This window comes from Dromiciops gliroides, chromosome 6 (genome assembly GCF_019393635.1).
Source record: "Dromiciops gliroides isolate mDroGli1 chromosome 6, mDroGli1.pri, whole genome shotgun sequence".
In the NCBI taxonomy this organism is placed as follows: Eukaryota; Metazoa; Chordata; class Mammalia; order Microbiotheria; family Microbiotheriidae; genus Dromiciops; species Dromiciops gliroides.
Window position 1 is genome coordinate 18,969,098 of NC_057866.1, and position 72,089 is coordinate 19,041,186.

The 72,089-nt window shown below is 35.3% G+C and overlaps 5 protein-coding genes and 2 pseudogenes across 5 annotated transcripts; all 7 read right to left on the bottom strand.

The window, feature by feature from the left end:
- Positions 1-4,769: 4,769 nt before the first annotated feature.
- LOC122731870 lies at positions 4,770-5,981 on the bottom strand (annotated as a pseudogene).
- A 4,726-nt stretch (positions 5,982-10,707) lies between these two features.
- Positions 10,708-11,661, bottom strand: LOC122731437 (olfactory receptor 8K1-like). Its single transcript, XM_043971545.1, has one exon. It carries the CDS (start codon positions 11,656-11,658, stop codon positions 10,708-10,710), a length of 951 nt encoding a protein of 316 aa, XP_043827480.1. The 5' UTR covers positions 11,659-11,661.
- Positions 11,662-25,801: 14,140 nt separating this feature from the next.
- Positions 25,802-28,176, bottom strand: LOC122731871 (annotated as a pseudogene).
- A 3,520-nt stretch (positions 28,177-31,696) lies between these two features.
- LOC122731372 (olfactory receptor 8K3-like) lies at positions 31,697-32,650 on the bottom strand. The gene has a single exon (XM_043971426.1). The coding sequence runs from the start codon at positions 32,645-32,647 to the stop codon at positions 31,697-31,699; it is 951 nt and encodes a 316-aa protein (XP_043827361.1). The 5' UTR covers positions 32,648-32,650.
- Positions 32,651-44,819: 12,169 nt separating this feature from the next.
- Positions 44,820-45,755, bottom strand: LOC122731345 (olfactory receptor 8K3-like). Its single transcript, XM_043971378.1, has one exon. The coding sequence runs from the start codon at positions 45,750-45,752 to the stop codon at positions 44,820-44,822; it is 933 nt and encodes a 310-aa protein (XP_043827313.1). The 5' UTR covers positions 45,753-45,755.
- A 7,734-nt stretch (positions 45,756-53,489) lies between these two features.
- On the bottom strand, positions 53,490-54,437 carry LOC122731364 (olfactory receptor 8J2-like). The gene has a single exon (XM_043971413.1). It carries the CDS (start codon positions 54,435-54,437, stop codon positions 53,490-53,492), a length of 948 nt encoding a protein of 315 aa, XP_043827348.1.
- A 12,296-nt stretch (positions 54,438-66,733) lies between these two features.
- LOC122732906 (olfactory receptor 8K3-like) lies at positions 66,734-67,693 on the bottom strand. The gene has a single exon (XM_043973332.1). The coding sequence runs from the start codon at positions 67,691-67,693 to the stop codon at positions 66,734-66,736; it is 960 nt and encodes a 319-aa protein (XP_043829267.1).
- Positions 67,694-72,089: the final 4,396 nt, after the last annotated feature.

Consider the following 72,089-nt stretch of genomic DNA (forward strand, 5'->3'; position numbering starts at 1 on the left):
TGGTGGTGAGTTAATAAAATCTAGCTCTGAATTAGCTGAAAGTGAATTTTGCTTTTGAGATAGCCTTTGCTAGAGCCAGGGAGATTATTCATTTTCCTCTTTCCCCATTTCCTTGTCCTTGACTTTATTAATTTCACCTTTGTTGTGTATTTTATTCCCATTAAATAAAACCTGATTTGTTTGTGGAAAACAGGCTGTTAATCTCCTTTCTTATTAACCTGGGAGAAATAAGTAAAAAGGGAAATTTGGAGGGGAGGAAAGTTTGGACCTAGAGGTCCCTCATTATTTTCTGAACCCCAATATTACGTTGAGCCACCCAATTAACTCTCCCCATATTAAAATTGGCCCCTACACAATGTATATGCCCTTGACATGGTAGATTTTCTCTATTAATACCATGTGCCAACCAGAGTTCTTATGTTTGAGTTCGCAACGCCCTTGGCATGGCTCACTGAAAAACACATGAAGCTGAGTATCACAATATCAAATTCAGGATGCTTAGTGGGGGTTGGTCATTGAAACATTGTTCCTAAAGTTGGGGAAATGGTTTGAGTCAAGCAGTTCTTTGATGTGTTTCAGGTATTATATTCTGATCTGTTACACAGGAAACTAGACCTTTTCAAGCCTGATTCTTAAAGCCATCACTTAGGAAACTAGTTACTCTGGAGAATGGTACAAAACTTCTTATCACCACGAGCTCATATAGATAACCACCTCCCAACAATGGAAATATAAATATAAGAGCTCCAAAACTGGCAGTAACTCTCCAGATCTAGTCATGTTTTAGACTATCATTATCCACTATCATTTCAAGGAAAAGACCCCTTGATGATATAACCTGACCTTTTCTTTACTATGTTCTATAGCTACAACTGTTGAGCCAGAGATGAAATTTATCTACTACCAATGTTTTTGAAAGTATGGTTCAACCTAACAAAGAGGCATGAATATGTTATTAAAGAATATCCCTTAGGATATGGTTCTCTGCTCTATTTTATAGACCCGCAAACCCCCTCAATTTCCCTTACAGCTGAAATGCTCATTACATATTTTGTCCACCTATTAAGATGTGAGATCCTTGGGGCGGCTAGGTGGTGCAGTGGATAAAGCACCGGCCCTGGATTCAGGAGTTCCTGAGTTCAAATCCGGCCTCAGACACTTGACACTTACTGGCTGTGTGACCCTGGGCAAGTCACTTAACTCCATTGCCCCATTAAAAAAAAAAAAAAAAAAAAAGATGTGAGATCCTTAAGAATATAGAGTGTTTTCCACTTCTATTGGTTTCCCCAATTTTTAATGATGTGTTTTGTGTAGAGTAATTGTTCAAAGATTATGTTTTCATTAATTTCTGTTCCAGGAACTGGCCATTTCTTTTGTAAGTACATTTAGAATGTAGAAACTCTGAAGCCTTACATAACTTATCCCCATACATCTTTTTCAGTTTTCTTAAATTATATTCCTTGCCATTCTTCTATCCAATGAAAATGACCTACTGGCTGTTCTTGCATTGTCTCACCAATTCCCTGCTTAGTGGAACATTATTTTCTTCTCTTCTTCTTACTTACCACCCATGTTTCCTTTACATTTCTACTAAAATCCTACCTTCTATAGGAAGCCTTCCTTAACTCCTCTTAATTCAAATGTTTTTTTTCCTCTGAGAATTATTTTATGTTTATCCTGCATATAGCTTGTTTTGTGTGTGTGTGTATATATATATATATATATATTTCCATATTGTCACAACCACTAGATTGTTAGCTCCTTGAGTTTGTTTTTTTTTAATGCCCCAGCACTTACCTCAGTGCTAAGTACATAATAGCTGCTTATTACATATTTATTGATCAATTATTGACTTGATGGAGACTTCCAAATAGATATTTTTTTTTGCTTTCCCCTTTGATTCTAGGTTTTAATGTTTCCCAGCAGGACATACACTTCCCATATATTTTCACTTTAACTTTCATGAATACTTTAAATATGGTATGGCATTGAGCTTGATATTTCTGTGCATGGATCACAGTGCCTGATTCCGTGGATAAGCATGAAAGTAATTATCAGGGAAATGTGTATTTCATGTTGATGATGAAGGAGGGGGAGGAAGAGAAGTAGGAGCAGAAGAAAGTCATGAAGAAGAGGGAGAGGAGAAAAGGAGGAGCACTGATAGCGATTAATGATGACAGTGATTATGGTAATGGTGACTACAATGAGTAATTAGATTTTCCTTCATTGAGAGCTAGCCTAGTATAGGAGATAAAATACAGAATATTGAATTTATAATTAGGAAGACTTAGTTCCAACCTTTTACCCAATATTTACAGGCTCAATGATGTCAGTAACTTATTTAATATTTTTGAGAAAATTGTTGTGAATTTCAATAAGGGAATGTTTATGAACTCTATAGATGTCAGCTATTATTTATAATTTTTGTTCTTAGACATGTCTTAAAATATGTATAATTAAAGCACTTTAATATTATTTTCACTGCTCTGAAGTGATTTATTTATGAGGAAACATTAGAGAATTAAGACACAGCAAAACAAAACAAATTCTCCTCTAAGAGTACTTTACCATTGTGAGAATTGGAGCCCCACCAACCTGCTTAGTAAGACATTGCAGGGAAGCACTGCCCTGAGGAGAAAGCATGAGGTGACCTTTCTGGTGTTTAGAAGGTCAGATTGGCCTCTGGAAGTTGTGTCTACCACCTGTGGGTCGTGTCAATCAGTGCTACCAGCCAATTAGCTTGGAGCTGTGTGTGAGGACAGCCCTGCTTCCTGTTCGACAGGGGCTTCTGGGAGAAGTGGCCAAGGATCTGGGTCTTTTCATTGAGGACTTCTTAGGTTTAGTGAATTCCAATTTCAATAGGATCACAGAGTGTTATGTATCAACAAAAGAAGCTAATATAATCTCCATTCATATAGACATACCATCCTGGCAAAGTACGGGACAATCATGTTCCATTTTGCCTTGACCACACCACATTTGGAATATGTTAACAGTGTTCAGGATAGAGATTCATAAGTTACACAATGAGCAGAGAGAGGAAACAATAAGATGAAAGAGTACATGATGTGAGGATCAGTTGATGACACTGTTGTGAGCCAAAAGAAGAGTTTCATGACTTCATGATTTCTTAACTGGAATGACACTTAAAATTAATGTCATCAAATTCTCATACTTTATAGATAAGTGTGAGTTAGAGAGGATGGACTCACTGCCAAAGATCTTTCATTTGAACCAAGGTCCTGGAACTGTACAGTGTGTCCTAAAAGACAATTCATTTTAAGCTTTGGAAACTTAAATATGCACTAAATTTTTTGAGACACAGTGTATGACCCAGTATTTTTTTTTTTATTCAGTGAAAAGAATCAAAGACCCAGAACTGAAGATGGGATAATAGCTGGAAATTTTCTTCAAGGATTTGAAAAAATATTAAAAAGAAGAGGCAATACAGTTGTTTTGCTTTTCATAGAAGACCACGGGTATTGGATAAAAGTTGTAGATGGGGAAATTTAAATTATAATAAAGAAAAGGGTCTTATTAAAAAGTAGATTGCCTGACTTGCTGGGTCATGTGCCCATCACGTACATGTTGTTTACTTTAACAAAGTAAAATTGCATTGATGACAAGAACTATTTTTTTGGGGGGAGGCATTTGTGGTCAAGTGACTTGCCCAGGGTCACACAGCTAGTAAGTGTTAAGTGTCTGAGGCCAGATTTGAACTCAGGTCCTCCTGAATCCAGGGCCTTGCTCCATCCACTGTGCCACCTAGCTGCCCTAAGAACTATTTAAAAAAATTATTTGTGGGGGCAGCTAGGTGGCACAGTGGATAAAGCACTGGCCCTGGATCCAGGAGGATCTGAGTTCAAATCTGGACTCAGACATTTGTCACTTACTAGCTGTATGACCCTGGGCAAGTCACTTAACCCCAATTGTCTCACTAAAAATATATATATATATATATATATATATTATTTTCTCTAAAATAAGAGAGAAGAATTGGAGATTCATAGTGTGATATTTAAAATCTATATTGTGTGATTGCCTTAAATTAGAAGCTTCAGCACCAGTCTTTGGGCATTAAACATTTATTAAAGCATACAGATATTTACAAGGAGTTCAGAAAGCTAAGAAAAAGAAGTCCTACCTAGCCTAGAGTTCCAGCCTGGTTGGGTTCTTCCTCAAGTCCTCCTCCATGAGCCTGCTTTAACCAGGAACTCTCTAGCAAGCTGATTGTGGAAGCTTTTTATAGGTCTGGAACAGAGGTGGTCCTTACATGCTGCTTCAAGCTGATTGGTTGGCATCATCCAAATCCATTGGTTTTGAAGGTGTCCTCAAGTTGAGTTCACAGTATAACTTCTGAGAACAATACCTTCTTAAGGGATAGCCAGGTGTGATTACAATCCAGTTAACTTGAAGTAGGCTAATCAGCAGTCAATCATTCTCACTTGATTCAATCAGTCTAGATTAATCTCCAGGTGGGTCTTTGAGTATCTGCTAAATCCCATTATTTTATCACAATAGACAAAGAAATCTAGCACAAATTTTCTTTCTTTTAATTAGGAAATTGAAGGGCAGCTAGGTGGCACAGTGGTTAGAGAGCCAGCCCTGGGGTCAGGAGGACCTGAGTTCAAATCTGACCTCAGACACTTAACACTTACTAGCTGTGTGACCCTAGGCAAGTCACTTAACCCCAATTGCCTCACCAAGAAAAAAAAAAGAAATTGAATCATTTGTTACATTGGGCACTAAAGGGAATGCTTACATCACTTTTAAAAGAGTCTTTTCAAGGCATCTTTTAGCTCTTTGTTCCTCAAGCTATAGATTAAAGGGTTGAGCATAGGGATGACCAGAATGTAAAAGACAGAGACCATCTTGTCTGTGTCAAAGGATTGGCTAGACTGGGGCTTCAGATACATGAAGAAAAGTGTCCCATAAAATACAATGACCCCCATAAGATGAGAGCCACAGGTAGAGAAGGCTTTGTGCCTGCCCTCAGAAGAATTCATTCTGAGAATGGTCACAAGAATAAGTATGTAGGAGACAAGGATAATCAAGAGGGAAAAAAACAAATTAAATGCAGAAAAGTACAAAATAATTAGTTCAGCCTCACTTGTGAAATTCAATATACCCTGTCTGACATGATAACTGTATAGAACAGAGGCTTACAGATAGCCACATAGCAGTCATAGGCCATGGCTGACAGGGCAAAAAGTTCATTGTCAATAAATATGCCAAAGAAAAATAGTTGCAGCACACATTCATTATAGGAAATGATATTTTTTTCCTCTATGAAACTGACTAGCATTTTTGGACCTACAGCCATGGAATAACAAAGATCAACAAATGCCAGATGCCTGAGAAAAAAGTACATGGGGAGGTGGGAATCCACACTGGTTATTATGACTAGTCCTAGGTTCCCCACAACTGTGGCTACATAGTTGAAAAACAACCCAAACAGGGGTCTCTGCAGCTCAGGATGTTGAGGCCTATGAGAATGAATTCACTACCTGGCCCAGTGTGGTTTTATCCAACTTGATAATTTCTTTTATCCAAGGAATATAATCTGAGAAAACAAGAAATAAGCCTTCTCTGAGTATTATCTTCATCAATATTAAGGCACATATTTGGTAGAAATGTTTTAGATAAGATTGTCATTGACTATCTGAACCTCTGAATTGGCTGCAGCTGGGGCTAACTCAGCTCACAGTCTGGTGAGAGGGTTAAGCAGTTGGCAGAGGGAGATTATAGGCGTCTGTGCTGGAACTGAAGTGGAACCATGTCATTTTGACTGTGCTCATATACAGAACACAGTTTTGGGTGGAGGTACCAGGTGGAGGAGGGGTGTAGGCACCCCTGTGCTTGCAACCAAAGTGAACCAGATTTGTTTCTGGGATAAAGAGCAAGTAGCCTGTGGGTGAGCTGAGAATGTGTCATCCTTAAATCTTACCAACTGAGACCCCCTGAATCTTGGAATAGTGCATCCTGGAGGCAGTGCCTCACTTTAAGACAGAGTCAAAAGTCAAGAAATAGGTTGGCAAGTATGAGCAGGGGAAAAAAAAAAGTGTGGACAATAGAAAGTTCCTTTGGTGACGAGGAATATCGATGTGCAACCTCAGAAGAGGATAGCAACATCAGGGTTTCTACATCCAAAGCTTCCAACAAAAATATGAATTGGTTTCAAGCTATAGAAATGCTTAAAAAGGACTTTGAAGATAAAGTAAGAGAGATAGAGGGGGAAAATGAGAGTGATGCAGGAAAGTCATGGAAAAAAGTCAACAACTTGAAAAACGAAATGGAAAACCTTTCTGAAGAATATAATTGCCTAAGAATTAGGATTGAACAAATGGAAGCTAGTGACTTTATGAGAAACCAAGACACAATCAAGAAAACCCTAATAAATAAAAAATTTGAGGGCAATGTGAAATAGATAATTGTCAGGAAGTTTCCCACCCAATTACACTTATATTTTATCAATTTAGTTACAATATGGTCAATTCACTCAAATAGAAATTGTATCATATCACATCATATATCATATCATATCAACATTCTGTCACCAAAAAGAAAGTGAAAGTGGTTTTATTTACAAAATAGGGTTACTTATGAAACTACTTATCCCCAAATAAAGGGACAAGGTAATACTTTGAATGTTTTAAAATATTTTACCTAGTGTGTGGGTCAAATTATTATAATTGAACAAGGAAGAATGATTACATATAAGAACATCTCATGGAGAAATTGTGCTGAAACAGGTATCAAGTTGATTTTGAGACTAAGAAAAGATGGGTTAATAACTGTATCCACCATCATACCCTATGCTTGTCATATAACCTCATGTTTATATGGATGATTTTCTATGTTTATACATAGCAAGGTGATTGCCCATGACAAAAGATGAAATTTCCCTTCTAGAAGTGCCCTAATCCACTAAAAGTTAAGTATTACCTTCTATTGCAGTCTCTCCTTTTTTTTTTTTTTGAGGCAATTGGGGTTAAGTGACTTTCCCAGGGTCACATAGCTAGTAAGTCTTAAGTGTTTGAGGCCAGATTTGAACTCAGGACCTCCTGACTCCAGGGCCAGTGCTCTATCCACTATGCCACCTAGCTGCCCCTGCAGTCTCTCCCTCTGGCATTATTAATTTTATGACATCCAGGGATACTCCATATATCTATTCAATATCTAGAGTCTTACTTCCCTTTGTCTAATGAGAGAAAAATATTTTTTCTACCAGGTAGGCATATAATCTTAGTGTTTTTTCATGTCTTTCATTTCCTGAGACAGGAATGGACTTCATAAAAAATGTGCTTGTTCTTCAAATGATCTTTATTGCATACCACTGATCTCTAAAGTCACTGGCATCACATATATTATTAGTGATCAATGTACCTTGAGAAAAGCTATTGGATATGCCTGATTGCAGAAAACTTCTTTGACAATTCTCATGGATAGCAACTATCATACGATGTCTTTACTAGAATCGTTTTATGCTATTATGACTGAGTTCACCACATGTCCCCCACGTTGTCCACTTCATACCACAGTGGACATAGTGATTGAGTTTTTTGAACTGAACTGCTTAAACTCAAAATTTTTGACAACTGATTCATGGAAAAGATCAAAAAGGATTACGTTACCTGCTTATCTGGAAGGAAAAAAAATCTTTTTTTTTTTTTTTATGGTATCTGTAATGCCAGGTAATAGAATGAGACTTACAGCTTTCTCACTCACCAAGAGGTCATGTCCCTGAAGCAGTGGAGAGGTTTAATGAATTTCATAAGACCACTTCATGGTAATTAACCAGACAGTAATAAGAGACAACTTTAACTGGTTTATGAATTTTCATGAAGCCTTCATTAGATGCCTATAATGTTTCAGACTTCCGTTTGTAGGGACTATACCCTGGTGGCATCAAGGCCATATTTTTTGGGGGGGTGGCAATGAGAGTTAAGTGACATGGCCAGGGTCACGAAGTTAGTAATTGTCAAGTATCTGAGGTTGGATTTGAACTCAGGTCCTCCTGAATCCAGGGCTAGTGCTTTATCCACTGTTTCACCTAGCTGCCCCAAGGCCAGAGATATTGAACAGGCTTATGGAAGTGATCTGTAGCCAAGCAGAACAGGTTATTTTAACCATCCACCATCCATTCACTGAAAGCCAAGTAGATGAAGAACATCTGGGACCCAGAATATAACATAAAGTTGAAAGGGTAAGAAGGAGAGTTTTCCTTTTTTAGATGCATCTCTAGGATTGATGGGTACAAATGGACTTAGTACTGGGTACTCAAAGTAATCAGGGGGAAGTGAGTTGGCTGTATTAGTTGAGACAGTTAACTGTGCCTTCAGTTTATGAGAACTAATTTCTAATCCTGGGCTAGCTCTTTGACTTTTGTCATGTAACTTAACCTCTGTATGTCTATTTTTCCTTCTAATAAAATAAGGCTAATAATGGCATCAATATAAAAGGATTTCTGTGAAGATCAAATGAATTTTTATCAGGTAGCTAAGTGGTCCAGTGGGTATATCTTTGGGCCTGGAGTCAAAAAGAGCTGATTTCAAAGTTGTCTCAGATACATATTGATCAGTCTGAACCTTGGTATGGATTTTATTTGCAGACAGCCTGAGTTGCTTGAACTTTAAATGGAGATAATAGCACTTCCTAAGTGGATGGTTTTGAGATTCAGATGAGATATTATTTGTAAAATGTTTAGCATAGAGGTTTGTCTATAGATGGCATTCAATACATTAGTGTATATTTTAATTCTAATAACTTTGTTCTGTTCTGAAGGAGGCCCATATTATTGTTTTTCAAAAAATTTAACAACTTTTTTATTTTTAGTTCTAACTTCTTTTCCTCATACTAGGCTTCCCTCATCCATTGAAAAAGCAAGCAATATGATACCAATTACAAATTTAAAGTTATGAAATGCATATATACACATTCTCAACATTGTAATATACAGTTATGAAGAGAAATACATTTTTAAAAAATATTCTTCAATCTGTACTCAATTTTATTAGTTCTTTCTCTCTGAACATTTATGGCATTTTTCAACATGAATCCTTCGAAATTGTCTTGCATCATATTATTGATCAGAATACCTGCCTTTCACAGTTTCTTGTCTTTAAGTGTAGCTGTTACCATGTAAAATGATTTCCTGGTTCTGTTCACTTCATTTTCCATCTGTTCATATTTATCTTCACTAGCTTTTTCTAAAACCAACACTTTCATGATTGGGTATGCTTAGTTTTATAGCCCTTTCTTTGTGTGTGTGTGTGTGTGTGTGTGTGTGTGTGTGTGTGTGTGTGTGTGTGTATATTAATATAATATACTGTCATGAAATAGTCCCTACTTGGAAGACAGAGCTCCCCTATGGACCCTAATTCCTTATGAATCAAGTGAATAAATGGAAAAACATTCCACTCCCATTCAAGAGTTTTAATTTATTTACTCATTCCACAGCTGATGGACATCTAATTTATTTCAAATTTCTTGTTACTTGAGGGGAAAAAAAAGGTACTACTCTGAATATTTTGGTGTATATTGGATTTTCCTTTTCAGTTGTATCTCATTATGGTATTTGCATAGCACATTTCCTTCAGTGTAGGTGCAGCTCACAATAGACTGATGCCTTATGTGTTTAATAAATTTTTGGTCTATGGAGAAATTAATGGACCAGATAGAGTTAGGAAAAGTAAACCTCTTAGTCAGTTTACATGTGAAAAATAATATGTCAAGCAATGGCTAACCATTTATTGACAAGTTTTATTGACCAGTAATTGGAAAGCCTAGGACAAGGGATAGGGAGGAAAGAAAGGGGGGAGACCCTTAATATGATTACAAATACATAGAGTATATGGGTGACAGTTCTATGTGATAGATAATAACTTTTTAAAAAGTTAAAAGAAGGGATGAGAAAGAAGAATGCACTAGGAGAAGAGGGGAAGGAGAGGTAGAATGGGGTAAATTATCTCACATAAATGAAGATTTTTTATGGTAGATGGGAAGATGGGGAAGGTGGAAGGATAAAGCACTTGAAGCTTACTTTTTGGAAGTAGTTCAAAGAGGAAACAATATACACACTCATTTGGGAATAGAAAGCTATCTTTCCATAACAGAAAGTAGGAAAGTAGGAAAGGGGATAAGATTAGGGAGCTGCCTCATAAAAAGGAGAAGCAGTAGTCAGAAGACATCATTTTTAGGATGGAAAGGGAGAGTAGCATAAATGTGGGAGGGGGATGGGAGGGAGGGAAATACACAGTTAGTTAATGATGATGTTTTTTTTTCCTCTTAATATAATTTAAGTTCATTGTGGCCAAGAACTATTTTTTTTTTTAATCTGTGTGAGTCCAATGCCTAGAACAGTACCTGAGCCCAGGATTTTCTAAATGCTTTTTAATTGATTTTCCCATGCAAGAAAACTCCAAAAAGAGTTCAGCTTTTCACTATTATAGTATATAAGGAAATGGATTATTTTGTGGAGATATTTCGTACTACATTCTCTAAAAATTTTCTTCCATTAAATTATCCACTAAACTAGGACTTATTGGAGATTGACCTCTACAAGAAGACTAACAAATAAAAATCATTCTCTAACTGCAGACATATATTTTGTCTAAGATGAGAGGAACCAGAAAACTTAACAAAAAGTAGTCTAGAACAAAATTACTTGCTTCCAATAAGACAAAGGACTCACACTTTACATTGGCACTAAAGAGAATGCTTACATCTATTTGTAAAGAGACGTTTCAAGGCACCTTTCACCTCTTTGTTCCTCAAGCTGTAGATCAAAGGGTTCAGCATGGGGATGATCAGGGTATAAATCACAGAGGCTATCTTGTCTGTGTCAAAGGAATGGCCAGATTGGGGCTGCAGGTACATGAAGAGAAGTGTCCCATAGAACACAACCACCACGGTGAGATGAGAGCCACAGGTGGAGAAGGCTTTTTGCCTGCCCTCAGAAGAGTTCATCCTCAGGATGGCTGCAAGAATTAGTATGTAGGAGACAAGAATAATCATGAGGGAAGAAAGAAAATTTAATGGAGCAAAGATCATAATGATTAGTTCAATCTCACTTCTATCTGAACATATAATGGACAATAGCGGGAGACTATCACAGTAGAAATATCTTATTACATTGGAGTTACAGAAAGATGATTTAAAAATCTTTATTGTGAGTAATAGGGACACCATAATGCCATAAAGGTATGAGATACTCACAAATATCCAACATACTCTGTCTGACATAATGAACATATAGTGGAGGGGCTTACAAATAGCCACATAGCGGTCATAGGCCATAGCTGACAGAATAATAAGTTCATTGATGATAAATATCCCAAAGAAAACTAGCTGTATTGCACATCCATTATAAGAAATGATGTTTTTCTCCTCTATGAAACTAACCAGCATTTTTGGCCCAATAGTAGTAGAATAACCAAGATCAACAAATGCCAGGTGCCTGAGAAAAAAGTACATGGGAGTTTGCAGGTGGGAATCCACAGTGGTTAGGATGATCAGGCCCAGGTTTCCAAGAGCTGTGGCCATGTAGTTGATGAAAAACAACACAAAGAGGGGGGCCCGTAGCTCAGGACGGTTTGTAAGGCCCATGAGAATGAATTCAGTCACTTGTCTCTCTGTGGTTTCATTCAACTGAATCATTTCTTCTATCCAAGAAACATAATCTGAAAATGAAAGGAAGAAGACTTTTCTGAGTATGATTTGCTTATATAATTAGGCAGTTAATAGGATATTTTAGATAAGAGGAGTAAGAAATTTTTTCCTGAATTACATTGTATTTTTTCCATTTGAATATTTTATTATTTTCCAGTTACCTTGAGAGATAGTTTTCAAAATTTCTTTTTATAAGATTTGTAGTTTCAAATTTTCCTCCCTCTCTCCCCACCCTCCTCCATCCCCAAGACAGCAAGTAATCTGATATAGGTTATATATATATATATATATATATATATATATATATATATATATATATATATATATATATATATATATACACACACACACACACACATATACATATATATATACATATATATATGTACAATCACATTAAACATATTTCTGCATTAGTCATGTTATGAGAGAAAACCAGAGCAAAAAGGAAAAACCTCAAAAAAGGAAAACAACAACAACAAAACAGTAGAAATATTATGGTTTGATCTTCATCTAGATTTCACAGTTCTTTTTTTCTTTTTTTTCTGGATTTGGAGAACATTTTCCATCATGAGTCCTTTGGAACTATCTTGGACCATTGTAGTGCTGAGAAGAAACAAATCTATCACAGTTGATCAACACATAATATTGTTTATACAGTGTTACATTGTATTCTTTTCAATTTAGATATCATGAGGCAAATTTATTCAAACAGGAATCATATCACATTGTACCATTTCATATCATATCACATTATATCATGTCATACCATGCAATATATTGTATCATATCAATAACCTGTCACTTATAGGAAAGTGGATACAGCTTCATTTTATAAAACAAGGAGTGAATTATGAATCTATGTATCTGTAGTTTATTGGAAAGAACAATTAACATATTTACAAGTATAAATTTTTTATACTATTTTAATTAATCAGTGGATGAAGGGGTTATAATGGCATATTGATGGAAGGTAAAAGATTTCAGCAAACCTTAGGGAGGAATCAAGTTAAAGTAATTATCAAATTGGCTTTGACGTTAAGATGTAGGTTAAAAATATATCCAACACATTTCTTTTCTTTTTTTTTTTTTTTGATGAGGCAATCGGGGTTAAGTGACTTGCCCAAGTCACACAACTAGTAAGTTTCAAGTGTCTGAGGCTGGATTTGAACTCAGGTCCTCCTGAATCCAGGGCCAGTGCTCTATCCACTGTACCACCTAGCTAACCCTATCCAACACATTTCTAAGAAATGCTATGCTATGCATGTAATCATCTGGTTTCTGTGTCATTGTTTATTGCTATCTCTTATAAAACGATGGTCAGGTTTGAGATATGGAATTTCCTTTTAAAGGGTACCCTAAACTATCGAGGATAAAAGTCCAGGATCTATTCCAGTCTCTTACTTATGCTGACATTAATTGTATAATGGAGACACCATATATTCTATTTAATTATAATAGTTTAACTTACCTTATCAGTGAAAAAAAAAATTCTTCCTGGGGATCTGGTCAAATACTTTGGTGTTTTTAATGACTTTCATTTCCAAAACAATGAAAGTATTCTTGCTGTTCAAATAATATCTAGTTACATAGCACTGATCCAAAGACCACTGGGATCCCATATATTATTAATAGTCAGTATACCTTGACAAAAGCTGTTTGATTTCTATGATTGGAAAAACAAACCAAAAAACAAACCAACAAAAAACAATCTGTCACATTAGTAATGGGTAAGAACTCTCATTGGATGGCTTTCCTGTAATGATTTTATGTGATTTCAATTTGAATAAATTCACCATATATAGCCTAAATTTTCCTCTTCACATCTGCAGTAGATATAGGGTTCAGCTTTTTTAACTCAACTACTTGGACTCCATATTTTTATCACACGATTGACTGAGAAGTCCACAAACACAGAATAATGTTACCTGGTTATTTGGAAGGGAGAATCATCTGTGGTTTTCATGATATCTGCATTTCTACCTTTTAGAGGAAGACTTTATGTATTTCACTGTCCTCGTGAGGCCTCGTCCCTGGAGCAACAGAGAAGTTTAATGAATTTCATATGATCATATCATGGCAGTTGCCCAGAAAGTTATAAGTGATAATTCTTAATAGTTTACCCGATTTAATGAAGCATTTATTAAATAACTACCCTGTTCCAGGCTTCTGTTTGTTAATGATATATCTTGCTTGCATCAAGTCCAAGGACATTGCACAGTCTTGAGCAAGATATCTGTGGCCATTCAGAAGATTTTTACTTTAGTTTTCTATGTACTAAAGGACAAGTAGACTGAGTACATCTATTACCCAGAATATAGAATAAAGTTGCACAAATAAAAGGCAGAGTTTGCTTTTTTTGGATTCATCTCTAGGACAGACAAGGATAAATGGACTTAGTTTTTAGCAAAAAAAAAAAAAATAACCAGACTGGATTGGCTTTAGGTGATTGCACGTAATTTTTTTTTTCTTGTAAACTTAAAACTTCTTTTTCAATTAATAGCATTTTATTTTTTCCTACTTTTCCATGTATAGATAATTTTCAATATACATTTTTGTAAGAGATTGACTTCAGAACTGATGTCCTTCCCTAACTTTTCTCTCCTCTCCTCAAGACAGCAAGCAATCTGATATGCAGTACAATCATGTTCTTTTTTTTTTTTTTTTTTTAGTGAGGCGATTGGGGTTAAGTGACTTGCCCAGGGTCACACAGCTAGTAAGTGTCAAGTGTCAGAGGCCAGATTTGAACTCAGGTACTCCTGACTCCAGGGCCGGTACTCTATCCACTGCGCCATCTAGCTGCCCCCTAGTACAATCATGTTAAACACATTTCCACATTAGTTAAGTTGTGAAAGAAGAATCAGAACAAGAGGGAAAAAGCCACAAGAAAGAAAAAAATGTGTGAAAATAGTGTGCCTAAATCTGCATTCAGACTCCACAGTTCTTTCTCTGGATGTTGACAGTATTTTCGATCATGAAACTTTTGGAATTTTATCAGATCATTGTATTGCTGAGAAGAGCTAAGTCTACCAAAGTTGATAATCTTATAATGTTTCTGTTACTGTGAACAATATTGTCCTGGTTCTGCTCACTTTACTCAGCATCAGTTCATGTAAGACTTTCCAGGTTTTCCTGAAAGCTGCTTGCTCATCATTTCTTATAGCACAATAGTATTCCATTACACACATATAACACAGCTTGTTCAGCTTTAACCAATCGATGGGCATGCCCTCAATTTCCAATTATTTGTCACCACATAAAGAGCTGCTATAAATTTTTTTCTATATGTGGGTCCTTTTCCCTCTTTAGTAGTGGTATTGCTGGCTCAAAGGGTATGCAAAGTTCTATATTTCTTTTGGCATGGTTCTAGATTGCTCTCCAGAATGGTTGGGTTAGGTAACAACTCCAGCAACAATGCGTTAGTGTTACGAATTTCCTACATCTTTTCTAGCATTTATCATTTTCCTTTGTCGTCATATTAGCCAATCTGATATATATGTTTCGTGGTCAGCCGTTTGTAAGGGGCTAAAATTCTAGCTAGTCTGTCTAAAATATCTAATGAGTGGTTGTCAATAAATTATAAGCTCTAGCAAGAGTTAGACTTTTTTTTTTCTTTTATTGGGGAGGGCAATGAGGGTTAAGTGACTCGCCCAAGGTCACACAGCTAGTAAGCGTCAAATGTCTGAGGTCGAATTTAAACTCAGGTCCTCCTGACTCCAGGGCCAGGGATTTATCCATTGTGCCTCCCAGCTGGCCCAAGAGTTAGACTTTTAAGCATTTATTAAGGAGAATAGGAATTTGGGAGAGAGAGAGAGAAAGTCCTAGATTCATCTATCTATCAAAGGGAGAGCGCATTTTAGCTCCACTCCCCATGGGAGTCCTCACGAAAAAGAGTGAGCCACACCTCCTTCATCCCCCAAGCCTCCTGTAAAACTTGCCACATCACATCCACATGCACACACATCTCCAAGCTAATTGGCTGGTAGCTTTGATTGACAGTACCCACGAGCAAATGTCACTTCCTGATGCCAAGGACCTGACTGCATGGCTTCCCCTCAGACACCTTCTCCTCATGGCGGAGCTTTCCTATGGTAACTACCCATCAGGTGGTGTCATTCAAATCATTACATATTGGTATGGTATGTTGGAATTATTTTGTTTTCCATTTTGCTAATCAATAGTGACTTGGAACATGTTTTCATATAACTAGAGATAGCTTTAATTTCTTCATCTGAACACTTCCTGTTCATATTCTTTGAACATTTATCAATTGGGGAGGGACTTGCATTTATATAAATTTGACTCAATTCTCTATGTTTTTGAGAAATGAAACCTTTATCAGAAATACTGGCTGTAAAGATTGTTTCCCAGCTTTCTGCTTTCCTTCCAATCCTGGTTGCATTGGTTTTGTATGTTCAGAGAGAAGATAGAAAGTTGCTTGAACTCTCCTAAGTTTCCCTCAGAGACAACATTAAAATGTAATCAAATTATATTTCCATACCTGTCCACCTTTGGAAAAACAAAAACAGAAAACAGAAAACAGAAAACAAAAATCAAAACAGATTAGAGAACTGCTAGGGAAAACATAGTGCCAGTTTATTTGTCCCAATGAACAAGCAGGCATTAATTAGTCAGAGATTCCTTTCAAAGAAGGAGCTGGAATGCACCTTTTTTTTTTGTGAAGGTATATAAAACATGATATTATCAGTTTCATTAGCATGACACAACTCAACTTAAAAGCAAACAATATGACAAGAATGTATGAAATCTAAATCAGTTTATCCATTTCAAGTATAACAAGATGTAATGATTGGAATAATGCCACCTGCTGGAGAGCTACTGTAGGAAAGCTCTGCCATGAGTAGAAGGGTTCTGAGGGCAAGCCATGCGGTTTTCCTTGGCATGTGGAAGTGCCGTTTGCTCGTGGGTACTGTCTATAAAAGAGGTGAGGCTTGCTCTCTTGGGCTCTTTCTGGAGGACCTCAGAGAGGAGAGGAGCTGGAGACATTGGCTCCCTGAGATAGACTGCTGAATCTAGGCCTTTTTCTCTCCACCAAATTCTTATTCTCCTTCCTAAATGCTTAAAAGTCTAACTCTTGCTAAAGCTTATAATTTATTGGTGACCACTCATGAGATATTTTAGACAGACTAGCTAGAATTTTAGCCTCTTACAAAGAATATATAAAATGCCAATCAGTCTGATAAGTGGACTTAAAGCAGCCACTCTGATAAGATTATATGATTCAAAAAGAGTGTTGTCAAGAACAGGGATGCACAGGTGTTTTTATAAGATAGTGACTTACTATCCGAGGAAAGAAGTTAGTATATAGGGACAAATCTGCTCACTATCTTAGTTGAGTTTGCAGCTCAGTTGGAGACCACATTGATCCTATTAATCCAGGATGATAAAATCCTTTTGGATAATTAGGGAGCTTCATCAAGTCCAGGTGTTCCATACATTCATCAAAAAAAAAAAAATCAAATCTCTAAACAGATTCTGGAGCTATAGAACCTTCAAAAATAAAGAGAAATAATCTTCCACCCTGAGATAATTTAAAAAAAAAATCCTTCAGGAAAGTTCTGATTCACTTGGGCAAAAGGGGAGCATAGAAGAGTGTGGAGGGTTTCTGGGCAATCAGCAGGAGGCTCTTGACCACAGCACAAATCAGTAGCTGAGGCCCCTTGGTCCTGGTTCAGCCAGCTTGTGCAACATCAGGCAAGATTTGAGACTCCCCTTCCCCCCCCTCCCCAGGCCTGACTGAGAGGACAAACTGCCAGCTGGACAACCACCCATAAGATAGGTGTAACTAGAACAAGGATTTCCAGTGCAGAGAGCAAATCCAGAAGAGTAAGAAATCTGTGAACCCCAGAGCCCTTAGATTAGAAACCCAGTTATCAGGCCTATGGACCACAGCATAAAAAGCTTGCAACAGTTAATAGCACCTACATACAAAGATTTTTGGAATGAATGATAAAATAAAATTTTTTATCAGGAACCTAATTAAATGAATGGATATGTCTCTGGGCTTGATATCAGAAAGAGCTGCCACATTTAGCATTATTATCCAGGGCAAGTAACAATCACTACCTAAATTTTCAAATGGAGATTACAATAGCATTCTAGTCAGATTATTACCAGGATCAGATGAGATATTATATGTGTAATGCTCAGCAAAGAAACTGGCCAATAATAGACATTTATTAAATGCTTGTACCCTTTTTTCTTAATGATTACATTTTAAGATTCATAATCTTTATTTTTAAATGAAAATTTAAGAATAATTTTAAGAATAATTTATATTTGTGAAATCATGTAAAATATAATTTCATGTTAGCTATGTTGCAGAAATAATAATCAAGTGAAATAAAATGAATTTTTATTCAATCTGAATTCAATTTTCTTAACTTCTCTTCATGGAGGAGAACATTTTTCATCATGAGTCTTTTGGAATTGTCATGGATCTTTGGAAGGATAAGAGTAGATAAGTTGCTATTGATCTTCAGAACAATATTACTGTTAATGCATACAATGGTTTCTTAGTTCTTATCATTTCAGTTTACATCAGTTCATATAAGTCTTTCCAGGTTTTTTCTGGAACCATGCTGCTTGTTATTTCTTTTTTTTTTTAATGTATGATGTATTTTATTTTTTCCGTTACATGCAAAGATTGCTTGTTATTTCTTACAGCATGATTCCATCAAAATCATCTACCACAACTTGAAGAGTCATTCCCCAATTAATGTGTATCCCCCTATTTTTAATGGTATGCCCTTATGAAATGAGCTGCTATAAAGATTTTTGTACATATTGGTCTTTTTCCTTTTATGTCTTTGGAATGCAGACCTAGTAATGGTATTGCTGGCTTAAAAGTTTTGGACAAAAAAAATAAAATTAAAAAGTTATGGACAGCTTTATAATTGGACACATGCTTTGTGAAAGTCCTCTGGCATGATGGTCCCTTCTGGGAAGACATAGGGTATCCCCAGTGCTTCTTGTTTTTGATGAGTGGAGTCATCATGCCATATTCCTGAGACATATGGTACAGCTCTCAATAGATCAAGAATTTTCCTAGATAGTCAATTTATGTCTAAAGAAGGTCAGTAGGCTAGTCAAAGTTAGGGAAAATTTTCAAACTTTTAATGAGTTTAGATTCAAAGAATAATGTATCAAACAATGGGAAATAATTCAATAATGTTTTATTCAAATGTGATAAGGAAGACTGGTAGAGAGGGAAGTGGAGAAGGAATGAGGGAAAAGAGGATTTGAAATACAACTCAGAAATAAACATTAATGTAAAGGAAATCTCACTTAAGTTTAATGTTGTTTGTGAGTGTTTGGGGCAAACTGCCTCAGTTTACCCAAATAACTCTAGGAGACCACCAAGTCAAGCAGAGATAGATTTATTACATTCCTGCAGGAATGGGCAAACTCAATGCCTGAGCCACAATAGCTAATACATGCCTTGACCTTTTATAGGAATGTCGGTCAGAGGGGAAGTCCCCACACACACTAGGGCGAGCTCACAATCTAACATCCAATCCTGTCTAACCCAGGGTGTGTGTTTAGCTCGTGATCAATGTATGGAGACATGCATACATGTTCCAGGAACAAGGGGGAAAAGGGGAGGGGGAACAAGGTCAAACCGAAGGAAGAGGGAACGGGGGAGTGACAGTCAGATGTTTCAGATCTCACAGTTCCCACTGACTTCCCTATCCCGGCCTCTATCTCTAAAGATATTCAACTTGAATAACAGGAAGAGTCACTCAGGTGTTTCAGCATTGTTTTGTAGTCGTGTTAATTTTAGAAGGATGACAGGGTTAAAATTTATCTTCGGCTATGTTGGGAAATCAAAGAAATAGAATAAAGAATAAAAGAATAATCCCTTGTTGGGATCCTAGGGTCAAGGGATTCTGCTCTGAGAAAAAGAGACATGTCACTTAACATCTGGTCTCAACTCAATTGCTGCATCCTGTGCAGAGCCCTGTCCTTTCTTCTAGAGTCCTGAGTATTGAATTGGTGGGCAAACTCCCTGACCCACTCAACAGGGACTGGGGTTCTGACACATGATGGATTCCAGATAAAACTAAAATGTAGCTGACAAGTGGGGAGACTGAGCAGGAGTAAAAATACTGTTAATTGGCGATAGAACTTAAAGGAGACAGTGAGAATTTGACAAGCAATAAACTTTTAAACTAACTATACTGGGGCGGGGCTGGGTACCTTCCAGACCCCATGCTCAGAGTTTAATCTGACTCAAAACCATAATCATCTCATACATGAGGAATGAGGAGTGGGGGGGCAGGGGGCACCCCCCCCACACACACAGTGAAACCATTCCATTCTGTCTGAAAGGCTTCCTCCTGCAGGAAACTATGTTCTTCCTGAAGTGGAGGATGTGCTCCTAAGTGTTATTCACACAGTTCGATGCATAAACAGAGATTTGGTGGCTCCAAGGAGCTGGCCAATTTTTATGTCAGGGGATTTGGGAGTTACAGAGTTGCAAAGATGAAAAACAATTACAGTTCACAAGATATTATTTTGGGCACTCAGATGTATTAACCTTAACAATGTTAATATCTGTATTTTTCAATGACAAAATTTTATAAACTATAGCCTCTCTTAATGGTAGTCTGTCATGCTGGTCAGACCTAATTGTATAATACCGTAGATCTAAACTGTTCTCCAGAATGATTGAATCAGTACAGCACTTGACCAACACTGCATTAGTGTCTCTATTTTTCCAGATGCCCTCTAGAATTTGTAATTTTCTTTATCTTTCAGCTTAGCCATTCTGAGAGATGTAACATGGTACCTCAGAATTATTTTCATTTGAATTTTCTAATAAATAATAATTTATATCATTATAAATGTGATTATTGGCAGATTTGTGTTCTAAAATTTTTCTGTTTATGTCTTTTGACTAAGTATCAATGGAAGAATGGCTCATATTTTTTGATGAATCTGACTCAGGTCCCTATATATTTGAGAAATTTGGCTTTTATCAAAGACACTATAATTTCTACCAGTTTTGCTATAATTTTCCATTTTCACATTATCTTGTTATATGGTAAGAGAAATTGGTCTATACCTAGTTTTGGTGAGCTGCTTTACAGGTTATCTTAAAGTTTTTTGTTTAATAGTAAGTTCTTGCTCCCAAAGGTTGGACCTTTAGATTTATCCAATATTAGGTTACTATGGACATTTATGTTTGGATATTTTATACCTAATATATGCCATAGACTATTCACTCTGTTATTTATTAGGGCATTTTTAAATGATTAGCACTTTATGATATATGTACAAAGATGGTATTTCTAGATGACCATCCTCCACTATTTTTTAAATTGATTGGCTATTTTTCATAATGGAGTTTGTTACTATTTTACTAGTTTCAGTATCTGTTGGTTCATTGTTATTATGCCTTTGAATAAGTACATTTATTTAGATTAATTTTTATTTTATTGGGTCAGCCTACTAACTGGCAATTTATATATATATACACACATATACATATATATCTGTGTGAAAACTACCATATTTTAAATACTCTTATTCTACCAGTATTATGGTATAACTTTAAAAAAGGTGGAATGTGATACAACACATGGAACTAATGTTTAACTGTAAGGAAAATCCACTTTAATTTGAGACAGCTCTAATTTTTCAGTGAGTCAGAATAGATTTATGGATAGAGGCTTGACTTGGCTGAGTGAGAGAGGAGGGAGACTCATTCTAGCATCACTAAGTCATATGTAAGTAAGATGCGAAGGCACCAAAATTAGCAGTCCTAGATTATGTTAATTTGGGAGAAGATGCATGATTCAAAAGGTTCTGTCCCATATCTTCCTCCCAATTCATTATATAAATTAATAGGAACAATATCTTCTCTGGTCAGAAGTTTTCTCATTTATCTAAAATCATAAATGAAACTGAGTATGTGTGCCCAATGCATATTGTAGTCAATATAAATCTCATTAAAGATTAAAAAAATAACTAAGTTTCTTTTCCTCTGAAGAATTTAGCTTCATTCCATACTTTGCATGCATTTATTCTTTCCAGCACAATAGAAAATTGTTGAGGGCAAAGATTATTTTATTATGTCCCTCAAATCCTCAGATTCTAGCCCAGTCCCAACACATAATAGTTTTTGTTTTATTTTGTTTTATTAGCTAGTAATAAAGTTGAATTGGAAAAGTTTACCAAGAAAAGAGTATAGTTAATGTGGAACCATCAAAGAGTAATAGGGAAGAGAGATGAACAAGTAATAAAGTGTATTGAAGCTTCCATACTGTGACTAAAAAGACAATATTTTCATTTTATATATTCATAGAATGTTTCCCAAATGACAAAAAATATAAAACACAGTCAATTGTTTTTGTTTATTTTTAAACATCATTTTAATTAATTATTAAAATAAAACCATAAGTCTTGAAATATTCTGTTATTTGAAGAACATGTTCTTTGCCTGGAAATTTATTCCCACGTGTTCTGAAGGAAAGTTTCCCTGGGATTTAATTAAAAAACATAACAGCAACAATAATTTTACATTCTGTCTTACAACATTTGAATACACTAAGTTTTGATAATGATCCAAATTTGCACATCCTAGTTTTCTGCCTAGATCTGTATGAGATAACACTCTCGTTCATTCTAGGTCTTTCTAGTGAATTAACACTCACTAATAAACAGATATCCCTCAATTTCCTATGAAGACAAAAAAGACATAGTGGACAAACTAGCCTTTTCAAAACTGAATATTACTTGATTTTTCCATTTTGAAAATTATTTAATTTAACAAGTTCCATAGTTTATTTTAAATTAGATGCATTGTGCACATGAAAGACCTGTATTGATATATAATGAAAAATTTTCTTTTCAGTAGGTGATCAGCATAGTAATCATCATTGACATACATTTGGTTTTTTTGTTTGATTGTTTGTTTGTTTGTTTTGTTTTGTTTTGTTTTGTTTTGTTTTGTGGGGCAATGAGGGTTAAGTGACTTGCCCAGAGTCACACAGCTAGTAAGTGTCAAATGTTTGAGGCCGGATTTGAACTCAGGCCCTCCTGAATCCAGGGCCAGTGCTTTATCCACTGTGCCACCTAGCTGCCCCCATTGACATACATTTACTGGACCTCTCTGATGTTCTTATGCCTGTTGAAACTCTATCCAAGAAAACTGTGTTATTTTTGAGAACAGACTCCTATCTCTATGGGAAGTTAGGTGGTACAGTGGGTCAAGTGCCATGTCTCAAGTCAGGAAGACTCATCCTTCTGAATTCAAATCTAGCTTCAGAAACTTTTAGGTGTATGTTTCTGGGCAAATCATTTAACCTTCCTCAATTCATTTCCTATTTGTAAAATGATCTAGAGAAGAAAAAGGTGAACCACTCCAACATCATTGCCAAGAATATCCCAAATTGGCGGAAAAGACTGAACAAGAGCAATGATCCCTTCTGTAAGCCTGTTATTGGGAAAGAAAGACAATAATGGATTCAGTGTTACAAAGTGGATGGAAGTCTAGCTTTAGAAACATGAAGTTTTAGGTTCAAGTCCTGTATCTGGCACAAATGAACGCCATGGATTGATTTATTCATTTGTACATTCTTATCGTTGTATCCTGTCTTCCCCACTATAGATCACAAAGGGCTAGTTCATAAATACTTACTGTGTGCTTCTCTTACAGAAACAATTATGATTCTTGTTCTCTTCTGTTTTCATTTCTTTATGCACCTTTTATATCTAGGTCATACTTCTATTTTGTATTGATTATCAAATATAACATCACATATAGCATACATTAATTACAATGATAAGAGAAATAGTGAAGATTTAAATGGCAATTATTTTGTGCCAGATATTGTGCTAATCATTTTCCAATTTTTTTTTTCATTTGATCCTCATAACAAACCTGGGAGGTAGGTGCCAATATTATCCCCATTTACCAAATAGGAAACTAAAGCAGAGGTTAAAAGATTTGGCAAGGTCATACAGCAAATAAATGTGTAGGCTGGATTTGAACTCAGGTTTTCTGACTCCATGCCTGGTACTCTATCCAGTGTGCACCTAGCTGCCCTTAATAAAGTGATCATCTATACCAAAATTCTACCAACTCCCTTGTAGTACTCCCAGTGTTTTTGTCACAAAATATTTCTGAGCTCTTAAGCAAATAATTCTTATTATCAGGTTTTATTTAACAGTGAATTATTGAGTTTGATTCTTCATGGTCATAACTCATGTAGAATTGTCCAGGGATATATTTTTGTATTCTTTAACCAGTACTGAATGATATTAATGATTTAACTCTCTGGAAGGTTCAGAGATAAGTTATATGCTCCTTTCTTTGCCCTACCATTTTACTTTGGCCATGAGCAAAACATTCCATGAACAAAGATACTTCTGTACCCAACCTCAAGCCATGATCCCAATCTAGAGATACAAACAATGTAGGATAATAATCAATTCAACAACAGTATGATTCTTAGGTCACAACTTTGGTGACCTGACTGACAATTAGTTTCTCAAATATGCCTCACCACATTAAATTCTGTTTAACTTCTAGATACCAGTGATATCTGCTTTGGCAAATTAAAAAGGTCCATAGCTGCAATGTCTTTTCTTCTCGAAATCTCCATTGGGTTTTATATTTGACTTAGATTGTATTACTTTCTGTGCAAATATTTTGTCCATTTCACTATTCCAAAGATATTGTAAAGGTGTTAATTTCTCAAAATACACTGTTCTCTAATTACCTTTGACGACAACATATTTTTATTTCAAATAAATAATTATAATTGTATCCTTCATATATTTGAGTCTAACATTTTGTTTTGTCACACACAACAAGGTGTCATGTTGTCTTAATAGTGTTAGACAGTGGGCAGATATGACACATTGCCTTCTTTGTGATGTTCTTCATCTTATACGTGATATTGACCTCTCTGCTCCTGAATGAATTTTTTTGTATTCGTAACTTTCTTTATCATAATACTTGTGTCCTCATCACAGAGGAATTATAGATTTCTGTACATAACTATTAGCATTTTCTTTGTTTAGAATTCCCTCACAATGACATGCCATCTCAATCCTGTCAAGAAAACTCATTGCATGAGGAGCATCCCAGGATAGTATCCCAGAAGCTGCATCTCTTATCAGCAGGATCAGGTCCTTTTCTGCCCTTCAGTTCGAACATTTGTAATAAAAGATTGAGGCCTTCTTCCAAGTGAACCATCATTTCAAATTCATTGTTATCATTGTGTTTTCTACTAATTTTTGCTCCACATGCCAGTGCTCTGAGAGTCATATGCTTTCTGTGGCTAACTAGTCTTAAAGTCTGGGATTTGGGGAAGATGAATTATCCTGTACCTAGCTTGCCTTTTAAAAGAGGGACAAGTTTTAATAGCCTACTATGTGGTCATTGAACTCCTAATCTTAATTATTTTAACATATTCCCTCAATAGCAAAAAATTCTGAAATTAACTTCAAGTTCAGATGACAGTTTTCTAATTTTTCAGGTGTTGTATTAACTAATAAGATACGATACCATTCCTCAATCAACATGTACCCCACATTTTTCTGGTCTTTAATATGATCAATTTAATTTAATCTTAAATGGCCTTATTTCAATCCTTGCCTAAACTACTAAATTCAGGAAAAATATGTTGTACATGATCCCCAAATCGTGATAGTATTGAGAATTGTTTCAGTACATAGAAAAAAGCACAGTGTGTAGGCATGGCAAATGAGATAGGAGGAGACACCAAATTAATATGAATTGGATGTGGTAGAATTGTTCTACTAACATTAGATGACCAATGAATGGTTGTTTCCCTTCATAAAATGTAAATTCACTTTGGCAAGAAATACTTTTTTCATGTTTTAGTCCCAAATTTAGTGAAGTACTTGTTACCAGATATTTCTATATACTTGATTCCCCCATACAAGAAAATTGCAACTAAATGTGAGAAATTTTTGCGGGGAAAAAACATCTCATTTTATAATTTCATAAAGAATGATTTGGGATTTTTAAGAAACACCACAAAGTCATTCTCTATGCAATGATTAGGAGAGGGTTTTTTTTCCTTCAAAAAAAGAGAATTGGCACCATATTTTACAATGGACATTGAGAAAATGCTTACATCAATTTTTTAAAGACTATTTTCAATGCACCTTTCACTTGATTGTTCCTCAAGCTGCAGATCAATGGATTGAGCATGGGGATGACCAGAGTGTAAAACACAAAGGCCATCTTGTCTGTATCAAAGGAGTAACTTGGTTGGGGCTGTAGGTACTTGAAGAGAAGTGTTGCATAACACACAACAACCACTGTGAGATGGAAGCCACACATGGAGAAGGCTTTGTGCCTGCCCTCAGTAGAGTTCATCCTGAGGATGGCCAGAAGAATTAGCATGTAAGAGACAAGGAAAAAAAGGGGATAAAACAAAATTAATTGCAGAAAAGGTCATAATGATTAGTTCTATTTCATATGTATCTGAGCATATAATGGATAATAGAGGAATACAGTCACAGTAGAAGCATCTTAATACATTTGTTTTACAGGAAGATGCTATAAAAATCTTTGTAGTGACCAGTAGATATACCATGATGCTATAGAGATATGAGATAGCCACCAAAAAACAACATATCCCTTCTGACATGATGACCATATAGAGGAGGGGTTTACAGATAGCTACATAGCGATCATAGGCCATGGCTGAAAGGATAAAAATTTCACTTGTGATAAATATTGCAATGAAAACTAGCTATATTGCACATCCATTATAAGAAATGATATTTTCCTCCTCCATGAAACTAACCAGCATTTTTGGCCCAATAGCTGTGGAGTAGCCAAGATCAACAAAGGCCAGATGCTTGAGAAAAAAGTAAATAAAATTTTGGAGATGGGAAACCACACTGGTTAGGATGATCTGGCCCAAGTTTCCAAGAGCTATGGCCATGTGGTTAAGAACAAATATTCAAAAGAGAGGGCCCTACACTTCAGGATGATTTGTGATATCCATGAGAATGAATTGAGTCACCTGGCTCCCTATGGTTTCATTAAATGTGATCGTTTCTTCTTCCAAAGGAAGATAATCTGAGAATAAAAGAAATAAATCTTCTTTCAGTACTGTTTGCCAAGATAATTAGTGAATTAATGTATAGAAATATTTGAATTAATATGAGAAGGAATTTCCCCACCTAATTACAATATAATTTTATCAATTTAGGTGAATTCACTGAAACTGAAATAATTTTTATCAATTTATATCAGATCATCATCCTGTCACTAAGGGCTAAGTGAATATGGTTTGGTTTTATAAAAGAAAGAGTGACTTATGAAACTACTTATCCACACCATATGGGAAGGGATATTATGAATATCCTTTAAAGTATTTTGTTTTAAAAGGGAAAAGTACCCACTTGTAGAAAATATTTATAGCTGCTTTTTATGGTGGCAAGGAATCAGAAATCGAGGGGATTCCCATCAAGTGCAGAATGGCTGAACAAGTTGTGGTATATGAATGTAATAGGATACTATTGTGCTGTAAGAAATGATGAACAGGTGTTTTTCAGAGAAACCTAGAAGGACTTACATGAACTGATGATGAGTGAGATGAGCAGAACCAGGCGAACATTGTGCACAGTATCAAGAACATTGTGTGTTAATCAATTGTGATCAACTTGATTCTTCTCAGCAATACAATGGTCCAAGTTAGTTCCAAAGGACTCATCATGGAAAATGCTCTCCAAATCCAGAAAAAAAAGAACTGTAGAATCTAGGTGCAGATTGAACCATATAATTTCTATTGTTTTTCTTATGGTATTTCTTTTTTGAGGTTTTTCCTTTTTGCTCTTATTCTTCTCTCATTACATGACTAATGCAGAAATATGTTTAATGTGATTGTACATATATAACTTAGATTACTTTTGTATTGGTGAGGTTGGAGGGAGGGAAGGGATGGAGAAAATTGAAAGTAGAAACCTTATAAAAACAAATGTAGAAAATTATCTCTAAATGTAACTGGAAAATAAGAAAATATTTGTATGGGAAAAAGAAGAAGAAGAGGGCATTGTTCTTGGGTGGGTCATAACCCAATTGCTTTAGGGGATGGGGAAAGTAAGAATCATAACAGGAAAAGAGATTTTATTTCTTTTACTTAATAAATTTAAGAAGAAGGACTTAGCATTTTTCTATCCTTTTTCTTAAGAGAAAAAATGTAGAAAAAATTTTTAGCTTGCAGAAAATGTTATTTTTTATTTTTATTTGAATGTTTTATTGAAAAAATATTTTCAATTACATATAAATAATGTACATGTAAAAAATGAGTTTTTACAGTCTTGATATCCAAAAACTTTCCCTCACTCCCATCTCTTCCACTTCATTGTACTCAGGTTGTAAATGAAAACAAATATCAAAATAAAAAAATAAAGTAAAAAAGATTGTTGCTCTAAATCTTCAATGTGATATTTATGAATTCTATCTATACATGGCAGCTTATGCTCATACATTTTTTCTTCTTAGACCTGTCATTAAAAGTGTGTAATGAAGGCACTTTGATATTATTCTTACTATTCTGAAAGAATCTACTTCACAGAATTAATACAAATTAAATCAAAACAAAACTTCCCCTAAGAGCTGTTGAAATTTAACATATATATATATATATATATATATATATATATATATAGTTTAATCTGTCTGTCTCCTACAAACAGAATTAATAACTAGATCAGAGAAATTATAATATCTTATAATATAGCCTATAATTTGTTTCCATACCTACAAAAATAATAAACAGATCAGAGAATATGGCTAAAAACCATATCAGAAAACTCAATGTCTCCTGCAAGACAAACCAGATCAGAGACAGGCAGAAAAAAACATAATGCCAATTTAATTTTGTCCCAAGAAGAAAGAAACATGATCTTGTGGAGACTGTTCCAAAGATCTCAGGGATGCCTTTGTTCAAAGGGTTTTTAAGAGTTCTTTGCTCAGAGGTTACAGAATAACTTCATTAGTATAATACAAATCAACCCAAAGCAAATACTACAAATGTAGATCAATACAAATCAGTTTAAAAGCTCAAGTTAAAGCAGATGCTATGGTTAGGTTATGTGGATACAGGAAGGTTATTGTTAAAGACAAGGAGATCTAGATAGTTGAGCAGGAGAAAAATAAAATCTATTCACTTTTTGGGGAAAGAAGATAGTGAATAAGAATTTAAAGAATTTAAATTTGTTCGCTTGGGGAAAGTAAATAGGGACTGTTTGGTTTCAGTTTGAAGTCTTTAAGCGAAGGGCATTTTGTTCCTATTAATCCAAGGTCTCAAAAAATCCATTTGGATAATAAGGCAGCTCCATCAAATCCAGGTGATCTATACATTCATATTAACCGACCACTTTGCCGTTGTCAAGATACTATTGGAAGACGGTATTCTCTGTAGCTGTTTTAACTCACAGGACTTGAGGAAAGGTCAGCATAAGTTATTCTTGTAGAACAAAGTATCAATTATTTTTAAAAATAGAAATGCAAACAAATCTAGAGAATAATCAAGGTTATTATGGCAAATCTGTGCTTTTAAATAATGTAGTAATGAAACACTTCCAAATTGACTAATTTTGTTTTTCAATGAGACCAAGGAAAATTATATTGCAAGATTGGTGTGCATCATTCACTAACCCAAAAAACTGCAAGTGGAAAAAAAAAAAGATAATTGATTACACTTTATTTTTTGTTGTTTTTAATTAATATTTTATTTTCCCCAATTACACAATTTTTAACATTATTTAAGTTTTGAGTTCCAAATTCTGCCCCTCTTACCCTCCCCTTACTTCTCCCTGAGACAGTAAGCAATTTATACAAGTTATACATGCATTTTTCTAAGCATTTCACACCAAAATCACTAAATGATTCTTTTCTTCCTCATGACATCAAATAATCCAGGTAGTATTTCTAGTTCTCCCCCAGATCAATCACTCAAAGTCTTTTCCAAGTCATTTCTCACTGAAGAAAACTAGAACAGAGGTTTTATTATTATAGAACTACATTTTTTCCCGAGGTATAAGTTGGAAGAAGGAGCAAGAGAAAATTCTAAACAAATTTATCCATCAACCAGATACTTTTTTGGTTGTTGTTTTTACTTAATAAGCAAGTATCTGGGGTAGTCCTGCATCTAGGACCCTTTTACCACACAAAACAATAAGTTTTGTTTTGTTTTGTTTTGTTTAGTGAGGCAATTGGGGTTAAGTGACTTGCCCAGGGTCACACAGCTAGTAAGTGTTAAGTGTCTGAGGCCGGATTTGAACTCAGGTACACCTGACTCCAGAGCTGGTGTTCTATCCACTGTACTACCTAGCTGCCCAACTATAAATTTTCTAATCAATATAGACATGGGGTTTGGGACTATTAAAGTTTAAACTGCCCTACTAGCTATCAGGATGGACACATCTAAGAAGTAAGGGAGATAAGCCCATTAGGTGTGGTTGCTGCCTGGTCTGTTCCAGAGGACAGAGATAACCCCAGAAGTCAGGACCACTGCCTCATATTTAAGCTTTCCCCACTCCCAAAGGGACCTTTCCATGGTCAGGTGGTCACGGCATCTGTCCCCCCCCACCATGTATCCTCTACAAAATGTTTTGTCTTTCTTCTGTTGGATGATTAAGATGTTTCTAAGATATCTCCTTCCCTCAAAGATGTGCTTTGCCTTCCCTCTTGGTCACTTTCTTTAATTGCCCAAATAAAACACTATTTTATTGGATTGTTTGCTAAGAGGTATAATTCTTTTTTTTTTCTTTTTGGTGAGGCAATTGGGGTTAAGTGACTTGCCCAGGTTCACATAGCTAGTAAATGTCAAGTTTCTGAGGACAGATTTGAACTCAGGTCCTCTTGAATGCAGGGCGAGTGCTCCATCCTCTGAGCTACCTAGCTGCCCCAAGGTGTAATTGTTTAAAGAGGAATTCCTAAGAACCCCTATAACCTATTTCCACATGATAAATAAATAAACTTGATATGCACTAAACTGAGATTTAAAACATGAAGAAATTCAAATGGGACAAACTTAAAATCTTATCTTTGATTTGTTTTGTTTTGTAAGCTTCACACATGAACCATAGGAAAGAAATATGTGTGTGGTCATTCCTTTGAAGAAACCTGGACTTTTTACTGGATTCCCACATCAATATGAAACTGCAGTGTTGTGGTTGGTTGGTTGTTTTCCATTCTATCACAAGAATGAATAATCTGGGACTGAAGATGGGAAAAGTGATGAAACTTTTCTTTAATGTTTTGAATAATTATTATAAAGAACAGGGAATTTTGACTTCCCAAAGAACAAAGAAAGCAATGGCTAGAATTCATAGATAAGGAAATTGAGATTATAATTAGAACAAAATTCCTATAAATAAGAGATATTTAAAAATAGATCAACCACTATGGCAGATAGTATGGCTCTGATGTACAGGATTTTATGTTTTTGTTTTTTGTTGTTATTGTTGCTGTATTGATGTTTTTACCCCTTAATAAAATGTAAGTTCATTGTGGCCAAGAACTATGTGTGTATATATATATATATATATATATATGTGTGTGTGTGTGTGTGTGTGTGTTTATACACACACACACACACACATAAATATATGTTTTTTTTTTCTTTTAAACTGTGTAAGACCAATGCCTAGAACAGTACCTGGGACCAGAATTTTCTAAATGCTTTTTAATTTATTTTCCCATGAAAGAAAACTCAAAAAAAAGTTCATTTGTTCACTATTGTAGTATATAATGAAATAGATAGTTTTATGGAGATATTTTGTACTAAATTTTCTAATAAGTTTCTTCCATTAAATTATCCAATAAACTAGGATTTATTGGAGGTTGGCCACCACGAGAAGACTGACAAATAAAAATCATTCTCTTACTGCATACATATATTTTGTCTAAGATGAGAGGAATCATAAAACTTAACAAAAAAAGTAATCTAGAACAAAATTACTTGCTTCTAATAAGACAAAAGACTCACACTTTACATTGGCATTAAAGAGAATGCTTACATCTATTTTTAAAGAGACGTTTCAAGGCACCTTTCACCTCTTTGTTCCTCAAGCTGTAGATCAAAGGGTTCAGCATGAGGATGATCAGGGTGTAAAGCACAGAGGCTATCTTGTCTGTGTCAAAGGAATGGCCAGACTGGGGCTGCAGGTACATGAAGAGAAGTGTCCCATAGAACACAACCACCATGGTGAGATGAGAGCCACAGGTGGAGAAGGCTTTTTGCCTGCCCTCAGAAGAGTTCATCCTCAGGATGGCTGCAAGAATTAGTATGTAGGAGACAAGAATAATCAAGAGGGAAGAAAGAAAATTTAATGGAGCAAAGATCATAATGATTAGTTCAATGTCACTTGTGTCTGAACATATAATGGACAATAGCGGGAGACTATCACAGTAGAAATATCTTATTACATTGGAGTTACAGAAAGATGATTTAAAAATCTTTATTGTGAGTAATAGGGACACCATAATGCTATAAAGGTATGAGATACTCACAAATATCCAACATACTCTGTCTGACATAATGAACATATAGTGGAGGGGCTTACAAATAGCCACATAGCGGTCATAGGCCATAGCTGACAGAATAATAAGTTCACTGGTGATAAATATCCCAAAGAAAACTAGCTGTATTGCACATTCATTATAAGAAATTATGTTTTTCTCCTCTATGAAACCAACCAGCATTTTTGGCCCAATAGTAGTAGAATAACCAAGATCAACAAATGCCAGGTGCCTGAGAAAAAAATACATGGGGGTTTGCAGGTGGGAATCCACAGTGGTTAGCATGATCAGGCCCAGGTTTCCAAGAGCTGTGGCCATGTAGTTGATGAAAAACAACACAAAGAGGGGGGCCTGTAGCTCAGGACGGTTTGTAAGGCCCATGAGAATGAATTCAGTCACTTGTCTCTCTGTGGTTTCATTCAACTTAATCATTTCTTCTATCCAAGAAACATAATCTGAAAATGAAAGGAAGAAGACTATTCTGAGTATGATTTGCATAGATAATGAGGCAGTTAATGTTATATCTTAGATAAGAGGAGTAAGAAATTTCTTCCTGTATTACATTGTATTTTTTTCATTTGAATATTTTATTTTCAGTTACCTTTAGAGATAGTTTTGAAAATTTCTTTTTATAAGATTTGTAGTTTCAAATTTTCCTCCCTTCCTCTCCCCTCCCCAAGACAGCAAGTAATTTGATATAAGTTATATATGTACAATCACATTAAACATATTTCTGCATTAGTTATGTTAGGAGAAAAGAATCAGAGCAAAAAGGAAAAACCTCAAAAAAGGAAAACAAAAACAACAACAACAAAAAGTAGAAATAGTATGTTTCTATCTGCATCTGGATTCTACAATTCTTTTTCTTATTTTTCTGGATTTGGAGAGCATTTTCCATCATGAGTCCTTTGGAACTATCTTGGACTATTGTATTGCTGAGAAGAAACAAGTCTACCACAGTTGATCAACACATAATATTGTTGATACTGTTACATTGTATTTCTCTTTCAATTTAGATATCTTGGGGTAAATTTATTCAAACAGAAATCATATCACATTGTAGCATTCATATCATGTCACATTATATCATGTCATACCATGCAATGTATTATATCATATCAACAACCTGTCACTAACAGGAAAATGGATACAGCTTTATTTTATAAAACAAGGAGTGAATTACGAATCTATCTATCTGTAGTTTATTGGGAAGAACAATATATATATATATATATATATATTTTTATAAGTCTATTTTTATATTATTTTAATTAATCAGTGGTTGAAGGGGTTATAATGGCATATTGAAGGAAGGTAAAGGATTTTAGAACACCTTATGGAGGAATCAAGTTAAAGTAGTCATAAAATTGTCTTTGAAATTAAGACGTAAGTTAAAATATATATCCAATACATTTCCAAGAAATTCTATGCTGTTCATATAACTATCTGGTTTCTGTGACATTGTTTATTGCTGTCTCTTATGAAATGATGGTCAAGTTTGAGATATGGAATTTCCTTTTAAAGGGTACCATAAACCATCAAGGAAAAAGTCCACAAAATATTCAAGCCTCTTACTTATGCTGACATTAGTTGTATAATGGATATTATACACACACACACACACACACACACACACACACACACATATATAATTTAATAGTCTTACCTACCTTATTCATGAAATTTTTTTCTGCCTGGTGATCTAGTCAAATAATTTTCTGTTTTTAATGACTTTCATTTCCAAAAACATGAAAAGACTTAAAAATATAATCTTGCTGTTCAGATGTTATCTAGTTACATAGCACTGATCTCAAATATTGGTGGGATCCCATATATAGTATATAAATTTATAGTAGTCAGTCTATTACTGTTGGTTGCCAAGTAATCACCTTTGCTAAAATATAGAATGTTATTTTTAGGAGACCCCTAAACCATTTAAAGTAAATATCTGGGATATATTCCATTCTCTGCTTCATGCAGTAATTAATTTTATGACATCCAGGGGAGATCTCATGTAACTACTCACTCTCTGTAGCCTCACTTGCCTTTGTCTTATTACAGAGAGAATATTTTTCTGTGTGGATTATAAAAATGAACTAATCTTGTAATTTTGGTATTTTTCATTCTCAGAAACATGACAGGACTTTAAAAAATGTTTGATCTTCATAATATGTCCACCTGCTCAGCATTTATCTCAAAGATCACTGGGATCCCATATATTATTAGTGATCAGTACCTCAACAAAAACAATTTGATTTCTCTGATTATAGAAAAGTATTTCTGACACTGTTCATAGCTAGGAGATGTTAACTGATGATTTTGCTATTATGAATTTATGCCATTTCAATTTGCATGAATTCACCTCATAGTCCCTAAATTTCCCCAGTCACCCCTACAGTAGTCATAGTGAATATCAGCTTTTTTTTTTTTTAACTGAACTGCTTAAACTCAATATTTTTGACCCCTACAGCACTGAAAAGTTCACAAACAAAAAATGTTACCTGCTTATCTGGAAGGTAGAATCTTCTGTAGCTTGTTCATATTATTTGTGATGACAGTTACTAAGGGGAGACTTTAAAGGTTTCTCAGTCTCTATGAGGCCATATCCCTGGAGAGCTAGAGAAATTTGATGAATTGCATAGGAACATGCCATGGAAAGTACACACACCTAAAGATGTAACAATATTTATAGATTTATCTAATTACAATTTTTTAAATTAAATACCTACCATATTCTAGCCTCTTGTATTTGGGTTTTTAATTCATTATGCTACCTTCTTCTCTTTAATAGGTCAGTTCATCCCATTCATTGACAGTTATGATAACTGTGTATTACACCCTATCATATTTATCTCTTGTTTTTTTTCCATCTCTCTCTTTTCCCCCAACATTTCCAAACTCACAAATATTTTACTTCTTATCACAGCCTTCCCCTATATTGTGAACTTTTATCATTCCCTCTCCCCTTCTGTCCCTTTTTTCCTATCCCTTTCCCCCCTTTTTTGTTTCCTTACAGAGTTAAGATCAATTTCTATATCCAACATAGTATCTATGTTAATCCCTCTTTGAGCCAATTTTGATGAGAGTAAAGTTTAAGGTCTGCCTGCCAATCCCCCCCCTCCCCCGCCAATCTTCCCCTCTATTATAATAGTTCTTTCATGACTCTTTTATTATGGGATCATGAACCCCATTCAACCCCCCTCCTTCTTGCAATACAATTTTTTTTTCTCACCACTTTACTTTGTTTGGAGGGGGGGTTATACCTTATAACCACTCCCTCTATCTAAATGCAATCTTTTAAATTGCTCTTATAAATGATAAAGTTGTTAGAAATTACAAATATTATTTTGCCATATAGAATTATAAATAGTTTTACTTTATTTAATGTCTAATTTTTTTTAATTCTTGTTTCTTTTTTACCTTTTAATGTTTCTCTTTAGTCTTGTATTTGGAGGTCAATTTGTTTTATTAATCTTTGATCTTTTAATCATAAAAACTTGAAAGTCCTCTATTTCACTAAATGTCCATTTTCCCCCAAAAGATTATATACAATTTTGCCAGGTAGATGATTCCTGTTTCTAAACCTAATTCCTTCACTCCTATTCTTTAATGTAGAAGCTGACAAATCCTGAGTAATCCTGACTGTAGCTCCAAAATATTTGAAGTGGTTCCTTTTGGCTACCTACATTACTTCTTGATCTGTGAGCTCTGGAATTTTGCAATTCTGTTCCTGAAAGGTTTTTGTTTGTTTGTCTTTTTTTTTTCTGGGGTGGGGGAGGGGGGTTCTCTTTCAGATAGTGATTGGTGGATTATTTCAATTTCTATTTTGTCCTCTGGTTCTAAATATATCAAGGCAGTTTTCTTTGATAATTACTTGAAAGATATTGTCCAGTTGTTTTTTGTTGTTGTTTTTTTTGTTGTGTGTGTGTGTGTGTGTTTGTTATTTTTTTAATCATGGCTTTCAGGTATTCCAATAATTCTTATATTTCCTCTCCTAGATCTATATTCTATATCAATTGTTTTCAAATTGTTTTATATTCATTTTTTTAATATTCCTGATTTTGTTTTAGCATATCTTGATGTCTCATAGTGTCACTAGCTTCTACTTCTTCAATTCTAGATTTTAAGGACTTATTTTCTTCAGTGATCTTTTTTACTTCCTTTACCATTTGGCTAATTTTTTTTTTTAGGAAGATATTTTCTCAGTAAATTTCTTTTTATCTTTTCTTATGCTATTGATTCTTTTAATGATTCTCTTTCATTACTTTATTTTCCCAATTTTTTCTTCTGCTTCTCTAATTTGCTTTTTAAAGTCCTTTTTAAGCTTTTTCAGGAATTCGTTTTGAGGCCTAAGGCCAAATTACATTTTTCTTTGAAGCTTCACCAGTGGCCATTTTGGCACTATTGTCCTCCTCTAAGTTCATGTCTTGATGTTTCTATCTTCATAGAAACTTTCTATGGTCAAAATTTTTTGTTTGTTTGTTTTTGTTGTTCATTTTATGCCTTTTTGTGATTTGGTGTAAGATGTGATTTGATTTAGGATGAGATTTGATGTAAGAGTTAGGGTCTAGCACTGCAGTGTCCCAAGGTTTCATGATGGGGCTCTGGGTTTTACTCATAGCTTTCACTTGACTTCAGGGATTAGCTTATTTTCTTTTCTGTGGGGAACCTTCCCTTGAGACTTTTACTGGGGGCAGATGTTCCATGTTGCTTTCCCTTGGGCATGGGATTTAATTGTTGGCCTATACCAGGGGTAGCATCTTACTGCTGTGTTGATATAATAACAGTCTTTCTGATGACTGGTCCTAGAGGAGGGATTTTATTGCTGGTCTGAATTAAGGTGGTGCCCTGCTGCTGGATTGTTATGTTAATAGGGGGAAATAATTTTGTTGCAAATATGCCTAAGGATTAGGGCCCTGTTTCTGGGTTGCTATGATAACAGGGTCTCTCCCCTAGCTGGCACTGGAGGAGTTATTCTATTTCAGATCTGCCCAAGGGTTGGGGCCCTCTGCTATTGGTTTACTATAGAAACAAAATTTCTCTGCTAGTTGGCCCCTGAGGCAAGATCTCACTGGTGGCCATCCTCAGGGATACCAAATTGAGTCTGCATGTCCCTACAATACATATTTTTGGTTAATATAAATCTTGTGTAAGATCTAAAACTTTCTTTTTTCTTTGAAGAATTTAGCTCTAGTCCATATTTATGTATGAATTAATCCTTCCCAGCATAACAGAAGATTGTTGAGGGCAAAGATTATTTTCCTATGACCCTCAAATCCCCAGACTCTAGCCCAGTCCCCAACCCATAGTAGTTGTTTTATAAGTAGCTATTAAATAAAATTAAATTGGAAAAGTTTACCAACAAAAGGGTTTATTTGATTTGGACATACTGAAGAGTAATAGGTGATAGAGATGAACAAGTAAAGAAGTAGATTAAAGCTTCCAGGATGTGACCAAAAAGGCAATAATTTTATTTTCTATATTGTTAGAATTTTTTCCCCAAATTACAATAATTATAAAACCTGTGCAATTTTTGTTTTTGTTTTTGTTTGATCTGATTCTAATTTATAGTTAAGATAAAAAAAAATGTATGGGGCAGCTAGGTGGCACAGTGGATAGAGCACTGGCCCTGGAGTCAGAAGTACCTGAGTTCAAGTCCAGCCTCAGACACTTAACACTTAACTAGCTGTGTGACCCTGGGCAAGTCACTTAACCCCAATTGCCTCAATAAAAAAAAATAAATTAAAAAATGTAAACTTGAAAACTTGAAGTCTTCTGTTAGGGGAAGATAATGTTCTTTGCCAGTTAATGTATTCCCATGTGTGCTAAAGCAAAATTTCCATGGGGCTTGATTAAAATAAAATAATAGTAACAATAATTTTTAATTTTGTCTTATAGCAGTTGAAAGCACTGAGTTTTAATAATGATCAAACTTGGCACTAATTTGTTTTCTGCCTACATCTGTATTTCATAACATTCTCCCTCATTCTAGGTCTTTTCAGTGAATTTACACTCACCAATACCTAGATAACCATCAATTTCCTATGAAAACAAAAAAAAAAGATATAGGGGACACACTAGTCCTGTCAATAGTGAAAATTACTTTATATTTCCATTTTTAAATTATTTCCCTTAACAATATCACTAGTTTATTTTATATTATATGAATTGTCCATAGAAAGAACTACATTAATATATAATGAAGACTTTTTGAAATAATATGTGAACAGCCTAGTAATCAGTATCAACACACATTTTCTAAGTCTGTCTGGTAGGCTAAGACCTGTTGAATCTCTGTACAAGAAAAGTGTGTTATTTTTGAGAAACTGTACAGTGGATAGAGCATCATGCCTCAAATAAGGAAGATGTCTTTCTGATTTCAAATATGGCTTCAAATACCCCCTAGCTATATGATCCTAGGAAAGTCACTAAACCCTCTTTGATTCAGTTCCTTATTTTAAAAATGAGCTAAAGAAGGAAATGGCAAAGTACTACAATATTTTTGCCAAGAAAATCCCAAATGGGGTCATTAAGGGTCAGACATAGATGAAATAACCGAACAACAACAATAATCCCTTCTCTATGACCATTATTTGACAGCTAGAATTGGGAAATAAAGACAATAATGGATTGAGTGTTGCAAAGTGGATGGAAGTTTACCTTAGAAACATGAATTTTCAGGCTCATGTCCTATATCTGGCATATATTAACTCTATGAACTTCATTTATTTATTTTTACATTCTGCCTTTGTATCTGCGGTGTTTACAACACTATAGATCACAGAGAACTTGTTCATAATTGGTGTTTGGTTATCAGTCAGACACAATTATGGTTCTTATTTTGTTCTGGTTTTGTTTCATTAGGTACCTTTTAGATTCAGGTCATAAATCCATTTTTCATTTATTATGAAATATAGTATAACATTAATGACAATGATCATTTAAATAGCATATGTCATGTGTCATACATTGTGCTAATCCCTTTCCATTATTTTCCTCATTTGATCCTCATAAAAAGCCTAGGAGGTAGGTGCTAATATTATCCTCATTTAACAAATAAGAAAATTGAAGCAGGGTTTAAAAGACTTGGCACATTTCACATAACTAATAAATGTATAGACTGCATTTGAACTCAGGTCTTCTGACTCCAGGCCTGATACTCTATCCTTTGTGTACCTAGCTTCCCCTTTATAAGGTAATAATCTACACCCAATTTCAATCAAACTTACTTGTAATGCTCCCAATGTTTTTATCATAAAAATGCTGAGTTCTTATGCAATTCATATTATCAGATTTATTTAATGATGAGCTATCAAGTTCAGTTCTTCATGATTACAATTTATGTAGCATTTTCCAGTGATCTGCCTTCGTATTCTTTAATCAGTGGTGAATGATATTGATTAACTCTGGAAGAATCAGAGATCATACATATGCCCCATTCTTTTCCCTACCATTGTACTTTTGCCAAAAATAAAGAAAATTTTAAAAATTCCATTACAAAGACACTTCTCTACCCAACCTCCAGCCCTAACTCCCATCTATAGGTACAAACAATGTGGGATATAATCTACTCAGCAATATAATGTTTCTTAGATCACAAGTTTGGTGACTGGAACTCACTATTAGTTTCTGAAATATACAACAATACATTAAATTCAGCTTAATTTCAAGAAACCACTAGCATCTGCCTCGGCAAATTAAGAAGGTCCATGGCTAGAATAACATTTTTCTTCTCCAAGTCTCCATTGGGTTTTTTGTGTGACTTAGATTGTGTTACTTTCTGAGCAAAACTTTTGTCCATTTTACTATTCCAAAATATTGTGAAGGTATTAATTTATTAAGGTATATTTTTCTATTGACCTTTGACTTGACAGTATCATTTCTTTTCTTCAAATAAATCATTATAATTCTATCTTTGATATATTTGTGTCTAACATCTTGTTTCATCACACACATCTGCTGGATTTATGGGTGTCATGCTGTATTGATAGTATTAGACATTGGGTGGAGATAACTCATTGCCTTCTTAGTAATGTTCCTCATTTATCAATATCAATTGATATTGGCCTCTTTGCTCCTGAACGCAAATTTTTTGGTTCATAGCCTTCTTTATCATAATAATTTTATCCAGCATGGAGGAATCTCAGATTTCTGGACATGACCATTGGTATTTGTCCTTGTTTAGAATTTCCTCCCAATGGCATGGCATCTCAACCTTGTCGAGGAGTCAATATGGTGGAGGAAAGACATTAAACACATAGAGCCCCTGATACAATTACCCCAAAACAGCAACAAAAGAACCTCTGGTGCAGAAAAACCCACAAAAATATGGGCTGAAATTATTTTCCAGCTATAGATATATTACAAGGGGCTGTGCTGGGCTACTAGTAAAGTCCAACCCTACGATCATGCCAACAGAGACCCCAGGCACACTGTGCTGGTGGAATTTACCCCAGGGCCTCTGAATCAGCTACAGCACCAAAATCTTCTCGAAAGGAGCATTAAGTTGCGGGAGAGAGATGAATGGCTGGGTAGGGGGGAAAGTGCAGGGGTATCAGCGGGACCTAGGGAGGAATTAGGCTGTTCCACCCCAGTGGGGAACCAGGAAGAAATCCTGAGTGACGGGATGCCCAGGTGGGGAAGGGGTGCAGGCTAGTCAAAGCTAAGAACCACACCACAGAAAACTTTGGTGGTTGGTTGTTTAGTAATTAGGCTTGAAGTTATCTTCAGACCAGAGAACAGGCCAGGTGAGAGTAAACCCTGCCTTCCCTCAAACCAAAACAACTGGGACCCTCTGAAGTTGGGAACAGTAGTGTAGCTGAGAAGCAGGGCCCCCCAGTGGAGATTTTAAAGTCAAGTAAAAGATGATCAAGCAAAGAAAGTTCAGAACTATAGAAAGTTTCTTCCGCTACAAGGAAGATCAACCTTGTCAAGCAAACTCACTGCAAGAAGAGGATCCTAGAACAGTATCCCAGATGCTGCATCTCTTATCAGCAGGATCAGTGGTCCTTTTCTGCTCTTCAGTTCCAACATTTGTAATAAAAAGTTGAGTGCTTCTTCAAACTATAATATTTCCTTCCATGTTAATGATCATTTCAAGCTCCTTTTTATTAGTGCTTTCTCCTCATTTTTGTTATGCACAACAGTACTCTCAGAGATGTAGGCTATCTGTAACTGTTAACTAATCTTAAAATCTGGAATTTGGGTAAAATGAGGTATCCTCTATGAAAGATCTAGGGTGCTTTTAAAAGACATCCAAGGGAGGGGAAACCAAGATGGCAGAGGGAAGGCAGTGACTTGTTAGCAATGTGACCCTGGACAAATCATATAATCTTTGTCAGTCTCAGTTTCCCAAATTTAAAATTGGTATTATAATACCACCCAACTCCCAGGGTTGTTATGAAGATCAAATGAAGTAACATAATATTATTAGCATAGTGTCCAGTCCATAGTAAAAACTTTATAAATACTTGATTCCTACCTTTCTTAATGAACCAAAGCTGTAAAAAGATATAAGATAGTAAAGAGAGAGAAAGATTGAGAACAGATTCCTTATAATATGGAAATCCTAGCCTTCCTAACTGCCCATATGAAATTCTGCCACCATGCCAATGTCTCAAACCAAAAGAGTCAGATTCTGTCCACCAGTGCCTGCTTCCTACTTCCTGTCCTCCTCCCAGAAATGGGAGGTTCTTCAAGTTGATTGGCTGAGAGAGGTCTCCTGTTGATGTCATAGTCCATAGGCTAGTGGCTAAAATCTAATCACCTTTAAGTGGGTACTTAGTAGTTCCTCATTCACACCCAATTCAAACACTACTAAGTCAATCAAGTCAGATCCCTGGACGTCTACCAAATTCCATTATCTTAACACAATTACTTAATAAAATTTTCTGCTATATCCCATAAGCTTTTCCTAATCTACACATAATAACAGGACTTTATATCTTCCCTGGTGAGGGTTTTTTTTTTTTTTTTTTTTTTTAGTGAGGCAATTGGGGTTAAGTGACTTGCCCAGGGTCACACAGCCAGTTAGTGTCAAGTGTCAGAGGCTGGATCGGAACCCAGGTACTCCTGACTCCAGAGCCACTGAGCCACCTAGCTGCCCCTGGTGAGTTGTTTTAACATTTTTGTGAAACCTCTGAACAATGGTACTCTAAGTAAACCACAATACCAACCCAGTTTGGACTCTTTAGCATATCAACATTTTTTGTTTATACATACCTCATTTCAGGGCTAGCATTTGCCTTTCCTCCCTGAAGACTATAGCTCCTTTCTATCCTTCCATCCTTATGTGAAAGGCATAGCAGTTCCATTGGAGGTATTTTACAAATACATAAATATAGGTCATGGTGGTGGTGATTAAAATAATTGAGGGGGATAGGCACATAGGTGACACAGTGGATAGTTGTACTTGATATCAGGAACACCTGAGGTTGACTCCTGACTCATTAGCCATACACCTTGGAAAAGTCATTTCATTAGCATCACCCCCAGTTTCCTCATCTATAGAATGAAGATATTAATAGAATTTACGTCACATTGTCATTATGAGTACCAGATGGGATAATGCATATCAAATGTTTTGCAAAAATACAAAATACAATCATAACTATGATACTGACTGTAACAGTGATGGTGATGAATACATTGACAATGATAGAGGGCAGCTAGGTGGCGATGTGGATAAAGCACCAGTCCTGGATTCAGGAGGACCTGAGTTCAAATCTGACCTCAGACACTTGACACTTACTAGCTGTGTGACCCTGGGCAAGTCACTTAACCCTCATTGCCCTGAAAAGCAAAAACAAAAAAATAAAATGATGATCATGATTATGATCATGATGGTCCCTATATGGATACCAAGCTGAGTGGACATTGTAGGACATCGAGTCAAGAAGATCTATGTTCAAATAATTCTTCTAACACTTGAAAGTTTTTTGAGCATTATAAACAACTCAATCTTACTAACCTAAGTGTGTACCATTTGCTAGGAATGCCAGATCGTTAATCTCGGTGGCTTTTTTTTTTATCCATAAAATAAAGGTAATAACTTTGGTTGTACCTAAGATATGACTAGAAGGATCTGGGGTCCTCTATTTTGTCAGAAGGAATAAAAATGTTGACTCCTATGATATCCAAGCCCTAAAAACCAGTTATTCAGTTTTTTTCTTTTTGTTTTTTTTTTTGGTGAGGCAATTGGGGTTAAATGACTTGCCCAGGTTCACACAGCTAGTAAGTGTCAAATGTCTGAGGCTGGATTTGAACTCAGGTCCTCCTGACTCCAGGGCTAGTGCTCTATTCACTGCACCATGTAGCTGCCCCAGTCATTCAGTTTTGATGAAAGTCAGAAGCAAAGAAGTTGGGTAGGATACCTCATTGCATCAAGGGGAAAAACTTCTAATAGTAGCTATTTAGTGTGAAGATGCCACTCCAACATATCTTTACATATAGAGTTGAGGATTGAGGAAAAGCACTATCATTCTTGAACACTAAAGATAGTTTGGATGAATTATAACATTGTAAAAGAAGAAAAACACTTAAAACTCTGATCAAGGTGATGACCAACCATATTAACCATGTATTCAGAGGACCTGTGTTGAAATATGTAACCCATCTCCTAGAAGAGAAGTGATAGTTACAAATGTAATTAGCATACATTTTAGACCTAGACGCTGTGTGTATTTATTTTTCTTGACTATGATAAATTATTTAAAGTATTTTCTTTATTCTCATTCTTTTGATAATCTGCAGGGAAAGTGAGGGTTGGGAACATGATAGAAAATAGTGATGCTAAAAAAAGGACCAAAGAACCATCTTTTTTTTTTTTTAATGGAAAGAAGGGGAAAAGGAGAAATATAGAAATAATAGAAAAGCAGATAGTTTTGAAAGCAATGTGTAATTAAATACACAAATAAATACATATACATGCATATGTATATATCCACATTTTTAAATAAAAAGAAAATAGTGTGAATTAAATATTCATGGTTTCACATAGAATGTCTATTATGCTTAAATGTTTTTTGATGTTTAAGATCAAAATTTTAAAAAAATAAAATAATAAAGAAGGCACCTAGAAGACCCATAACAAAATGGAAAACTTTTAGCATTGTAAGAGATCTCAGGAGGCATATAGTCTGACCCATGCACCACAGGAAGTCCCATTAAAATGTTACAAAGCAGTGATCCCATACATAATATCTATTCACACACACACACACAATCATTAGGCTGCTTGAAAAAGTATGATTCTTTAAAAAAATCCTTTAAAATTTTTTCAGTTAATTTTTTATTACAAATGCTTTTTAAAAAATTATTTTCAATCTTTTGATTTTGTTATAATTCTTTCCTGCTGCCTCATAGAATAATTGATTTTTGTTTGATCTGTGCTAGTTTTCAGGCAATGAATTTTTGGGTTAAGGTTTATTGCCTTGTATTCTAAAGAATTTGCTTCTCTTAATTTTTCTTCCAGAGCCTTTTATTTCCTTTTTAATTTCTTGCTTTGTTTTCCCCCTAGGTATCCATGAAGTCCTTATGGAATTTTTGTTTTGCTTTTTATGACCAATTAGACACATTTTGTATATTGACAATTATAAAATTTCATCTATATTCTTAGCGTTCTTTTTAAGGCAGCTTTCACTTCTGTATTTCTCAAGCTATAGATCAAAGGATTGAGCATGGGAATCACAAGGGTATAAAATATTGAGGCCATCTTGTCTGTATCAAATGAATGGCTAGACTTGGGCTGCAAATACATGAAGATTAGAGTCCCATAGAATACAACTAACACTGTGAAGTGGGAACCACAAGTGGAAAAGGCTTTACGCCTTCCCTCAGCAGAATTCATCCTCAGGATGGCCACAAGAATAAACACATATGAAACAATTACAACCAGCAGGGAGGAGAATAGATTAAAAGCAGAAAGAGTCAAAATGATTAATTCTATGTCATTGGTATTAGAACAAATCATGGATAACAATGGGAGATTGTCACAGTAGAAATGCCTGATTATATTAGATCTACAAAAGGATGAATTAAAAATCTTTACAGCAATCAGCAGGGAAACAAAGGTGCTATAGAGGTAGGGGATGGCCACAAGTACCCAACACACTCTGTCTGACATGATGACTGTGTAGAGCAGGGGCTTACAAATAGCCACATAGCGGTCATAGGCCATAGCTGACAGCACAAAAAGTTCACTGATGATTAATGTCACAAAGACAAATAGTTGTATTGCACACCCAGTGAAGGAAATTCTATTTTTCTCTACTACAAAACTGGCCAACATTTTGGGGCCAATGGCTGTGGAGTAACCGAGATCAATGAGTGACAGGTGCCTAAGAAAAAAATACATGGGGGTTTGTAAGTGGGAATCAATCTTAGTCAGGATTACCATGCCAAGATTTGCCAACACTGTGACAGAGTAGATGAAAAGGAACACCAGAAAGAGAGGGACTTGTAAGTCTGGACGATCTGTGACACCCATGAAAATGAATTCAGTCACCATGGTCACTGAAGTTTCATTCCCTTCTTCCATTTTCTTGATCTAGGGAAAATATTTTGGGGAAAAAAATGGAAGGATATTTGCTTAAGTATAAATGTATACATAATAATAATAATAAATAGGTTATCATTTACATAGAACTTCAAATTTTGCTAAACATTTTAGATGTTACCTCACTTGATCTCTATAAAAGTTATACTAGATTGTATTAATAACACAAATAAAGACTTTGACACCAAATTCTAGAGTTTAAGAACATCTTTCCTCCCATTCACCATATAAAAGGGATCATTATTAGCCACAGGAAGTCCCCCTTCACATAATACGTCATAGTATTCTTTACCACCAAGAAATGGAACAAGTTAAAAATGTGAATAACTTCAAAGACATTTCCATCAATGAATGGGTAAAGAATCATATTTTACACTGAGGGAATATCAGCTTTGGGAACAATTCATAGATTTCCAGTGTGTCTTCTAGAAGGACCAAAAACAAAAACCCTCTTCACTTCCTATAGCTTTTCCTTAGTTCTTCATTTGCTTCCTGAATTAAGAAGACAACACAGGCTTTTAATGGTTTTTTGTTGTTTTGTCCATTATTTTCAAGGACAAGAAGTCATGTTAACAACACTTGTGGTTTATTTTTTGTTGTTGTTTTTGTTGCTTGTTTGGTTTGGTTTGCTTGTTTATTTTTTTGTTTGTTTTGTTTTGTTTTGTTTGTTTTTTGTTTTTGTTTGTTTGTTTATGGGGCAATGAGGGTTAAGTGACTTGCCCAAGGTCACACAGATAGTGTCAAGTGTCTGAGGCTGGATTTGAACTCAGGTCCTCTTGAATCCAGGGCCGGTGCTTTATAAACTGTGCCACCTAGCTGCACCCAACAACATTTGTTTTTAATGAAAATGCCTAGTTGCTCAGTATACAACCCAAAGTCCTGTGGACTTCTATACATTAGTGATCACTCCTCACTAGTCCATTTTTTTTTTCACTTGTCGAATATAAGAATCCCTGAGAATAATTGCAAGTACTTTTATTTTGGGTTTTTTAGATAAATTCAATAATGAAGGACCAAATATGTTTGGATAATAGATGAGTGAAGATTTTGGAGACTTAAAATTAAGATATCTTTATAGGCTAGTTGGTTAACCCTCTGAAGTTCCATGACCACCCAGGGCCATGGGCAGATCTCTGACATTAGAAGGAAACTAAGAAGGCAAGGTCCCATATGTAGAAAGAAAACAAGAGAGTAATGTTGAGTAATCCCAGGAAGATTGGTGTATCTAGGAATGGATAATGAACAGCATTCGCTTTAAAGTAGTCAAAAGCAAAAGTAATGAGAGAACATGCAATTAGTCAATTAAGGGTTATTTAGACACCCTAGGGAGGGCACTTTTTTTGTTTACCTTTTTAAAACATTAAAAAATAATAATTCTGTGATGCAGCGAGGTGGCACAGTGGATAGAGTATCTGTCCTGGAGTCAGGAGGACCTGAGTTCAGATTTGGCCTCAGATACTTGACACTAGCTGTGTGACCCTCGGCAAGTCACCTAACCCCAATTGCCTCAACAAAAACAAATAAATCAATAAAAGTAAAAAATAATAATTCTGCTACAAGAAAATTCATTTCCATAAATAATTTGAAAACTATCAATCACATATGAAACCACATATTTCCATTATGTATGACTTGCATTTCTTTTCAAAATTATAAATAAATTTGACATATGTATTTAAAAGCTTCTCTGATCTTTATTTTTGGACTTTTTATTTTCTTCTCTGCATTTTTTACTGTAATATTATAATGGGAAAGAGCAATTTCTGTCAAGCATAAGTGATGTATCAACTTTGATGCTCACCATGTTAACTATATGTTTCATACTCTTTATGTTGTCTAACATTTAGAATTGGAGGTTAAAAAAAAAAAGGATTGGAGGAGGTAAGTGTGCCAAAGAATGCCATTATTTGGAGCTTACAGATTATAGAGTAGGGAAGATATCAAATCATACATTCAGTACCTGAAAGGACCTCAGCAGTGACAGTGTTCTATCCTCTCATTTTATAAATGAGGAAAGTAACATTGAAAGAAAGGACCAATAGTTAGTAAGTATTTGAAACCATCCTTCCTGAATCAAAGTCCACTGCCTTCTCCACTGTGTTGTAACTCATTCAATTTCTCCTCCACTGATTTTTAACATACATCCTTCAAAACGTTTCTGTGAACTCTCATAGTGGGAGTAGTTTTTGGACTTTTCTAAATGAGGTGTCAGTGGCATATGTGCTATTTCAATCAATGCTACAGTGTTGCTTCAAAAACCCCAAACCATTCAATTTTAATTGTGTGTAGTTGTTGAGATCTGGTGAATGTGAAGATTTACTGATCTCTTTTAAACTCCTACATCTAAAACTAGGAAGCTTTGGGAATTCTTAGCATCTTAGGCCTGATCTGATGACAAAGTCCAATGTTACCTCTTACCTTGGATTTCACATCTGTTGTGGCTTGATAGTGTTGTTCCTTCTCGAACTGATGGGAAGATAATTTATAGATTTCTATGTGCTTCTGAGACATTATCCCTGAAGTGTATAAGAGTTTTAATGATTTCTATACTACCACCTCAGGGAGGATGTCAGGTGTTTGCATCTGTAATCTGTGTTAATGTCTACATTTTTACCAAATTTCAAGAGCTAATAAAATATTATCATACAAAAGGAGACACTCTGACATTTACACATGATAATGTTCCAAATTTTGATTTTCTAACAGATAAGATTTCCTGGGTTGCATGCATATAATATAATTCTTAGGGAGACTAGAAGAGATGCCCTGTGTTTTCTTTCTATGAGCCCGAGAGCTCATGAAAAGTCCTTGTATCAACAGAGACTCTGGCCAGCCTCTAAACCTTCTGATTTCATCCTGAAGTACTGATGCAGGAGGTCAGAGAAGGGAAATCAACAGGAGTACTGGGAAAATCCATAGTGGAATGTAATCTTCCCAAGGAGATTCATTCCTTAATACATCCATTCAACTATCTTTCTATCCATTCATTCATCCATACAGTCATAAATTTTTAATATAATAATGATTTTTATTTATAGTTTTGGGTTTCAATTTTTATCCCTCTTTGCTACCTCCCCTCCCCCATCTCTGAGGTGGCAGGCAATCAGATATAGTCTATACATGCATTATTATGCAAAGTATTACCCTATTTTTCATTTTGTACAAGAAAACCGGATTAAAAGGAAAAAATGAAAGAAAGTGAAAAATAGCATGCTTCACTCTGTTCCATCAATATCAATTCTTTCTTTGGAGGTGAGTAGTATGTTTCATCAATAGTCTTTTGGAATTGTCTAGGATCATCATATTGTTCAGAACAGTTGAGTCATTCACAGTTCTTCATCAGACAATATTGCTGTCTCTGTGCACAATGTTCTCTTGGTTCTGCTCACTTCACTATACATCAGTTCATACAAGTCTTTCCAAACTTTTCTGAAATCATCCTGATTGTCATTTCTTGTAGCACAATGATATTTCATCTCCATCATATACCACAGATTGTTTAGCCATCCCCCAATTGATAGATATTCCTTTGCTTTCCAATTCTTACCACCACAAACAAAGCTGGTATAAATATTTTTGTACAAATAGGTCTTTTTCTCTTTTGGGGGACTTATATTTGTGACAATTGGAGTGATGTCCCCTGCTGGAGAGATACTGTAGCAATGCTCCACCATGAGGAGAAGGTATCTGAGGGCAAGCCATGTGGCTTCAAATGTCAGTCCCTTGGCATCAGGAAGTGACAGTTGCTTGTGGGTACTTTCGATCAAAGCTATCAGACAACTATCTTGGAGCTGTGCGTGTTTGGAGGGGCCTGTGTCTGGTTTCACAGGAAGCTTCTGGGATGAAGAAGGGGTGAGGCTCACTCTCACTCTTGCCCTCTCTGTTTTGCCAGGACCTCAGGTGGAGTGGATGTAGAAATGCTGGCTCCCTGAGATAGATAGATGAAGGCATCTAGGCCTCTTTCCCTATCATCACCAAATTCTTATGTTCTTTAATAAATGCTTAAAAGCCTAAACTCTTGCTAAAGCTTCTAATTTATTGGTGACCACTCATGATATTTTTAGCTAGCCTAGCTAGAATTTTAGACACCTTACAGACAGCAATTATTCCCATTCATACATTAATTCTTTTGCTGCTATGATATAAAGACATAAAATGAAACTTCTTCAAAAGAGTTTACATTGTTTTGATGGTAAACAATGTTTATATTCACTGAACATTACATTTACAATTTATATATTTATTTATTTTCATCTTTTAACTAGGTAAAAGAGGTAGACCCAGCCCAAGCCTCATTTAACCATTCTTTTGTCTCTTGATAGCTCAGGATGGGAGTAAATAGCAATTGTTTCTCTTTTGGCCAGAAACCCTGAGGATCTTCCACCCCACCATCTCCATCCATTATCTATCTATCTATCTATCTATCTATCTATCTATCTATCTATCTATCTATCTATCTATCTATCATCTATCTATCCATCTATCTATCTGTCTGTCCATCTGTCTAGCTATCTAGCTATCCATTTATCCATCCATCCATCCATCCATCTATCTATCTATCTATCTATCTATCTACCTATCTATCTATCTATCTATCTATCTATCTATCTATCTATCTATCTATCTATCTGTTGTTGGGTTTTTTAATAGATAAAAGACAATTTCTTTATTTCATTTCTCACATCCCCTAATCACTGAGTGGGCATTGCCTCAGATAAAGTGTGACTTGTAAAAAGCCTCAGGTTAAAAAGCCAAAGTGTCCCATTGCATTTGGGGCCATCTCCAGCCTTCCTGAACTTTACCTTACCACCAGACCCACATGGCTCTGGCAGAGAGAGTCAGAATGGCAATTTTGCACAGTCCTGCCTCATTTAAATCCAATTCAATGAAAGTCATGACATGACCTCCCAATGTCATGGTCCTCTTCCAGAATGAAGGAACAACAATAATTTACAATAGAAAAAATAGATTAAAATAGAAGATCAGGGGAGAAAATTAGCAACTGAAGTAAGTAGAAAATCATTCCTTCAAGAGGTGGCAACTAAACTGAGCTTTCAAGAAAATGAGGTATCTTACATGACAAATATGAAGAGAGAGTGGGTTGCTAGCCGACTGAGACATGTTGGCATGTTGTATTTTAGCATCAAAAAAGGTCATTTTGACTGGAACAATTTGTGCAATAAGAAATGAGTAAGAAACCTGGAATGATATACAGGAGACAGATTAGGAGTGTTCCAAAAGTTTGGGGTTTTTCTAATTCAGTATACCTTATTAGAACAATATTATTCTGAGGATTAGGTTTGAAGTCTTAGGGGCAGCTAGGTGGCACAGTGGATAGAGTACTGGCCCTGGATTAAGGAGGACCTGAGTTCAAATCCGGTCTCATACACTTAACACGTACTAGCTGTGTGACCCTGGGCAAGTCACTTAACCCCAATTGCCCCACAAAAAAAAAAAAAAAAAGATTCGACATTTTACAGTCAGTCATCTTTGGCTAAAACTTAAAATTTCATTATGAAAAAATATTTTCATTTGGATGTAAATGTGAGCATAAATGAAATAGGTAAAATAGATTGAAAGATGTAAAGAAGGAAGATAAATCAGAGAAATAAAGTATTTCTGGAATAAATCAGAATCCTCATGTCAATGAGAATCAATGAACAGAATCAATTGTCTTACCTTATGAGGTTATAACAATTCTCTAAGAGGGACTAGAATCTCTTAGAAATTGGTACTTTATCATTCTTTAGAGAGAATGTCAATGAAGCCTGGAAAGACTGTGAAAGAACAGAGAGAAAAGACAAAGAAAATATCTTTCCTGAGAGAAATATATTGTGAAGAATCATAAGGAAAATTCTTGGGAGAAGATTTTACTTAACACCTTGAGAGAACTGAATTGTGGGACTCTGTTTCCAGACATGAAGTCAACATTTGCAATGATGATTAGAACAGTGTCTGACTATAACTTTTTCCATTTGTCATAATATTGTAAATGTGTTATCTTCTTTGTTTTTCTTTGCTAAAGTTTACTGAATTGTATTGACAGTAGTCTTGATGATCGCTGAAGTCTATGCTATTAGGGGAAATTTGATATGTGTAGTGGTAAATGATTAAGAGAACATGGGGAAAAGTTTTATAATAAATAAAATAAAGTTTATGATAAAGAAAGTATAATGAATTGAGGGTGAGGCCTGTGTCAATTATCCATCTACTCATCAAAGCCAATTGACTCTTTATTATGGCCACATCCAAATATTAAATTATGTTTGGCTTTTGTATTTTGTCATAACTTGGCCTCTTCTTACCTTACTCCCTCAATGCACCCTGTTCCAGTAATAGTATCCACTCTGATTTTACTTAAATACTCCATCTTCTCACTCAGAACATTTTTTTCTGGCTGTCCCATCTGCAAAGAGCCCTCTGCCTCCTCTTCTCTGCATCCTTAGTTAGATTCCCTCACTTCCTTCAAGTCCCAGATTACGCAAGGTCTTTTTCAGTCCTCATTAATCTTCATGCCTTCCCTCTAAGACTGTTGCCAATTTCTCCTGTATAAATCTTTTGTACATAATTGCATATTTTCTTTCCATTATACTGTGACAGCTTTGAGGCTAGGGACTCTTTTTTTGCCTTTATTTCCCCATCACTTAGTGCATTACTTTGAGCATAGTAGTACATAATAAATGCTAGATGACAGACTAATTTTTTTTGAAAAAGTTACAATTTTAGTAATCAATGTAGAAACAAATCAACAGACCCATTTTATTACCTGAGAACTTGGGATAAGAATAAGGAAAATTAACCAGTAGCATGCAAAGTAGGATTGGAGGAAGAATGTGTGTATGTGTGCATGTGTGTATGTATGTATGAGTGTGTGTTCTTGACTTTAATCCATGCTATATATAAGTGTATATGGGTATTTGTCTAGTTTTTAAAAATATATTTTCTCATATATATGATTTCTCATTATAAACCTGGTCTATTTCATAGAATCATAAATTAAAAGTGAATAATTACATCTTTGTAACATCAATAAAATTCTGGACAATATCTCTATGCTGGGAAAATATACACTATTCTTGATAAGCACTTTTATGAAATAATTGTCATGATCAATGTTATTAACAAAATTGGAATTCTGATGTCAGTGGTTGGGGAGAAGAACATTGTTCAAATATGAATCTTATAAACACCTGTCTCAGTAGGAAGTACAAGGAGCCGCAAGAGATTAAGATGAAATTCTGGGTCCTCCATATTGTGGTTTCCACATCTAATCTATCCAATTTTACTTGATTTGAGGGCCTTGTCTGCTTTCTGATTTTTTTTTTCTTTCCTAATTTACCTTTCTTCTACTACCTTCCTTCCAGACTTACCAACAGATGTCAAATAGGTAGCCCACTTTGGTCTGCTGCCTGAGTAAGATAAAACATAATTGGGAAATAGGTAAATATATATATATATATATATATATATATATATATATATATATATATATATACTAAAACATAAATAATGCTAATATGTTGTTTTATAAGTCAATATATATCTGCAAGGATCCTTATTTGAGTGTCATGCCCTTTGTTTATTCATTTCCTGCTCTTTAACCCACTTATCCTCATCTAGTTGTCCTAGATATTCCTGGGCATTTACTGATTGGCTCTATTATATGACAGCCCATGTCTGAGCTTATGAAGCTCATTGTTTACTTGAGTATTTAAGAATTTATATGTTTTTAAAAGTTTGGCAAGGGTTGGTGAGGGCTCTCTTCAGAGCCTCCTTCACATCCTTGTTCCTCAGGCTATAAATCATAGGATTCAGCATGGGAATCACCAATGTGTAAAACACAGAGGCCATTTTATCAGTGTCTAACGAATGGTTTGACTGGGGCTGCAAATACATGAAAAGGAGTGTCCCATAGAAAACAGTGACAGCCATCATATGGGAAGCACAGGTGGAGAAGGCTTTCTTTCTCCCTTCTGCTGAGCGTATCCTCAGAATGGCCAAGATAATGTAGAAATAGGACACAATTACAATGATCATAGAAAAGAAGAGATTAGTTCCTGAAAAAGTAAAGACTGCTGTTTCTGGGATGTAGGTGTCAGAACAGGATAATGCTAACAAAGGGACGTCATCACAGTAAAAATGATTAATAATATTGGAAGAACAATAAGACACTGAGAAAACACAAGAGGTGACAGTCAATGCTGTAGTTAAACTGTAGGCATATGTAAGGACAACAAGCAGGATGCAAACCTTCCGTGATACCACAACCATGTATAGTAGGGGATTGCATATAGCCACATAGCGGTCATATGCCATGGCAGCCAACATGAAAATCTCAGCAACAATGAAGACTAAAAAGCCTCCCAGTTGAGTTGCACAGCCATAATAGGAAATGGTTTTCTTTTCTACCAAGAAATTGACCAGCATCTGGGGAGCTATGACAGTGGAATTGCCAAGATTAATGATAGCTAAGTGTCGGAGAAAAAAATACATGGGAGTTTGAAGTCGAGAATCTATACTAGTGAGTGTGATGATTCCCACATTTCCAGTCACTGTCACTCCATAGATCAGTAAGAAAACCAAGAAGAGGGGAACTTGAAGGTCTGGACGCTCTGAGACTCCAATGAGAATGAATGTTGTCACGTGGGAGAGATTTACTGGAATCATTTATTCTTCTGTTTTCATCTGATAGGGGAAAAATGGGAACACAATTTAGAAAGCTTAGGATTAGTTTGCAGAATTGCCATTTCAAGTAGACAAGGATGTCCTAGAATGTCTGGAGAAACCTATCTTTTACTTGGAGATATATTTTATATGAATGTCAAGCTATGTTTAATGATGCAAAGGAACTAGGTTACAAAGCTCTTTGAGGGAAGAGTCAGGATTCTTTCTTTCTTTCATTCTTTTTTCTGAGGCAATTGGGATTAAGTGATTTGCCCAGGGTCACACAGTTAGTAAGTGTCAAGTATATGAGGCCAGATTTGAACTCAAGTTCTCCTGACTCCAGGGACAGTGATGTATCCACTGTGCTACCTAGCTACCCCAGGATTCTTTTAATGATGTTATTTTATGACAACAGAATAATCTTCAGTATTGTAAATTGAGGAGAAAGGTTCAAATTCTACTATGTTGCATACCAGCAAAATGATCTTGTACAACATACTTGGGTTTCTCTTTTTTTTGGATTCACAGGAGAATTTTAATTATACTTTTAAAGAACAATTAGTACCAATCAATATTACATAAATAATTTGCAAAAATTCAGAACATATACTACTTCTACCTAATTTGGGTTTCCAATTTGTATCCCTCCTTCCATCCCTCCTGTTCTCCCCTTCCTGGGGCAGTAAGCAATCAGATATAGGTTATATATGTGCAATTATGTAAAACATTACCATATTAACTATGAATGACTTAACTATTCTCAACAATACAATTATTCAAGACAATCCCAAAGGACCATAGATGAAACACATTTTCCACCTCCAAAGAAAGAACTGATAATGATGGAACACAGACTGAAGCATGCTATTTTTCACTTTCTTTAATTTTTTTTCTTTTATTCAAGTTTCCTAATTGGCTTTCTTTCTTTTGTTTTTTTTTTTTTTGGTAGGGCAATGAGAGTTAAGTGACTTGCCCAGGGTCACACAGCTAGTAAGTGTCAAGTGTCTGAGGCCGGATTTGAACTCAGGACCTCCTGAATCCAGGGCTGGTGCTTTATTCACTGTGCCACCTAGCTACTCCTCTCATTTATTTGTAAAGAGCTAAGGTCCTTTCCAGTTTTAGATTTGTATTCCTTAAATTAAGAAAATAAACAGTTGGATAGTTCAAAGGTTTCAGTCTTATGTTTCCTTGGTACCACTCAAACAGTATTAGAAAAATGTTGATTTCATAGAAAATACTCCATAAATGATGGTAAGACACAACACTTAAATTCTCCAGGAAAATTGTCCCCCCTCCCTTTAAATTTAGTGTCTTCCCTCTGCTGATTATCTTGGATTTAGCTTGGTTTTACCCAGTTGTTTGCATATTGCCCTCCCCCCCCAAAAAAAAAACCCTTATAACATACCCCACATACTCCCACATAACTGACATCCTTGAGAATAGGGACAGGCTTTACACTTTCTTTGTATCCCTAGCACACTGTTTGACACATAGTAAACATGTAATAAATGTTATTGACTGGCAAATCCCTCTTTACTGAGAAAATCAGTGATCATTTTCAGAAGCTTTACTGATTCTCTTTGTAAGATGATAACTTTTACTGGGGAAAAAAAGAAAATATCTGCAGGCTTGGTATATTGCAAATACAAATTCTTCAGTAGTAAATGTTAATTGGGTGACAGGCCCCAAATTATGTTAAATCTTTGAATAAATTAATGGAAACATTATGTTTACCATCAATAGGGCACCAATACCATTTTACTCTTTCCTGATCAAATCTTAAATTTGTGTTCAATCCTAGTCACAACAGTTCAGGAAGCAAGTTGATGATATGTAAGATAACTTTGATGTCAAGGACAATTAAAACTTTTCCACATAAAAATTAGTCTGAAAAAATGGAAAGTAATTAAACTAGTAATGATAAGACTTGTAATTACATGGAAACAAAGCAACTGTCTTTAAACATTTTAAGGACTATCATCTCTGGGGTCCCAAAATATGGAAACTACAATAAGATAAACAGAGGCAGAGCTTAAAGTCAACAGTGCTTTATTAAAGGGTCTTGACCCCCTATAAGAAAGTGGATTTCATATCTTCCTCATGATCTGAGTTACCCTTGGTTCCCAGAGATTTATATTTAAAGGACCTGGTAGCCATATATATATAAGGATATAAGGCAAGGTAAAATACAAAAATAATTGATTGATAGACCTTTCTCTTGACCCTCAAGAAGGGCCAAAAATGATATATCAGCATGGTTATCATGGGTTGGCTGATGCAGGGGTCATCCCTGCTGACTAAGTGATAAGATGGAATCCTCCTCATGGTGGGCAAAAGAGAATGGTCCATACCATGCCAAAGCTTTCCAACCATACTGGGTTTGGCCCTGGTAATTGAACAAAACAGGATGGAGATCCTTGTGCTTACAAAAGTGAACTTCATAGCTGTGGTGAATAGTGAATTTACAGTTTAAAAGTATAAGGCCTAATATAAAAAAGAACCTATTTTATTTAATTATCCCTTTTTATGTAAAATAATTATTATTACATGCCATTCTTGTACTACTGTTAGATAGTTAAACGTACTAAATGAATATTACTAGATGAGTATATCACTAACAGTTTCTAACAATCACAAACCCTTATGGAATCACACTGAACTGATTAATACTCATTGCAATAAAATAGGGGTCCAAGTGAGTCATTTCTTTCACACTGAGATGATAGTTTCCACTTTTCCTATTTGGTTTATCAGAGAAGAAATACAAACAATGAGTAGGAGAAATATAAAACCAAATTTTGATAAAATTAAAGGAAAACAATATTAAAAAATATAAGTGTATCTAAAAGTGGGATTGCCTATATTGAGAGGCTAAGGGTTTACCACCACTGGAGTGGTTTAAGTGGAGACTATAGGTGAGAGACCTTTAAAATTAAGAATCCACACAACTGATTTTATGGGGAGAGATTACATTTTGAGTCTCTGTAAGTGAATGACTGATAGAAAGGAAGCTCAATTGGGGTTGTGATAGACTGGAGTACTTAGGGTCTACAGTGGAAATCTTAGTTCTATCACACCTTGTAAAAGTATAATTGGAATTTATTTACATTGTACTCAGTGGAAGAAAGAAAACAAGCATTTAATAAATACCCACCATGTTTCAAATTCTGTATTAAAGGCTTTTCAAATATTATCTTATTTGGTCTTCAGAAAAACCTTGGTAAGTAGGTGCTATGGGAATTTCAAAGCTACAGTGATGATGAAAGTTGATGAGACTAGGCACATTCCTGTGGATTTTTTTCTTCAATAAAGAATATTCATCTTTCTTTGATGATAGAAAAAGAAACTGATGTTCTAAGGACACTTTAAAAGGGTCAAACACTTGTGAGGTACGAGGTAGTTCTACCAATCAACTTATCAATAAATGAATGAATGAATGAATGAATAATTCAGCATTGATTCACACCAGAGTCACTGTTTTTAGGAATTAAATGTTTTCTGTTTATTTTTAGTGAACTCAGCTCTGGATAAATAATGTGAGTTACAAAGAAATTGATTTCATCTCCACGTAAGATAGAAAGCCATATTTCCTCAGAAATAACACTTTCCCTAATTGAGAGCAACCTAGGAGGTATTGGGTTCTTTTTCACTAGTTCTTCAATCTTATGGATTACCTGGGTTATTTAAAGGCAGATGCTGGATCAGACACCATGGTCAATATGTCTTTTAGTGTCCTTTCCAAGTGAAATTCTTTGTTGTCACTTTCAACTTTAACATGTAGGAGTTAAAAGGTGATGCAATAAAAGCTTAATGGCTAAAGCAATGCTGACCAGGCAGATTCTTCTGTGAAATCCCTCCAACATCAAGAACTGCTTCATTAGCCTAACTTCATTCTTTCTTCCCCCCCCCCATCAGGGCAATGAGTATTAAGCAGCTTCCCCCCTCTACTTTCTCCCAGACTATATGCCCCAAACTGATGAATCACTTTTTAAGGACATGTACCTACATTACCAAGTAACCTTCATAGACTCCAGAAAGAAGAAAAAAAGGACAGAGGGATGAAGGGATAAAGGAAAGTAAGGAAGGAAGAAGGAAGAAGAAAGGGGAAAAGGTAGGAAGGAAAGAAGAAAGGGAGGGAGAGGAAAAGGAAGGAAGGAAGATAGAAAGGGAGTGAGAGCAAAAGAAAGGGAGAAAGAAAAGAAGAAAGGAAGGGAGAAAGTATGAAGAAAGGGAAGGAGGGAGGGAGGGAGGAAAGAGATGTGGTGTTTAAAATCAACAATTTTGGTCAGTTAATAATGAATTAGTGATTCATTCAACAAGTCAAAATGGTGAGTTGGTTTTGAATGTGGACTACCTGGCCTTTTGCCTAAGACAACCACAGAAATTTAAGCAGATGTACACTTTTATACTAATCAACCTTAGAACTCTATTCCTCATATGGAACGATGCTGATTACAATCACTGAAGACACTAGGCAAAGAAGCTGCAAGAACTGACTAATTTGCAGAAGTTCAAGGAGAAATAGAAGCCCATCTAAAAGACATGAGAAAAAATGATAATTCCTCTCTAATCTTATATTTCCTATGATATTGACAGGAAACACCCTGGGCAAACCTTTTGAACACTATTCCTTTAATCAATTCCAAAGGCCTTCATCCTTGGAATTTTTTGCCACAATATGAAGACTAAGCCCATTACCATATATGTTCATTGGGCCTTAAAAGTAAATTTAGTGATTGACCCTTCTCACTTTGAACCCAAATCTCTTAGCAGGATGTGTATATATATATATATATATATATATATATATATATATATATATATATATATATATATATATATATATATATATATATATATATATATATTATCCTTATAATTTTTTTGCACATTATTTTTCTTCTCTCAACAAGTCTGCCTGCTTTAGTCAGAAATAATATGCAATCAATCACGGGGATTTTAATGCTTACCAACCAAGCAATGTCTTGGTAGAGAATGAGAGAACCATTATAATAGTTTATCTTACACTACTATATGTCATTAGTCATGACTCAGCAAATCTACCTGACTCACTCAAGGATTCACAGCAAATTCAGCAACTTGGTTATCAGAATATTAGAGACAGGCTCCCAGTATTCTGCTATCCAGAATCCTTTGTAGTATTAATATCCATAAAATATTTTAATGATAATGCATTCTCAGGAGTTAAACTCCTGAGTACTAGGAAATAATATTTTTACCTCAAATGTTTTTTTCAGCCCATATTATTATTGCATATTCAAATGGTTTTCAAAACAAACAAAAAAAATGATCTGCTCTCATTGATGAGTTATTCAATGCTTTATTTTGATTGTTTTTTGTTTCTAAACACCTCATCAGTACTATAGTGATTGATGTGATACATTGATTTAGATTTAGATTTAACATTCCTGCTTAGGCATTAAGTATAGAAATGTCATATTAATAGACTGATCTCTATTCTAAAGATCTACTTACTCAGTCTTGCTTACCCATGTATCAGGATATGTTTACTCAAAGAAAATATTGCCATGGTAATAATGGCATAGGAAAATGTAATTTGAGAATCAAAGCTCTTACCAAATATAGTCTCCCCAAAATCAATAGAAATTATTAGATTTCCTTTGGCATAATACTCCATTGTTAAGCTAGTTAGACAGGAGTGGTCCCTAGTTCCTTATTCCCCTTACTAAGGGTGCTGTAATCTAAATAATGGATAAGATAGAAAATGGGACTGAATAATCAGGACTCCTGGATTGAAATACTGTCTCTGATATGCATTAGTTGTATGACCCCCTAAAGAGTTATTTACTTTCTAAGTACCCTAAACAGAGTTCTAAGATTTTAAATAATATCTGTGGATGGATGAAGGGACTTATGTACAGTAATGGAAAAATAGCTCAACATGGAACTAATAAAAGTTCAACAGCTACCTTTTCAATCTTACGCTCACAGTTTCATTCCTACAAATGGATTTGAGTAGCACTCTTTCTATGGACCTATCCAAGCTGCACAAAAACAGAAACAATATTTAGAGTAACTGATATCTCTCTGTGTAATGTAAAAGCAGACTGGCTAGTGTAATGAAAGTTGCTTTAGATTTTGTTCATATTGGTCTGCTAAGAAAAAAAACAAGAGAACCAAAACCACATAGTGGTTGACTTACCCGCAGGAGAGAAAGTGGTGCCCTGTATTCATATGGTCCAGCTCCCTGGATTTTTCTGTGGAGTTTTGCTTGTTCCTGAATTGTCTGGAGACTTCTGATGTCTGACAGATTTTGGATCTTCAGCATCACATACAACACACATGCGAAAATCCCAATACACGGCCACTTCCGCAGGGAAGCAAAGGCACTTTGGGGACTAATTACTAAGACTTCCTTTCCATATCAGTTTGTACCCCAAGTGAATTTATGGAGTTTGTGAATTAGAGTTGTTATTTTTACATGTAGTCTTTCTTGTGGAAGATTGATTGTCAAGGATTATTTTTAACACATAAAGATAACCTGCCTCAATAGCCCAAAGTTGGTCAATTGGTCCCATGGTGTCTTATATAGTTGGTCAAATAGTGGCTATATTCATTGACTCCCACCACTACTCTTACTTTCCCTTCCTTCCTGGAATGCTTTTTCCTTTCCTGCCCCCCTCTACTTTTATCTTTGACATTTACAATTATTAATACTTTAATGTTTGCAAATTCAGAATATGTTCAACACTTTCCTAATGTTAAGATTATGTTGCTTTGGTCATGGTCACATTATCCAAGTAGTATCAATCAACAAAATGCCTACTGTTTTTTATATGCTGTACTAGGTGATAGGATATGAGTGAGAAGAATGAAGAGAACTCTATTGACAATGAGCTTACATTCTTTTTTTTTTTCTTCTTCTTCTTTTGCAGGGCAATGAGGGTTAAGTGACTTTCTCAGGGTAACACAGCTAGTGTCAAGTGTCTGAATCCAGATTTGAATTCAAGTCCTCCTGCATCCAGGGTCAGTGTTTTATCCACTGTGCCACCTAGGTGTCCCTGATGAGCTTACATTCTAATAGGGCAATGTAATCAGTCTACTCATTCATATGTTTGGAAAATATTTATTAAATGTCTATTGTGTTTAGATGATACTAGTGATGAATGACAAATGCTACAGAGAGGTATAAACAAGTATTGTTTTTTTAAAAAATGAAGATTTCCATTGAAACAGGAGATGTGAAAGAATATTATAAACACTGCTTATAGTTTATGTAGGAATCTGGCAAAATATCAACAAAAACTGTCTCTAGGGCAGCGGTATCGAACCTGAGTTCAATGACTTTTTGTTTTTTTATTTTGTTTTGCTTTTTTGTGGAGCAATGAGGGTTAAGTAACTTGCCCAGGGTCACACAGCTAGTGTCAAGTGTCTGAGAGCAGATTTGAACTCAGGTCCTCCTGAATCCAGGGCCAGTGCTTTATCCACTGCACCACATAGCTGCCCCCATCAATGAGTTTTTTTTTTTAAAATTACTATTTTAATATAATTGGTTCCCTTTGTAATCCTTTGTATTTTATGTTATACATTTGAAATCATCTTTAAAAGAAGGCTTCTATTGGTTTTATTGTCAAAGGAGGTAATGACACATGTTGTTAAGAATTACAGATTTATAATAGTGAAGTTACAAACATATTTGTTACAATGTAACCGATAAGACATAAATGGAGCTCGGTCTTTGGAATGCTGGCATGGGACTAACTTAAACAAGAAATTCTCTATTGCATAGATGGGTTGGAACTCTAGGCTCACTTCTTTTATGCCTCTGGATTCCCCTTAGGGTCTTACTCTGCTCCCTTCAGAAGTCATGTATAAGAATCCATGGAATGCTTAATTTTGATTCAGAACCTTTTCAGGGACTGATTTGTCATGGTTACTGCTAGTCTTGACTGGTCCTGGATTGAGGTTCCCTACTATGTGCAATACTAACAGCTGATGCATGAATCTTTAATTCTTCTATAATCTTACTCTAACCATTCCCACATCCCATTCTTCAGTTTCCCTCTTCTGCTATCACTGATAGCACTCTGTGTATTTTCCCCCAAGCCTCTGATGAATAATATTTTGGGAAATGTAATCTTTTCTTTGTTGACTGTTAAAGTATTTTACTTTATTTGTTATAATAAAAAGCTTTCTATTGGGAGTGGGGGGAGTGAATTCTTGGGAAGTGATAGGAATGTCAAAAACAGAAGTCATGAATATTTTTTTTTTTAAAGAGAAGTTCAAAAGGGGAAGAGTATAAATCAGGTAATTGTTCTCTATTAAATTAAAGAAGCACTTAAAAAAGAAAAACATGCATAATAAAAGTCCACAATTTCTTACAGTATTTTTTCTTTGTATATTGGAAAATTATATTTTTGATTGCTAAGTTCGTAATTAGAAATAAAGAAATGAAATTTTGGTTTTCCTTTATAACCCAGACTGACTGAAAAGAAAAGGGAAGGGAATATAAATTCAACTATTACACACAATTTAAATGAAAAATAAAATCATCTTAGTAAAATTTGTAGGCTTTTATACTTCATGCCCATTACCATTCCTCCACCTAGTATTATATTTCAGGCATTTAAATACCAAATTCAGAGAAAACGTCCATAGGCTTTATTAGATGGACAATAGGGACCCATGACCAAAAAAGGAATTAAAAAAAATCAAAGAAACAAAAACAGCCTTTGGTTTAGTGTCAAAGGATTGCATTTGAGATATCACTCAAACTCCATTATTTTGCTTTAAAAAGTTCTTTACAACATCATTTTTACCTATCCTTCTAGGGTGATGATATATTATTTCCTTTCGGTTCTTCATGTTCCCTTCAAACTGCTTCACTTGCTATTCTCCATATGTATTGCATCTATTGTCTCCTTACCTTGGTATAGAGGTATTTTTGTTTTGTTTTGTATGTTTTTATTTTTGTTTTGTTCTTGTTGTTGTTGTCTTATGCATGGGATGTTATTCCTCCTTATCTCTGTCTCTCCAAACCCAAGTGCTTTCCAGATTTACCTCAAGTGACATTTCTTTCATTTGGAAGGAACTCTCGATCATGCCTTCCTTTCCTAGGGAACTCATCACAGAAAAATCCCATTATTCTGTAAGATTGTCTGTATGGTACTCTTATCAGAGTACCCTCTGTTCCAATAATTGGACCCTCTGATTAGGTGATGAATTTCCATATAAAGAAGGTTGTCAGCAGTTTTTCTTCATATTTCCAAATGGGCACACTGTTTCTGAACTTTTCATCATGCCTTCATACTGGGAATCTTCTCCACCCCCTCCACTTTTCACCATGTTTTTGTGTGTTGTCTCCTCCCATAAGATTCTTTGTTTTTTCCCCTGGGGCAATGAGTGTTAAGTGACTTGCCCAGGGTCACACAGCTTGTAAGTGTCAAGTGTCTGAGGCTGGATTTGAACTCAGGTCCTCCTGAATCCAGGGCTGGTGCTTTATCCACTGTGCCACTTAGCTGCACCTCCCATAAGATTCTAATCTCCTCAAGGAGAGTAACTATCATATTTAATTTGTATTTTTATTCCTAATGTTCAACATAGTTCTTGTACTTGTAGATGTGTAATAAATCTCTATTGACTGATATTATGGAATTGGGAAACAAAACAGTACACGCAAATGAATACTGATCATTTATATTATCCTGGATCCTTTTGGTATATATGTTTGGTGGGATCAGACTAGATCCATTTGTATGGTTGACCTTTTCTCATACCTTTAGTAGAGTGCCACAAAGCCACATATTTTTCTCATATTTTTAGACTATTCATCAGTTCTTGGACCAGTTCTTTTTTGAAAATGTCATGTATCACAGGCTGAAAGAAAGTACCATTTGGATCTCCACAGAAGTCAATTGGGGAGCATGTCAAGGCATAGTTGAGTTCTTCTGTAAATGTTTGATTTTGTTTGTGCCTCCATGCTGCCTAAATTAATTCGCTTTCTCATCAGACCCAAGGGAAATGATGCATGGGTTATTGGTTAGGGAAGCTGGAGTCCCCAAGGGAAAAAAAAATCTTGATGATTAAAATGAAAAGAAAAAATCCACAACAGTTTATTCTTATCACATTTCACATCTCATCACTAGGTCATTGAAATGCCTACCCTTCTCTGTATTTCCCATACTCCCATTCAATCTGAACAGAATAAAATTCTATAAATTGAGAATAAAAGGTGATTTCCCCAAATTCATTTATCAGTGAAGGAAACAGTATATAAGAGTTAAAAGTAACATAATGTAGAACAATAGTTCATGAAGAATAGTTAGTTTTAAAAACAGAACTCTCTCTCCCTATTCTCTTGCTTCTCTCTGTCTCATTTTGTCTGTCTATCTTTCTGACTTTGTCTTTCTTTATCTTTTTGTCTCCTTTCCTCTTAATACAGAGAGAGAGAGAGAGAGAGAGAGAGAGAGAGAGAGAGAGAGAGAGAGAGAGAGAGAGAGAGAAGGAAGGAGGGAGGGAGTGATGTTCCAACAATTGGTGAAATTTTAAGCTACAAAAATGTAAAACTGTACTAGGATTTTTCACATCTTCTGTCCTATCTTTCATCCTTACAACAACCTTGTTTGGTGCTGTTGCTGTCCCATTTTACAGTGAAGTAATTGAAGGTGAGCACAGTAAAATGACTTGGCTAAGTTGAAATTGTTATAAGTATCAGTGTAGAATTTAAACTCAGTTCTTCCAGTACCCAACTTGTATAACCTATCCACCACATAAGCAAGCTGCCTAATAAGAAAAAGCTGAGAAAGTGACAAAAATTAATAGAGATATATTTAGGAACTAAACTTGAGTCAAAACCTTCAAGTTTAATAGTCAAAGATGGTATTGAGGAATTGTCTAGACAGACAGTTATTATTCTGAAACAAATGCTGGAGATATATGATCACTGTAACATTAATATGCTAGATAGATAGGTGGCAAAGTAGATTGAATTGTCAACTTGGAGACTGGAAGATTCACTTTAGATTCATTCATCAGTCATTACTAACTATTTGACCATGGGCAGAATATTTAATTCTTCTTGACCTTAGCTTATTCATTTGAAAAATTGAACCAACAAGAACAGAAACCTCACAGATTTTGGAGGATTAAACGATATAATATATGTAAAATGTTTTACAAAATTTAAAGCATGATATACATTTTGTTGTTATTGTCATCATCGTTGTAATCGTCGTTGTCATCATCATCATCAACAATACTTCAAGATGTCAGCCAGTCGAACTAATATGATTTTAGGTTGCTTTACAAAAAAATATAGTTTTCAAAAATTATGGTTCAAAGATCAACAGGTATTATGTTCCAGTCAGACAATTTATTTAGAAATGTATTTCATTTTAAACTCCGCATTTTGTGAAGGAGGATGAGCAAGGCAACAACTACAAGTGAGTTGTCAAAGGTTATACATCATGTGAAGATTTGATGAAGGAACTAAGGCTTTTTGAGCCGAGGAAACACAGTATCAGGAATTTTAAACGTGAGTAGGAATGGGAGGTATAATAGAAGTCTAGAGAATTGTATGTATATCACAAAGAATAGAAAATAGATTTACATTGTCTGATTCCCAATGGCAGAATGAGGAGCAATGCGTGAAATTTGATAAAGGAAAAATGCATTGTATCAAGGAAATAGCAATACTTAGAATTAAGAAAGAGTGGAAAGGACTCCTGTAGCAAGTACTACAGTTCATGCCATCAGGTTTCCATATAAAGGATTATAGAGTAGCAGAAGGGATGTTTATTCAGCATTATGGTGAACTGCATTGTCTTTGAAGTCTCTTCTAAAATTTATAATCTGTGAACCAAACACTAGTGTAACATCACAGCAAATAAAATTAATTATTATTATGAATAATTTTCTATTTAACTGAGTAGAAAACACTTAAGAATAAGGGGATTGGACATGAGTTGAATAAAAGGAGAGAATAAAGGTGTCCTTCCTTCCTATAAACTACAGGGTCTATTTCTTCATTATACATTAAGGAATAAATTTAGGAAACCTTGTTACCTCCTTGTTCTTCAAGCAGTAGATCAAAGGGTTGAGCATGGTGATCTCTTGAATGTAAAACACAGAAGCCATTTTGTCTGTATCGAAGGGGTGACTAAATTGGGCTACAAGTATATGAAGAACATATAATACAACCATTACAGTGAATGGAAAGCCACAGATGGAAAAGCCCTTTTACCTGTCCTCAAAAGGCCAAGAATACAAAAGGGAGATTGTTTCCTTCTATTAATTAGGATCATATTCTACATGGTCCATTAAATAAGACATTTACATTGAATTTCTAGAGCTCTTTTCAAGGCTCCTTTCACCTCCTTATTTCTCAAACTATAGATCAAAGGGTTGAGCATGGGAATGACCAAGGTATAGAAGACAGAAGCCATTTTGTCTGTGTCAAAGGAGTGGCTAGACTTGGGCTGTAAGTACATAAAAGTTAGCGTTCCATAAAAAACAACCACCACTGTGAGATGAGAGCCACAAGTGGAGAAGGCTTTGCGTCTACCCTCAGCAGAGTTCATCCTCAGGACAGCCATAAGTATGAGTCCATATGAAACAAGAACAACCATCAGAGAGAAAACTAAATTAAAAGCAGAAAGACTCAAAACAATTAATTCTACATCTTTTGCTTCATTGCCTAAAATACTTAAGAGGGGGAGACTATCACAGTAGAAATGACTAATCACATTAGATTTCCAAAAAGATGAATTAAATATTTTAATTGTGGTTAGTAGTGCTGTAAAGGTGCTATAGAGATACGGGATGGAAACCAAGAGACAACACATTCTGTCTGACATGATGACCATGTACAGCAATGGGTTACAGATAGCTACATATCTGTCATAGGCCATCACTGATAACATAAAAAGTTCACTTATAATTAATGTTATAAAGACAACTAGCTGGGTTGCACATGCAGCATAGGAGATGGTATTTTTTTCTACTACAAAATTAACCAACATTTTTGGGCCAATGGCAGTGGAGTATCCAAGATCAATAAATGCCAAATTCCTGAGGAAAAAGTACATGGGAGTTTTCAGGCGAGAATCAGTCTTGCTCAAGATAATCAAGCCTAGGTTTCCCAGAGCTGTGACCATGTAAATAATGAGGAACACAAGAAAGAGGGGGATCTGCAGGTCAGGCTGATCTGTAATACCCAAGAGAATGAATTCTGTTACTTGAATCGAAGTAGTTTCATTCCACTTATCCATTTCTTCCATCCAGGAAAATCAGTCTGAAATATGCTCTTTTAATCTAGGATGCACCATTCATGAGAAATTGTGTATAGGGTATTTGGGAATACCTCTCGCTGTTCAATATGACATCAAGGAATTCAACAAAGATCTCCATAGTTCTCATGACCTCTCTTTAGGGTCTGCTCCACAGACAAATTCCTTCTGATGAAGTTGAACCTGAGCAAAATTTTGAAATATTTAATACCTATCATTTTCAGTGATATAAAAAGCTTATGTTTATGAAATATGTTCTTATGAAATATTATACCATGAGCCATAACATGTCACAAAAGTAATTAGTTTACTGTAAAGCCTAAAATTCTAGGTGTGATGTTTAAAATGTAATGTGTGGTCACCTTTAATTAGAAAAGCTTTAGCACCAGCCTTTGGGCATAAAGCATTTATTAAAGTATATTGGGGGGGGGCAGCTAGGTGGTGCAGTGGATAAAGCACCAGCCCTGGATTCAGGAGTGCCTGAGTTCAAATCCGGCCTCAGACACTTGATACATACTAGCTGTGTGACCCTGGGCAAGTCACTTAACCCCCATTTCCCAGCAAAAAAAAAAAAAGTATATTAGGAGTTAGAAAAGAGAGAGATAGGTAAAACAGCCTTCATCTAGCTAAGAGAAAGAGCCTCTTCCCGCCCCCAGCAGCCAGTTCCTGCAAAAAAGACCCCACTCCTCAGCCACTTCTCCCAGAAGCCCCCTCTGAAACAGGAAACAGGGCCATCCATACACACAGCTCCAAGGTAATTGGCTGGTAACTTTGATTGACAAGACCCACAGGCATTAGACATAACTTCTGGTCACCAATCCAACCTGCAAAACCCCAGAAAGTTCACTTCCAGAAACCCATGTCACATGTTTTCTTTTTAGGCCAGAGTTTCCCTACAATGTCTTTCTCAGCAGGTTGGTAGCACTCAAATTCTCACACTACCAAACATCATTATCATTGAAACATCCATATGCTTTCTTTTATTTATATACTTGCATGAAAATATCTGTGATCTTTGCTAAATTTATTCATAGATGATTTCAAATAAAAAAAATAAACAAAAATCAACTCCCTAATGAAAGTACAAATAAATCTCCAAAAACATTTGTGTACATTTTTTAATCTTAATATCAAGACATACTCTTAGAAAAAACAAAATAGGCCCTAAGGAAAAATGTTAATTTGAATATATTATATAGCAAAGAGAGACATTTCCCTCTCAGTTAATTCACTTGACAGCTCGTCTTACAGGGACACCAAAAGTCTTTATACATATCAAAGTGGGAAGAAAATAATCTGGGACACTTGATGATATGGAACATTATACAATCTCCTGAGAAGATAGTAGAGCAAAGGTAATTTGAAAGTTTTTTGTTGTTGTTGTTTGTGGATATTCATTAAATAATGTTTTAAACAATCAGTGAAAAGAAAATTTAAAAGAATAATGATTTAAGAAGAAGGGAGCCTCTTATCCCAACTTTCCCTTTTACCTAACTCAGCAAGTTAGGCTATGATCTTCTTTTCATTTCTTCCTCTCATCAATAGAAGAGAACTATTAACAGATTACACATTTTGCCTGTATCCTTCATATGTCATTGAAACAAATCTACCCTGTTGTAATTACTTCAAGAAATTGACAAAATTGGATTATTTTCAAAAATGTTCAATGTGACACTGTCACTTAAGGGAGGGCAATGGCAGTTAGAATTCCTTTCATCTCATATGTGACAAGTGGAAAGCTTCAAAAATATCCTTAGGTTATCTATGCGTCACCTTCAAGTTTGAAATAGAATTAATTGCCATATATCTACCTGCTCAATAAGATCTCACATCAGTTCATTCGTGTTTTACAATCCTAGGTATTTCCAAAGATCTGTAGTTTCAGGGTTAAGAGCATCTGCGTGATCCCTGGCTCACCAGCTTACAAGGCTATAAGCAACTCTGTAACAAATCTTAGCAGTGGGACAAAACTGATATTTTAGGTATCAAAAGCCTAGAACACCTGTCTAAAAACTCAAAGTTAAAAACTACCACCTTTGTTATTCTCAGTTCCATATTCATATTTTAGAAAGAATCTTCCCTTTTGCCTGATTCTTTTAAATTTTCTCACCCCCTTATTTCTGTATTTAGGATAAATTGATGTAATGTTAATGATAATAACTCTAAATGTTTATAATTATATACTAGTTTGTGGTGCCAAGGTGCTTGATAAATGTTTATTGACTAACTACAGTATGGTAAAAGGGCATTTACATTTCAGGTCATGTCACTGGGCACTTAAATGAAACTAGAATATCATTAGATCATTCAAGAATATAAAAATGAACAATCATACAGATTGAAACAGATTTCTGAAACTTAAGACCTACAAAGGACATTTACAGCTCCATTTCCTCCACCTGCAGTGCTGCACAATCAACCCTTTAACCACCCATACTGAGTAGCATGCAAAATGATTCCCAAAAAGTTAAGAGGAACTTCTCAATGTACCATCTTCTGGTTTCCACATTTGTTCTGATTTTCCCCCCTAAGCTTGTTTTCTTCTTTATAACTTGCTTTGATATTGCCTTACTTCTAGATTTGACTATGCCTACTGATAGGGTAACAGATCTCTATGCTTTCTTTTCTTTTAATTTAATTAATATATCACTGTCTGCTTGTCCTTCAATCCTAGCAACTTACTGTTTATACCCATCATAATACTATAACTGCTCTTTCAGATTTTGAATCTCTTTACTTTTTAATCATTTGTCAATTTACATGTTTTTAAGAGTTTGGTAAGGGTCGGTGAGGACTCTCTACAGAGCATCCTTCAAATTCTTGTTCCTCAGACTAAATAGATCATAGGATTCATAATGAAGAGAACCAGTAATTAGCACATTGACTTCATTTTGTCAGAATCTAAGGAAAGTTTTGACTGCAAGTATATAAAAAAAGAGTATCCCATATAAAACAGTGACAGCTGTCCTGTGGGAGACACAGGTGGAGAAGCCTTTCACTCTCTCTTCTGCTGAGTGTATATTCAGGATGACCAAGATTATATAGAAGTAGGGAACCAAGACAGTAATCATAGAAAAGAAAAGACTAGAACGTAAAGAGGTAAAGAGCCCTATTTCTGCTATATGGGTAACAGAGCAAGCTAAAGTTAGAATAAATTTATACCCAGCAATTAAAAAAGATCTTGACAAAGAGCAGGTTCTTAATCAATATTTGTTGATCAACTGACTGACAAATCCCTCTCTTCTGAGTAAATCAATCATAATTTTAATATCTAACATTGCTATTTGTCAAGACAAGAATTGTCAACGGGGAAAATAAATGGGAAGTTTGGTGAATTCATGCATGATATAAGTTCATGGTAAGTTTGAGAATACCTCCAAAAGTAAGTAAAATATTACACTGAAGCATGTTTAGAACGAATTGGAGCAAGAGTCCCACTATCAATTATCATGATTAAACCTTAAATTTGTTTTATTTCTGGGAAAAATAATTTAGGAAGTACATTGACAAATTCACAAATGTCTTTCTTTGATGGGAGGAACACTTGAAATTTACCATTTAACTATTAGATATAGGAAATAGAAATGATTAAACTAGGTAAGGAAAAACTTGAATTGGTTGGGATAAAGCATCTGTCTTCAAAATTTTAAAGAACTGGGGCAGCTAGATGGTGCAGTGGATAGAGCACTGGCCCTGGAGTCAGGAGTACCTGAGTTCAAATCTGGCCTCAGACACTTAATACTTAACTAGCTGTGTGACCTGGGCAAGTCACTTAACCCCAATTGCCTCACTAAAAAAAAAAAAAAAATTTAAAGAACTGGAAAAAAATTTGCGATTTGAACAATGCTCCATCCATGGGCTCATCCAAGCACCATAGTGAGAGAAATAACATTCCAGATTTTAGCTTAACTGATGACTGCCTATGCGACAGAATGGTAGCTTCATCAGCACATTGAAGGTTACATTGATTTTGATCACATTGGTTTCCTATGGTAAAACAAAACAAAACAAAATAAACAAATACGGGGAGATAGTGCAACCCACCTGTTGAGGAGAAAAGTAGTGCCCTCAGGTCATATGTCTTATCTCTCTGAACCTTACTAGGGTTTTTGCTTGTTCCTGAAGCACCTGGTGGCCTCTGCTGCATAAGAAGTTATATGGCATGTCTATACCTCCGTGTAATTCAGAAAAACAATCTCCATTATATGTTCTCTTCTCTAGGGGAACAAAGGGACATTAGGGACTCATTACCAAGGCATCTTTCCAAATCACCCTGCTCCCCAAGTGAATGTATGGAAAAGTTTGGGAAATAGTCATTATTTTTATTACTATATTTTCCTCATGGAATATTGTTAATGTTTATACCTAACACGTACAGAAAATTTGA

Excerpts from the sequence above, each read along its gene's own strand:
- LOC122731437 (XM_043971545.1), bottom strand. The coding sequence starts at position 11,658 with ATGATTCAGTTGAATGAAACCACAGAGAGACAAGTGACTGAATTCATT.
- LOC122731372 (XM_043971426.1), bottom strand. The coding sequence starts at position 32,647 with ATGATTAAGTTGAATGAAACCACAGAGAGACAAGTGACTGAATTCATT.
- LOC122731364 (XM_043971413.1), bottom strand. The coding sequence starts at position 54,437 with ATGATTCCAGTAAATCTCTCCCACGTGACAACATTCATTCTCATTGGA.
- LOC122732906 (XM_043973332.1), bottom strand. The coding sequence starts at position 67,693 with ATGGAAGAAATGGATAAGTGGAATGAAACTACTTCGATTCAAGTAACA.
- LOC122731345 (XM_043971378.1), bottom strand. The coding sequence starts at position 45,752 with ATGGAAGAAGGGAATGAAACTTCAGTGACCATGGTGACTGAATTCATT.